Below are 68,303 nucleotides of genomic sequence, written 5' to 3'. Positions count from 1 at the left end.
GAGGGCCGGCCCAGCCGTGTGGCCAGCCTGCGGCGGGAGCTATCACAGTGTGTGAGTATGTGGAGGTCAGATTAACTGGAGAGGAGCGTGAAGAGGAAGAGCCTGTTGGGAGTGGCCAGCCCTGGCACCTGGAGCCATGGTGAGGACCCAGCCTGAGCTGCCCCTAAGGGTCTGGGTCTGCGGCTACACAGTGGCACATATTACCACTTGAGAACATGGAGATATGTCCCTGATCGGGGCAGCCACCAGAGACCACACAGATGGCCAGAGGCTGTGCAGAAGATCTTGTCCTTCATTGGCGGGGGTGCTCTGGAGAGCTGGCCCCGTCTCTCACCAGTCAGAGCACTCAGAGGAGCCGGGCTTAGCTCCTCTTCCCAGGCAGCGCAGTGGAGCAGGTCCTGGTGGCAGGTATGTGGGTAAGCCGGCCCCTAAGGCTTAGGGATGGGAGAGCTGTCCCCAACACACACCTGTCTGCCGTGAGGTGGCACAGGCACAGAAGTGATGCTCCCCTTGCCAGCGTCCAGCAGTGAGGAAAGCTGCCCACGAGGTCACAAGAGTGAGAGAGGGCTCTGTTCCTTAGGGCTGCTGTACTCCAGAGGGTGGACCTTGTACCTCGCCTGAACAGCACAGTAGAGTTGGTCCTGGTGGTGGGCGGTGTGGGGGAGGGAGAGATGTCCCAGCCTCTCACAGGTCACTTGGGAGAGTGGACTCTAAGCTTTTACAAGGCAGCACGGTGGAGCTGGCTCGGGTGGTCTGGGTGCGGATGAGCGCGTGAGCGGGAGAACGGATCCTAGCCCCTATCAATGGCGCCAAAGAAGTGTCGGAACGCTAGTGGTGCGTAACGGAAAGCAGACCAGCCAACCAGCTCAGCTACCACCCAGACCTAGATCCAGGGCTCTGAGTTGGCCCGCCCCAAAATCTCTGTCATTTGTGAGTGGTTGGGACTCATGATGGGGCCAATCCTCCTGATCCAAAGCTGCAGGATCTCCAGACAGAGGGCAGCAACGGGATAACCTGGAGGAGTCCCGGTGAGGATCCGATATTGATGGTGTCACAGAAGCCTCAGGTCTTGAACCAGACCGACGATTTCGTTGTAATGAAGTGGACAGAGGGGCATGCTGTGGGCCACTGTGACAGGCTGCGGCTTCCGGGATGAGATGTCTTCTATGCTTTGGTTCTTTGTTGTGCACTTGCATGGTTTTGATTTCAGGAGGAGGTTGCAAAGGTGAGGGATAGCGATAAGGGAACGGGGAGATGGCTGGGGTGCTGTGGCGTGTAAAATATGTACCCCAGTCCCTTGTCCCCGAGTCTGAAAACACACACTCCCTACTTGCACATTTCTCTGTAGGAGTCCAGCACTGCAGATGGCCGCTGCATCCAGCTTTTTACACAGTTCTGGTTAGTCAGTTCAGGTCGTCAGGCTTGCCTAGGGTTGTCATTTCATTTAGGCTTTGCCCCAGTTACCTGGCAACAGCCAGGTATTCCTGACTCACTATAAAAGGGGTTGCTTGCCCCCCCTCACTCTGTCTCTCTGTCTGTCTGTCTGTCTGTCTGTCTGTCTGTCTGTCTATCTGCTACCCCTTCAACTCCTCTCCCCATGCCCTAAATAGAGTCTCTTCTATACATACCATCATGTGGTAGGTCCCTCAGAGGGAAGGGATGCCTTAGTATGGGTCCAAAGAGGCACCCCTTCCCCCACACCATACCTCGCCTCCACCAAACATATCCCTGGTTTATTTTCCTTTTTATAAAACACAACACTTGGCAAGTACTTGCCACAAAACTTGCTTTTAGCCAACTTGTTCTAAGAGTTACTTTCGTTGGCCCATGTAGTTCTGGTTTTAAGCCATTTAACATGAGAACTGTTTTCCATTATAATTAATATGTCAAAATTTATTCTCTCATGTGTTTGTCCATAGCATCTCAGTTGCTTTTGAATTTTCACTGTAGAAACAGCCAAGACTGCATCTTTTAAAAAGAAGATTGGTTTACTTCATGTTGTGTGTATAAGAGTTTTTCTTGAATGGATGTATGTACACCACATACACGCTTGGTGTCTGCAGCGATCAGAAGAGGGCACTGGATGAATCTTCTGGGACTGAAGTTACAGATGTTTATAAACCACCATGGAAATGCTAGGAATTGAATCCAGGTCCTCTGCAAAAGCGACAAGTAGTCTTAAACCGCTGAGCCATCTCTCCCGCCCAAGACTTTATTTTACACTAATCTGAATCTGGTGATTTGGGCCTGTCAAGATGGATCAGCTGGTAAAAGTACTTGCCACCAAACCAGAGGACCTTGAAAGACCCCCGAATTGGGGAAGCCCCTCACTCTAGTACTGAGAGAACTCGAACCCAAAAACTCACAGAGATCCAATCTTGCTGCAATCAGGAAAGAGGTTTATTGGGGAGGGGGGAGGCCAGAGCTCTGGGGATGACACATATCTCACACAGGAGATAGAGGAGTCGACCCGAACTCAATTAAGGGGACATATTTATAGAAAAAATTACAAAGGTAGTTAGCAACAGGCACGTAGCAATTTCATTGGTTTATTAAAATTGGCACACTCTGTCTGCTTTTGGATATAATTCAACTCCAGATCACCCTGTTTTGGGGCACACTGACCTTCATACTAGTTTTTCTCAGGACTGCAGAGTCAGACCTTATCGAGACCAGGTGGTTTTTGTTCTCAGCCTTGAGACATACTTGTCCTCAAGGCAGGGTTAGTGGGGCTAGCTTGAAATTTTAACTCTTTCAACCTCAACTCAATCTCCAGGACCTACGTGACGGAAGCAGAGAGCTGACTTCCACAAGTTGTTCTCTGACCTCCACACAAGGGCCACACCCCCAGGCAAGCACAAGTGAATGCACAAACATAATTGCAAAGTATGAACGAAACGGTTTCTGCACAACGGTGCTCTGCTGAGTATCTGCTACTGAGTGGTAAGGCTGGACCTCCCCCACTCTCTTCTGTCAACTGAGGCTGGGGTTGGAGAGATGACTCAGCAGTTAAGACTCCTTATGGCTTTTTGCAGAGGACCTGAGTTCAATTCCCACCACCCACAGCAGGTTGCTCAACTTGCCTGTAACTCCAGCTATAGAAGTCTCCAACAATACTGAGCTTCTGGCTTCCGTAGGTACCTGTGCCCACATGCACCTATGGAATATAGATACAAACACATAATTAAAATAATAAGGAAACTAAAGCTCTTTCTGTCGTTTGATTGTTGTTTTGTTTTTGAGACAGGGTTTCTCTGTGCAGCCCTGACTGTCCAGGAACTCAGTCTGTAGACCAGGCTGGTGTCGAACTCAGAGATCCACCTGCCTCTGCCTCCTGAGTGGTATGATTAAAGGTGTGCAACATTGCTCAGTGGGAAACCAATGCTTTTATAAAATGGGACCAAAGTAACTTTCCAGGGTTTAAAAAAAAAAACAAACAGAGAAATAAAAAGGGTGTAAAAGAGATACCTACCTTGGAACTGGGGCGTCAGGGACAGAGCACAATATAATTAAATAGGCTGGGGATGTGGCCCAGTGGGCAAAGTGTTTGCCCAGCATTCACAGAACCTGGTTGGACCCTAGGACTGCACAGGTAGGTGTGTGATGTCATAACACATGCCTATAACCACAGCACTTGGAAGGTACAGGCAGGAAAATCAGGAGAGGCTTGAGGCTCATTCTTAACTACAAAGAGAGTTTGAGGCTAGCCTGGACTGTGCTAAAAACAAAAAAAGTAGGCCAATGTTAGCTTAATGAGGAAATTAGCTTACTGAGGGTCACACTTACCAGCAGCTCCCTTCACCACCCATGTCCTACCCTTGCCTTCTGCACACCTATTTTGTCTTATTGTTTTATTTCTGAGATGGGGTCTCATTGTGTAGTCCTGGTTAGCCTGGACTCAGTATATATAACTCAGGCTAGCCTGGAACTCACTAAGGTTCACGTGCCTCTGTTTCCTGAGTGCTGAGATTAAAGGTGGGCATCACTATACCCAGCAGACACTTTTAAAAAAAGATTTGACTCCCTTCCTCCTGCGCCTTCCCCATGTTTATGTGTGTGTGTGCATGTATGTATAGTATGTGGGAGGTACATGTGGTGTATGTGTGTGTGTGTTGTATGTACCTGTTAACATAAGTGTGTGCACACGTGAGCATGTGGAGCCCAGAGGCAGACTGTCGGGTGTCTCTCCACCGTTATGTTTTGAGGTGGGGCCTCTCACTTGACTAAGCAGTCTGGCTAGTGAGCTTGAGATATCTGTTTGTTTCAGCCCCTCTCCCGACCTACTGTTTGGGGTTACAAGGAAATGGAGCTCCAGAATTTTATACCAAACCCCCAGTTCTTCAATACAGAACACTCAGTGAACCAAATAATTCCCATCAGTAAAAACCCATCTATCAGAACGTCTATTTTGGGTATGTAGCAGTCTAGCAAACAGCATGTCCTTTGCAAAATGTCATTACAGCCCTAATGGGCTGGTACAGGACAAGCCTGACTCTGCTCTGCCTACTACAGATCCAAGCTGCACAGCAGCTTCTTCATGCGGAGCCCTGCTGAGGATGCCACCGTGACCTACACAGAACTCTAATCCCAGCCCACGCCAGTCTGAGGTAGGATGCTCTGGACTTCAGGGTGGTTCTCAAGCTGCATAAGGAGTCTGAGACAACCCTGGGATACACAAAACTGTCTCAAAAGGTAGGAAATAAAGATACTCATCAAGAATGTGCCAAGGTATGTACCAAGAAAAAAATGTATTGCCAGGAAGGCTGTAAATTCCAGGTTAGCCTGGCTGTATGTGGCACAACACAGTGGTATTTGTCAGGCTTAAAGCCCTGTGGCTCTGAATGGTAGAATGACCTCCCACTTTTTCAAGGTGAGGGATGTAGTTCCATCTTACAATGTTTGCCTAGCCTACAAAAATGCCTTAGGTCTGACCCCACCCCCAGCACCACATAAAGCGGTTTTATGGCACTGACATCCCAGCCCTCAGGAGCAGAGACAGAAGAAAGAGGATCAAGAGTTCAAGGCCATGCTGGATGTGGCGGCCCAGAATGCCTTCGCATGCCCCACTCAAATCAACCTATTTCCGCTGTGTCTTAGGGTTTCTATTCCACGGTCATGAAATATCGTGATCAAAAGCAACTTGGGGAGGAAAGGGTGATAGTGTTACTAGAATTTCTGGGAATTTACACTGGGTTTGCCCCCATATTACCAGGGAAACTGGAGCCCCACGGGGGTTCTGCTTCTTCATCACTGAGGGAAGTCAAGACAGGAAGCTGGGGGTAGAACCTGAGGCAGCAGCTGTGGAGAAACACCACTGGGGCTCGTCTTTCTGCTTTCTTACACCTGTCTAGGCTGGCGCTGACCCCCTAGTAGCCCAAGTCCATCCACATCCACCCATGACCAAGAATACACACTGCAGACTTGCCTCAGACACATCTGATGGAGGTGTCTTCTCCATGGAGAGTCCCATTTCGAAAATGACTCCAGCTTGCATCAAGCTGATGTAAAAGTACCCGAAACGCACTTCATACCAACACCTGAGGCTTTTTTTTAAAGATTTATTTATTTTGTGTATATGAGCACACTGCTGTATGTCATCTTCAGACACACCAGAAGAGGGCATAGGATCCCATTACAGATGGCTGTGAGCCACCATGTGGTTGCTGGGAATTGAACTCAGGACCTCTAGCAGTCAGTGCTCTAACCACTGAGCCATCTCTCCAGCCCTGCTACTCAGCTGAGACTTTTTTTTTTTAATCACTATACCAGTATATTTGACTTCAAACGACTGTATTACAATAGAGCATGTATTCGTCATCTGCCTGGCTCACGTTAGTGTTTCGGGTCACCTATGCTGTGAAACAGTACTGTCTCTTATATAGTTAGGTCTCAATAATAACAATAATGTTACATCTTTTTGTTGTTTCTGCTGCTGTTGTTTCTACAGGGTAACCCTGGCTATCCTGGAACTCAGTCTGTAGTCCAGGCTGGCCACGGTAGATCCCCCTGCCTCTACCTCCTGAGTGCTGCGTGCCGTATGCCACCGCCGCCTGGCTTATTTCTTTATCAGTTGTGGACATTTAGGTTGATTCTCTACGTTAGCTATTGTAAGTAGTATTTCAGCAAAACATGTCGATGCAGATATCTATCCAACGTATGGATTTTGTTTCCTTTTGCTATATGTCTAGTACTGGAATGGCTGGATCACATGGTATCCTTTAAGAATCATAATACTTTACTTTTATTATTTTTACTTATTATATATGTGCACATCTATTTGTGTACGTCAGTGTAATTCCCGTAGAGGCCAGAAGAGGGCATCGTAGGAGCTGGCTACATGACTAAGAGCACTGGCTGCTCTTCCCGAGGAACCTGCAAGGATCTGACGCCCTCTTCTGGCCTCGATTTGCTACAAACCTGAGGCAAAACACCCTTACATATAAAATAATGAACCTGAAGAGATACCCATCCTAACTGTGGGGTAGTTTCGGTGTGCAGTTCCGTAGTGATTGGTGCTGTGGAACACCTTTCTCTAGATAGTGTGCTTTACATTGTTCTGGTAAGTTGTCATAAGCTGCTTGAGTTCATCTAGAAGCTGGCTCTTAACTCAAAGTGACACCCTCATCCCCACCTCTACCCCCATTTCAGACAGGAGCATGTTTGTCTCAAAGTGTTTTCCAAGGTCTAGGGATGGGTTGGCCTTCCAACTCTGATAGAGAGGGAACAGTGTTGGGGCCCTGGCAGTCTGGAACATGCCAAATTGGCAGGCCTTGCCCTTCCCCCTTCCCTCTCCCTTGCTAACCATAGATGGCATTCCTAAAGCTTGCCATCAAGGTTTATTCCCTTGTTTGGCTCCACCCCAGCCCACAAGCCCCCTTTCTACCAGTCCTATTTAACCGTGAAGATCTTTCCCTTGTCCATTCTCCTTGCTTTCCCAGGAGACAGCCTTGGCAATTTTTCACCAAAAGAAAGGTTATCCTGGATTCTTTACCGGGCCCATTTTCAGGATCAGTAAAGTTGCCAGTCTCCCTATAGACTTTATCTATAGTTGAGAGCTTTAATTTCATACTAGAAGAGCTCCAAGTCAAAAATTGTAATTTTTAAAAAAGGTTTATTTATTTTATGTTCATTGGTATTTTGCCTTCAAGTATATCTGTGAGGGTTCCAGGCCCCTTGGAACTAGAGTTACAGAAAGTTGTGAACTCCCATGTGGGTGCTGGGAATTGAACCCCGACCCCTGAAAGATCAGCCAGTATTCTCAACCATTGAGCCACCTCTCCATCCCCCAAAGTTGTTATTTTTAAGGCTCAAACCAAACAGAGCTAAAACTGCAAAATCCTAACCTTATATAAGCTACTAACTGTTAAAGATATTAAGACATGCAAGTTAATTGTCAGTCACCTTATAAATGGTCAAATTCTTTAATGATCTCAGGACTGTGATTATAGTCATGCTAAACACTAATGTGATTCATTACAGGAATAAGCCTTATTTAGTCTTTTATATACATTTTCAAAGTAACCAGAAACAAGAAAAGTTTGTCTATATAGATATACTTTAGATAGATTGGTGGCTCTCAAACACTTTAGAAATCTGCAGAATATGGAATTTAAGATGTTTTAATAATACAGCTTTTGGTGACTGTCTTAGTTAGGGCTTTATTGCTGTGAACAGACACCATGACCAATACAAGTTTTATAAATGAAAACATTTAATTGGGGCTGGCTTACAGGTTCAGAGATTCAGTTCATTATCATCAAGACAAGAGCATGGCAGTATCCAGGCAGGCATGGTACAGGAGGAGCTGAGAGCTCTACATCTTTATCCAAAGGAAGCCAGGAACAGACTGAGCATCCTCAGGCAGTTAGGAGTGTCTCCAAGCCCACTCCAAGAGTGACACACTTCCTCCAACAAGGTCACACCTTCTAATAGTGCCACTCCCTGGGCCAAGCATGTGCAAACCATTGCATTCCACTCCCTGGCCCCCATAGGCTTGTTCAAACATATAAGTTTATGGGGGCCACACTTAAACATAGCATAATAAAAAAGTACATTTAGTCCAACTTCCAAAGTCCCCATAATCTACAGCAGTGTTAACAATGTTACAAGTCTGAAATTCAAAGTCTTTTCTTGTAGAGAGCTGTTTGTGCCGCACCCAAATATGGCGCCGGCTTCCCACTGATGACTCAGCAAACAGAGCCCAAGAGACATAGTGTGCATGTGCCACAGACGTCACAGCCCGCTCTCCGAGCATGCTAATGAGTTACTGGAGGGCTCACCAATCAGGTAGCGACACGAGTCTCCTGGGCATATATAAGCAGTGCATTTTTCTTCCACGTGGGTCCCCTGCTCAGAGTGCTGTACAATAAAGGTTGTTCGCAGAAGAATCCGGTTGTTGCACGACTTTTACCAGCGGGAAGTGGGGCGTGTGACATTTTCTGAGATCCATCTAATCACTTAACTGTAAAACCCAATTTAAAATAGGCAACCAGCTGGGCAAACTCCAAACCCTGCCATCTCCATGTCTGATGTCCAAGTGGTCTTCAGATCTTCAACTCCTTTTTCATCTTTATTGATGGAAACAAACTTCTTTCTCCTGAACTGGTTCCACTCCCTGTTTGCAGCTTTCCTTGGCAGGTATACCACGGCTCTGGCATCTTTAACATCTTTGGGTCTCCAAGGTAACTTCCATGTTACAGCTTCTTGTTTCAATGTCTGGGATCCACACATGATCTTCTGGGCTCCTCCATAGGGATGGTTTCACGTCTCCAGCTCTGCCCTCTGTAGCACTCTAAGCTCAGGTTGATCCACTACACCTCTGCTGTTGGTCGTGATGCCATGGTACTGGCATCTCCAAATGCTGCAGTCTTCTGTTGCCACTAGGCTTCACGGATAGCCTCTCATAGGCTTCCTTCATGGTGCCAAGCCTCAAATCCTTTGCATGACTCCTTCAGTCCTAGATTGTCAACTACAGCTGAAGTTGTACTTTCTTAACTAATGGCCTTCCATGACCTCTCACAGTGCCAAGCCTCAGCTGTTCTTCATGATGCCTTCATGACTTCAAAGCCAGTACTACCTGGTTGATTCTTACAGATTACCAAGTCCAGCTGCATCATGAGGTACAACCTTGGTTATCTCTGGAACACAGCTTCTTTGTGCTCTCAGAAAACATTTCCCAGAAGATTTCACCTCAGTGATTCTGGTCTCTTCTTAGTCACCACTAATTTCTTAGCTCTGGCTAACCAGCACCAATTGTCCCAATGGTCTCATTCTCTTGAATGCAAAGCCGGAGCCACATGGCTGAAGCTGCTGAGTTCTGCTGCTTGCAAGAACTGGAACATGCCCCTCTTGTTCTATTACATCATTACTAGCTTCCTATTTTCTAACTCCTTTACTACCTAAGCTTAGCTGTCCTGGATCGTGCTCTGTAGATTGACTTTGAATTTAGAGATCTGTACGCCTGTCTCCTGGGATTAAAGGTATGTACCACCACACCTAGATTTAATCTTTTCTTCATCTAGAACTTGCTCTGTTATAGGCTTACCTCAAACTCAGAGATCTGATTGTCTTTGCTTCCTGGGATTAAATATTTGTACTAGATTGCCTGGAGCTAACTTAGCTGGGTGGGATCTTGCCCCAAAGTCATTACTCACTTAATTCAATTTAATATTCTTGACCACGTGACTCAGCTTCATCTCACTTCCTGGTGTCTCTTTAATACTTGAACCATATATTTTGTATTTTTTTTCTCAACTTGCACCTTTTCACTAAAATGCTCTTCATAAGGGTGAACTTTAGTAACCACACAACAGAATTTACACCAGATTGTTTCAAGACTTCCTTTTTCAAAGCAATTAATCTAAATCTCTTCACCTTAACCTTGGACAGACTCTTTAACAAGGACAGCCATGTTCTTTACCAAAATACTACAAAAACAGTCTCTAGGCCACATACTGAAATTCTCCACTGAAACCTCTTGGGCCAAGTTGGCACATTTCAAATCACTCTCAGTAACAAAGTCTTCCATATTCCTACTAAGATAGCCCATTAAGCCCCATTTAAAACCTTCCACGGCTTTCCAAATCCAAAGTCCCCAAATTCACATTCTTCCAAACAAAAGCATGGTCAGGCCTATCACAACAACACCCAAATCCCTGGTACCAACTTCTGTCTTAGTTAGGGTTTACTGCTATGAATAGACACCGTGACCAATGCAAGTCTTAAAGATAACAACATTTAAATGGAGCTGGCTTACAGATTCAGAGGTTCAGTCCATTATATAAATATTATATAATATTATATAAAATCAGGAGCATGGCAGCATCAGGGAGGCATGGTGCAGGAGGAGCTGAGAGTTCTACATCTTCATCCAAAGAAAGCCAGGAACTGACTGAGCATCCTCAGGTAGCTAGGAGGAGGGTCTCCAAGCCCATCCCAAAGTCTCCAACAAGGCCACACCTTCTAACAGTGCCACTCTCCCTTGGCCGAGCATATGCAAACGATCGCAGTGACAGAAAGACATATCAGCTCCTGGAAGCACCCCTAACCTCTAAAGAAGATGATAGGCACAGAAACACCCCCCCCCCCCCGCTAGAGCTTGCTTTAAATGTGGTAAAGCTGGACCCAGAGCTATAAACAGTCCTTCCCCTCTACCGCTCACAGCACACTGTCCACACTGGGGAGTTGGCCACCCTACTTTGCCTAGACAGGTGTGACAGTCCCCAGACCTCTCAAGTTTCCTACTCCACAGGAGAGTCTGTCAGATCTAGGTGGTCTGGCCTCACAGACTGCTTCATCTAGGCCTGCCCTTTCCTAGCCACAGATGGTCCTACAAAGCCTGTAAGCTGACATCCCTTTTTAATTAATTAAAAATGAGGAACTAGGACGGGGTAGTGGGCAGGAGCGAGGGTGTTATATTCTTTAGACAAATTTCTGCTGACTGGGGGACAGAGTCATTTGGGGAACCCTAAGAAAACTGGGATGCTGGCCAAGCCCTGGGAGAGCTGTTTCACTGCTGGGAGAATATCTGCAGCTAAAAATGCAGGCCCAGTTTAAGCAGTCTGTGGGGCTAGCCTGAGCTACTGTGGGGAGTGGCTCTGGATCCTTCCTGGATGCAGGTCTTGAGCAAACACCTGGACATGACAGGATGTTTGAACACACACACACACACACACACACACACACACACACACACACACACAAATTAGGGGGAGAAGATAAGTGTGTTAGGGAGAAATTTTTTTCTCAGGTATCTATTTGAAAGTTTTTGGCCCATGGTCCTGGAAGTTGCAGGGAGGGGAGTCCCCAAACCATGTAATCAGGGAGCAATCGCACCCTCTGGAATAGGCAATAGGTGGGAATCAGGCTGTTGATTGACAGGGTACCTACATGGAGTCCATTTGACCCATGAGAGGTGGATCCATGTACATTCTCTGAAGCTTACGAGAATCATGTTGAGTTTATAAAAAGAGATTAATTTTAGACAGGTTAGCATTACCATAGTTTGTAGTCTGTACAGAAATCCACACTGTATAAAAAAAAAAAAAAAATAGTCGGGCTGGAGAGATGGCTCAGTGGTTAAGAGCTCTTCCAGAGGTCAAATCCCAGCAACCACATGGTGGCTCACAACCATCTGTAATGAGATCTGATGCCCTCTTCTGGTGTATCTGAAGACAGCTACTGTATACTATATAGAATAAATAAATCTTTAAAAAATAAAAATATAAGAAAGCAGTAGACTCGGGTCTTTGTGTCATAGTAAAGATTTGGAAAATATTTTTTTAAAGCATGAGCACTCCTTAAGGTGAGCTCAGGGAAGACAGAAGCCTTCTGCACAGCAGAAGGGGCAAAAACTCGCTGGCTCGTGATTTTCTTATGCCCACAGACCGTGAAAGAGGGCTTCCTCCCTCTCTCCAGAAGACTGGGCATACAGATTTAGCACAACCAGAAACACCTTTAAGTCTATAGTTAAAAGACAACTGAAGGGAATTTGAAGCCGTGAGCTTGTGACTGTGATCATGGGCCACACAGGAGAAGGCTTTTCCAGAGGTTCACTAATAACTCCTCAGGGCTCCACGGATCAGTGTTAGAACCCTGAGCTTCAAAGTCCTCACACAACAGTGGCACAGCGAGGGTGGGGGGGAAAGCTGAAGAATTTTAATTCCTTTCATATACATTAAACCACTATAGCAGCATTTAAGCTTCTATTTGCATTAACCAACACTAAAACACCATCTTAGACCCTAAAGCACTTTCTCAGGTCCTCATAACTTCAGCTTCTGTATCCTCAGCCTCACACAAGCTTTACAGCTTTTTCCTGTCTATAGTGATTCACCCGAGTCACCGGTGGTTGGTTCCTGGGAGCAGTCACTGAAAAGTGAGTTCCTTTAGATAAAGAAATAGTAAAACGTTAATTCTGAAACCTGTTTATCTTTAACATGAAGCCTGTGAGCAAGGCGAACCTGTTTGCCTCCTTTAATCAGAGGCCTAACTAATTAAGTAGTCTTAACTAGCCAGTGAACTAATGAACTGGCATGGTGATGGATTAGCCTGGGGAAAGAGCAGCTGTCTGTTGTGCTCTGGCTGAGAGTTACAGTTCACTTAGCCCTCAGTGTTATTAGCGACCTGAGAAGAATGCCGTTGCTCTTTGTAATGTAATGGGCTAGGAGTCAATTTAAACGACAGACTAGTCCACAGTCCACGACCTAGACACTTGACCCAGGTCCTGTGGTCTCCATGGCCACGTTTTCCTGGAGACACTCACTCGGGTAGTGGGAGCTGAGGAATAGAGCTTCAATATTCCTTGGCTACATAATGGGTTTGAGGCTAGCCCTGGTTACATAACACCTTTATCAAAGCAGAAGAATGACAACCAAAACATCTGAAAGTCACTTTCAAGATGAGCATTGACTAGTGTGGGGTTAGGGAGACTGTGGAAGAACAATGTGTAGAGATGATAAGTTCACCCACTTACATCCACAGGAACCTTGAACATGCTCATACCCACACACAGACACACAGACACACACACACACACACACACACACAAATATAAAAATAAAAATAGGAGGACTGGAGAGATGGCTCAGCGGTTAAGAGCACTGACTGCTCTTCCAAAGGTCCTGAGTTCAATTCCCAGCAACCACCTGGTGGCTCATAACCATCTGCAATGAGATCTGATGCTCTCTTCTGGGGTGTCTGAAGACAGCTACAGTGTACTCATCCATAAAATAAATAAATCTTAAAAACAAAACAACAAAAAAGAACACACATGGTATGCACTCACTGATAAGTGGATATTATCCCAAAATCTTGGAATAACCAAGATACAATTCACAGACCATATGAAGCTCAAGAAGAAGGAAGACTGAAGTTTGGATGCTTTAGTCCTTTTTAGAAGTGGGAAAAAATACTCACAGGAGGAAATACAGAGACAAAGTTTGGAGCAGAGACTGAAGCAACGGTCATCTAGAGACTGTCCCACCTTAGGATCCATCCCATATACAGTGACCAAAATCAGACAATATTGTGGATGCCAAGAAGTGCATGCTGACAGGAGCCTGATATAGCTGTCTCCTGAGAGGCTCTGCCAGAGCCTGACAAATACAGAGGTGGATGCTAACAGCCAACCATTGGACTGATGAACATGGGGTCCCCACTGGAGGAGTTAGAGAAAGGACTGATGGAACTGAAGAGGTTTGCAACCCTCAGAAAGAACAATATCAACCAACCAGAACCCCCAGAGTTCCCAGGGACTAAGCTACCAACCAAAAAGTACACATGGAGCGACCCATGGCTAAGGCCACATATGTAGCAGAGGATGACATTGCTGAGCATCAATGGAAGGAGAGGACCTTGGTCCTGTGAAGGCTTAATGCCCCAGTGTAGGGGAATGCCAGGGCCAGGAGACAGGAGGAAGTGGGTGGGTGAGCACCCTCATAGAAACTGGGGGAGGGGATAGGAAGTTTCGGAGGAGAAGCCAGGAAAGGGATCACATTTAAAACGTAAATAAGAAGAATATCTAATAAAAGAAAAAAGGAAAGAAAACAGGACGGGCAGGTAGCAAAGTTTCGGAAAGTCTGCCCTCTAGTGGCCGTATTGGTACTGGCAAGCGATAGGGCAAAAGCTGCAGTACACATTTAGAGCTCTGGCCTGTGAGGTCAGTTTGTGCTTTAGCAGCACTGGGGATTGAACCCAGGATTGCTCACATACTAAGCAAGCGTTCTACCACTGAGCTTCATCCCCAGAGCAATCTTTTACTTTCTGTTTTGAGACGGGTCTCACTAAGCTGTCCTTGAGCTCCCTTTGTAAGGCGTGTACCACCTGGACTCTCAGATTCTTAACTAAGACGACTCATTTCCCAAGGCAAGAGGACTGGCAGGTTTTTAGGGGTTTTGTCGTTTGCTATGGCTGTTGTTTTCGGCTTGTCTAGCATGCCCAAACCCCTGGGTCTGACCCCCAGAACCACATTATTAAGAAAGCTAGGTGGCATGCCACTGTGATTCCAGCACTCGGGCATGGAAGGTGTCTTAGGGTTCACTGCTGGGAACAGACACCATGACCGAGGCAACTCTTATAAAAGAAAACATTTAAGCAGGACTGGCTCACAGGTTCAGAGGTTTAGTTCATTCTCAACATGGCAGAAGGTATGTCGGTATACAAGTAGACATGTGTTGGAGATGCTGAGAGTTCTGCACCTTGATCCCCAGGCACCAGGAGACTGTGCCATACTGGGCATAGTTTGTGCATGTGAGATCTCAAAGCCCGCCTGCCCCACAGAGACTCACTTCCACCAAGGCCACACCCACTCCACCAAGGCCACACCCACTCCAAGGCCACACATCCTTAGTGCCACTCACTGTTCACACGTGCTCGAGAACACACACACACACACACACACACACACACACGAGTCTATTGGGCCATACTCATCCAAACCACTACAGAAGGCAAGAGGATCAAAAGTTTGCCATCATCCTCTGGAGACCAATTTGGTCTCAAAGGGGATGGGAGGGAAAGGGAGGAAGGGAAAAGGGAGTAAGAGGGAGAGAAACTTGCTAGTATAGCCCAGGTCAGCCTCGAACTCAAGGACTTCCCACCTCCGTGCTGGGATTACAGGATAACAGAGATATGACATCTTGCCTGGTTTAGTCATGATTATGATTTTTAAAATATTTATTCTAAGTCGTGTGTGTGTGTGTGTGTGTGTGTGTGTAAAACACCTGTGTGGGTAGCCAAAAAGGCCAGAGATGTGAGATCCCCTGGAGATGTAGTTAGAGGCTGTTGTGAGGTCGGACATGGTGCTGGGCATCTCACTCCGGGTTCTCTAGAAGAGCACTGTAGATTCTTAACCTCTGAGTCATCTCCCCAGCTCTGGCCCCAGATTTTACAAAGATGCAACACTCTATAATTTCATTACTCATAAAACCGGAGGCGGGAAGATTGTTACAAATTTGCAGGCAGCCTGGGCTACAGTGTAACAAACACACATAACTTTAAACAAACAAAAACTAGATAAACATTAAGTGCACTTAACCCCTAGCATTCAGGAGGCAGAGGCAGGCAGATGTCTGAGTTCAAGGCCAACCTGGGGGCGGGGGACGACTGACGGACCCGGACATGACAGAGGGGGGGGGGCAAGCCAAGTCTATACACAGAAACCCTGTCAGGGGTTGGGTTGGGGGGACCACCACCAACAAAACTGTTGGGGTGATCTTTTGTGCACTGTATAACGGTTGTCTTTGAATTATTTCATGTGGTTTCTGTGCTGGCGGAGTTGAGAAGACCAGCAGACTGGCCTTTGGATATTCTTATTCATTTGGCTATGTCATATTTTGTAAACAGCCCCTCTCTCAGCTTCTGACTGGTTTAATAAAGAGCTGGTGGATCATAGCAAAGGAGGAGAGAATAGGCGTGGCTTCCGGGAGAGGTAAGAGAACTCTGGGAAAGAATCAAGTGTGGCCGAATTTGCCAGTCTGGGACTGAAAGAGAGGTAACTGATGAGCCACAGGGTAGAATGTAGATTAGTCCTATAAATGGGTTACTAAGTTATAACAGCAAGTCAGGAACAAGAGAGCAAAGGCCTAAAGCTGTAATTAATAAATATAAGTCTTTGTGTCTTATTTAGAGCTGGGTAGCCACAGAAAAGTCCCTATGGTAATAAAAATCAAAACCAAAAATAAAATAAAAATGAAAAACACCCACAAAACAAACAAGCAACACAGCAAGCACTGTGTCAGAGCTTGGCTGTTGTGTGTCCCAAGTGGCTTGAGCACAAAGAGGCAGACACTCTATCTGCCCCTGATGGTCAGCGTGATTGACAGTTTAGCTGAAGCTTGAGGAGGTGTGAGGATGGAGCACCCAGTCTTCCTGCCTGTCTGAAAGGTCCTTGGAGGAGAGGTGTTTGTTCTTATGCTGGGCTGGAGGCACCAGCCTAAGGTCAGGTGTGGTGGCATACCTGGAGATTCCAGCACTTGAGGTGAGCAGGGCCAAAGAGGCTGATGAAATGGCTCACCCGGTAAAGTTGCCTGTCACCAAACACGGTGGCCTGAGTTCAGTTCCTGGAACTCACATTCCAGGAACGTGGACTTCTACAGGCCGCCCCTTGGTCCCTACATGTTTGTCATGCACAACACATACCAATTAGTAAAAATGTAATTTAAAATGTTAAAGAAGGGGCTGGAGAGATGACTCAGTGGTTAAGAGCACTGAGTTCAAATCCCAGCAACCACATGGTGGCTCACAACCATCTGTAATGGGATCTGATGCCCTCTTCTGGTGTGTCTGAAGACAGCTACAGTGTACTTATATATAATAAATAAATAAATCTTAATTTTTTTTTCAAAGAGTTCTAGGCCAGCCTGTGCTACATAGTGCTACAAAGCAAACAACAGAAAATAAAGGAGGGAGAGGGGGAAGGAGGGAAGAAGGAAGAATGTTTAGAAAGAAGGAAGCATGAGTTTCAGGGGGCCAGAGAAAAAGGTTGAGACCTTACCGTGCAAAACGAGGACACTGCCTCAGGACAGCCAGCTTCCTCCCGGGAACTGGACAAATAGTTAAAAAGTAACAGAACTCTTTTGCCCCTGAAGTCTGAGAAAAAAAAATTACTCCATGCTCTCATGTTGATTAGTCAGGCCTCAAACTCAAAAATTAGCCAAAGATAACCTTGTGTTGGGGTGCCAACGTGGGTTTGTGTGTCCCAGGCAGGGACTGCAACAACAAAGCTACATCCTCAGCATCCTGCCACCTTTTGGGAGAGCTCAGGCTGGATTTGAACACATGATCCTCACTCAGACTACTGAGAGCTGGGATTACAAACATGAGTCACCAGGTACTCCTTGTTCAGAAAAAGAGAGTAAGTCCTTTTCCATTGGCTGACAGGAAATAAATGTGTGGTCTAAACCAGCTGTCCCAGCAGGTCCCAGACTGGGAAACCCTTGGAAACCAGGCCTTGGGTTTGACTGACTCCCTACTTCAAAGATTACTGTTTCTCAATTACTATTTAGTTCACTTCTGAGTTATTTAACCTGTTGGGTTTTGTTTTGACAGGTGTGATGGTTTGTATATGCTTGGTCCAGGGAGTGGCACTATAAGGAGGTGTCGCACCTGGTAGGACTCATCTGTAATTCCAGCACTTGGGAGGTCGAGGCAGGAAGATCAATCAGGATCTTCCTCAGCCATTTGGCAAGGTCAAAGGCAGCCCACGACAAACAACCTTAATCTAAAATGAAAACAAAAAACCAGGGACCAGAGAGATGGCTTGGCAGAGCCTGGCGACCCAAATTACCCTTGGAACTCAAATTGTTGAAGGGAGAACCAACTCTTGCAACTTGTTCTGACACCCAAGGACAAGCCATAGCTCGGATGTGCACACACACCGCACAATAAGTGGATGTAAGAAATAAACCAAGAAACAACATCTTTCAGAGGCTTTTCATAATCTCCCAAAATCAAGCAGCCTCTCTCAGCCCTGTTCTTTCCTCATCCTACGCAGGTGTATTATATGTCACAATATATAATTATTTGGTTGCTACTACTATTATGGTTACTTGTCTGCCTCCTGAATGGAATGTGCCTTGTGTGTGGGGTAGGGAACTTGTCATTCGCTCACTGTAGTGGTATCACTAGACCTACATCAGTGCTTGAGACATTACAGAAGCTAAATAATCACCCTCCAAGTAGCTCAATGAATGAACTAACCAGGTGGGGCAGCACATGCCTGTAAACCTGTAATCCAGTAGTTGGAAGGTGGAAGCGTAAGATTCAGGAGTTCAAGACCAGCCTCAGCTTCGAAGCCAGTATGTGAGACAGTCTAAACACAATAAACAAAGAAGTCAGGTTACTAAGGGGTTATCTCTGTGTCTGGCACCTTCTTGACAGAGTGCATCCGAAGGAAACACGCTATTAGCCACGCTGTTCCTCTTTTGCAGCTTCTGGTTACAATCCCAAAGGTTATTGCAATCAAATTTGCATTTACATCAGCACCGTATGACTTCCGGTCTATTTTTATTTTTGAAGGTCATAACAAGAATTTAAGTCAAGATGGCTCAGTGGGTAAAGGTCCCTGCCACCAAGTCTAACAACCTTAACTCGATCCTGAGGACCCACAGGGTGGAGAGAACGGACTTATCCAAGTAGCCTTCAGTACTCCGCGGGCAAACACGCACATCCCAAATAAATATTTTAACTATTTCTTTTCTTTCATTTTACCGAGGCTCACGGAGGATGTGGAGCTGAGCCAGTCCTTCATCCTATTTAGGTTTCAATGATAAAAGTGACTAATGCCAGTCAATCTGTCTTGTTTGGAAGCTGCCTCGGAAAGCCGCACACCAGTCTCTCCCAGTCTGTCTGACACCAGTTCCTCGCTGGAAGGGCTTTCATGACGGAAGTCCAGTCAAGCGACCTCCTTGCCTTCCCATATCTAACCCTCCGAACTTTTCACTGCTTCCCTAACCACTCGAAAGGGAGCTCCGTGACCAGGTACCACCACGTCAGCCACGCTCAGAATCCTCTCCCGGCTCCTCTGCTGAGCTACTGGGTCTTCGCTCAGGGCCTGCCAGGAGTCCTCGTCACCAAGGCGCTCGAACACGTCGCCAGCCACCACCACGGTACCCAGGCTGGTGCCCTCCACTACGACGCTCACGTCCCGCTGTCCTCCGTGGCCGGGCGTGGCCCATACCTGCAGTCCTGAGCCCAGTATCAAGGGAAGCGTTTCACACAGCCCATGGGGCAGATAGAGACCCCCGGGAAGGCAGAAGTCGTGGGAGACGAACAGAGCCGCCCGGGGAAACAGCCCTAGGTTCCCGATATGATCCGAGTGCCCGTGGGTGCCCACCACCAGAGTCACGTCTCCAGGAGCCACGCCCCGAGCAGCCAGGGCTTCCAGCAGCGCATCCCGAGCCCAGGGGCCCCCGGTGTCCACGAGGATGGGGCCGCGCACCGCTTCCTCCAGGGCAGCCTCAGCGCCGCCGTCTGCGGTTGGAGTCAATCGGCGGCTGGAGTCCGAGGCCCAGCCCCGGGGCAGGACGAGGGTCACCGTGCCGTCTGCTCGCACCGCGACGCCAGCTCCCTGCGGCTCGGCGTAGCCGCGCAGCAGAACCGCCACCGAGTAGGAGCCGCCGGGCGCCAGCGAAAGGGTCTCACCGTGCAGCGGCTCTGTGCGCACTGGACCGCTCATGGCGAGGGAAGGAGACGTGCCCGGACGTCTGCCCGCTCCCTCCGAAATCCTACGGCAGGTCCCGTCACAACTCCTTACTACGCCCCCCCCCAGCTCTTACGGTGGGATCGCCCTCCACCACCCCCACCCCTGCTGAAGATGGTATCGCCCAACTGGCCTCCAGGCGACCTCAAGACTTCCTAGATTCTTTCGGTCAGGGTCCCCTCAGGTTTATAGTCGGTGGGTCCTCACGCGTCCACATTTCAAAGATATCTTTCCCTTCTTCATTCTAGTTGTTGTCTACTTTGAAACTAAGCTATCGCGTTTTTTTTTTTTTTTTTCTGTTTTATTTTTTTTAAACCGTGGGAAAACGCAAAAGGTGAGAGAACGCGAGACATTTTACCTTTATGGGCTTCCGTACAAACTACGGAGCCTAAAGTATGAGCCACGTTGAATAACCATGATCCTAATCCTGTACAACTCACATGTGTTACACTAACTTCGAGTTTTTTATCTTCTATTTTTCTGATACAAGGGCTCAAGGAGCCCAGGATAGTATGGAACTTGCTACATAGCTGAGGAAGAGTTCGAGCTCTTGATCCTCTTGCCCACACCTCCAAAGAGCTGGAATTATAAACTTGCAAACGCCACTCTGGATTTAAAGCCCTAGTGGTACAGTTTTCCCAAGCCCAGTATCCTTGGGTCGCATAATTATAAGAACACCATTAGGGGCTGGAGAGATGGCTCAGAGGTTAAGAGCACTGACTGCTCTTCCAGAGGTCCTGAGTTCAAATCCCAGCAACCACATGGTGGCTCACAACCATCTGTAATGGGATCTGATGCTCTCTTCTGGTGTGTCTGAGGACAGCTACAGTGTACTCATATATAATAAGGAAAGAAAGAAAAAAAAAAAAAACAAGAACACTATTAACTACTAATAGCAAGCAGACCAATGGCCCCACTCTCTGGGTGCTCCCTCATGGATAATGTATGCATGTTTGAAATGGGACTCAGCTGATATACATATAAAAGGTTTAATAGCAATATAGAAAACATGGCACCTGTGAAATAGAAAATAGGCCACATGTCTACCCCACTTAACCCCAGTATTGCTTCAGACTGGCATAGAGCCTCATGTTTGCAGTGTATGTTGGTTCTTGAGGGTTCCTTTTTGGCTTCTTTGAAACACGGTCTCATGTAGCTCTGGTTGGTCTTGAACTGCTACATAGCTGGATGGTATTCAGATATTCCTGCCTCCACTTTTCAAGTGCTGAGATTACAGGGGCGTGTCACCATATCAGCTCCAACGCTCACCACTGTCCACACTAGGCAGGCACTTACTACAGAAGGCTGAGCTACATTCTAGCCTCTTGAAGGGACTTAAAATAGACCCTTTTAAAAGCAAAGCGACCTTCTTCCCACAGCCCATACACCTACTGGTACAGGTGAGGACACGTTTGGTCAGTTAGGTGGTTGCATGTGGTTCATATCTCTGAAGGCAACACTTGCTTCTGCTTCTCCCCCCTTTTTCTCGCCTCCTGTTGCCATTCTGAGTCCCCGGGATCACGGCTGAGATCATACAAAAAGGACAGTTAAAAGCCTTGGGATGGAGAAGGGAGAGCTCAAGAGTTTAAAAAAACTCCCCATGACCCATCCTTGGGGTTCAAAAGTAAGAGTCAGAGGTCTTCTGGGTCATGCTTGGGATTGCCTGAAGTCTTGGTTATCTCTTCCTCCTCCTCCTCTTCCTTTTCCTCCTCTTCCTCTTCCTCCTCCTGCCCATTGCTGATCTTCTCTTTTCCTGTCCAAGTTTCCTGTAGACAAGCTTAGGTGGAACGAGAAGGAACAGTCTCCGTGTTAATGCGGGGAATAGCTGGGGAGCTGGGAAGGGAACCCAACCTTCACACTTACCAGTTTCAGAGGCTGGGAGCACATGACGTTCACAGAGAAAATGCTGTAGGGGCTGCTCCTGATGGTGGAAGTACCAGTCTCCCACAACATCTTCAAACTCCTCCAGCATCGTCTCACACTGGTAAAGAAGTGCAGATGAGCATCTGCTCTGAGGGGCACTGGAAGGCCTCTGCCTTTCACTCCCCATCACCCCACTCCACTGAGTGCCTTCCGAGGGGCAGGCAGCCAAAAGGTTATACTTGGCCCCAGATGCGAGTCTCTTTACTCAGCATTTAGCAGTATCGGTTACTACCTAGTATCTAGTATATCTACTCCACTAGGTGGCAGATGCCTATAATCCCAGTGAGGAGGTAAAGGCAAGAAAGGCTCTATACTGGAGCTCATTCCCAACCACATAGTGAGCTACAGACCCATCTCAAACCCTCAGCCCCTCTCACAGTCTAACCTGTGAGGTGGGAACTGATCATTGCACCTGTGACGTGAGAGTAAAACAAGGTAGTAGCTGGAAAGTGTGGCCCAGAATCCAGGCCACAGGAGGTGCCTTAGTGTGTGCAGTGGTGGATAACATGAGCCGCACATTGCTTCTTGATATGCTCTGGGGCCTGCTTTCATAAACGGCACAGTCCTTAACTCTGTCTTCTCCCTGTTCAGAGGTAGTCATCCCCTGCATCCAGTCCTGGGCAAAGTGGCATCTCATCCTACCTGTTTCTTGAGGAATGTGACCTCCACACTGGGCTCGTCCCACAGCTCCAAAGGGATTCCCAGATCCACCTTCACTCCCTTCTGTACCAGGCCTTTCAGTGTTGCCATGGTCTGACTTTGACCCTGAGGGATGGAAAATCTGGTGTAAGTCCAGTCATCACCTCATCTCTTCCTGCTCGACCACGTCAGCTGTATCAGCTCTGTGCTGTGCTCTATAAAAGAGGCTAGCCATAATAAGGGGGCAATCCAGATTCAGGGGGAGATGGGCAGATATAACTTGAGGATCTTAGATGATTTAAGTCCCTGTTTCTGAGAAACAGGGTCCTGGGCTAGGAGTAATAGCTTAGTTGGTAAAATGCTTGAGGACCTTAAATCCCCAGATCCTTATTGAATTTTATGTGAGTACACAGTGGCTGTCTTCAGACACCCCAGAAGAGGGCATCTGATCCCATTACAGATGGTTGTGAGTCACCATGTGGTTGCTGGGAATTGACTCAGGACCTCTGGAAGAGCAATCAGTGCTCTTAACCGCTGAGCCATCTCTCCAGCCCAGATCCTCATTGAAAAACAAAACAAACAGACAAATCAGGTACTGGAGAGATGGCTCAGTGGTTGAGAGCACTGACTGCTCTTCTGAGGACCCAGGTTCAATTCCCAGCAACCCCATAGCAGCTCACACCTGCCTGTAACTCCAGTCCCAGGGACCTGACACCCTCACACAGATATAAATGCAGGCAATATATCAATGCATACAAACTAAAAATAAATACTTTTAGCATGGTGGCGTGAATTTACAATTGCAATGCTGGGGAACTAGAGACAAAACAGATCCTAGGGTTCTCTACCTAGCCAGCCTAGCCTGCTTGGTAAGTCAGTAAGCCAGTGAGAGACCCTGTCTAAAAATAAACCAAAGTGGGGAGTCACAAGATATACTAGTGGGGAAAAGTGATTGCCACCAAGCCTAATGACCTGAATTCCATCCCCAGGACCTACACGGAGGAAAGAGAGAACCAACTCCCACAAGCTATCCTCTGAATTCAGTAGTGCGTTGTGACACACTCACACATAAAGCAGTTATTAGGGGAGGAAAAAAAAAAAAGCTGTGTGTTGTGGTGTATTCCTTTAATCCCAACACTTGGGGGAGGGGAGACAGAGGTAGGCAGGATCTCTGAGTTTTAAGGCCTGCCTGGCCTACAGAGGGGGCACCAGGACAGTCAGGGCTACACAGAGAAACCCTGTCTTAAAAAACCAAACCAAAAAACCAAGGTGGATGACTCCAGGAGACAACACCCATTGTTGCTCCTTGTCCTCCCTAGGAACTGTCTGACCTTTGCGTATCTCAGCGAGCCCTTTCGTTCGGCATGCACGTTGTAATCCAGGATCCGCTCACACAAATTCTCCAAAGCCTCCTCCAGCCTCGTCTCACTGTGGGAAGGAGAGAAATGAGACCCCTGGATGTTTCAGGAACCCTGCAGCTCCTCCGGGGTCGGTTAGGAGGTGGGTCAGCACAAAGACTCACGAGAGGCTGTAAGGCACGTGTCTCTTCCTCTTGCCTGTGTCTAGCACCTGACCCAGCTCCAGCACTTCTCGGGATCGGCCAGTCCGACTCAGCTCTTCCTGTAGCTCCATGCTCAGCAGCTTACACACTAGTAGTAAAGAGATACCCGAGGGGGATGAAGAAGACAAACAACCACACCCGCATCCTCTGCTCTTGACCCAAGGCAGCCAAGCCTCAGTCTCAGGAGCTGTGTGACACTTCTTCACCTCTGACATGGGGGTGAGACTGTGTTCCTTATCGATGTGTGATGAAGATTTAAGTACATCAATATATGTGAACCCCCTCCCCCCCGCCCCAGAGTCCTGTCTTGTATATAGTGAGCACTGTGTAAGAACCTGGTGTCACTCTAATTTAATTAAGCGGCTTTCATATAGAATTAAGAAGTATAGAGATCATAAAACCCATCAAGATTTGTCCAAGAAATGCTGCCAGTATAGTCTGGGGCTGACAAGGACCATCCAGCCTCAGGGTTACAATCCAGAAACCTGTTTTCATGCTGGGCAGTGGTGACACATGACTTTGGTCCCAGCACTCAGGAGACAGACAGAGTGAGTTCCAGGACAGCCAGGCTACGCAGAGAGACCCTGTAACAGCTTGTTTCTAGGGCTGGTGAGATTACTCAGAAAGTAAAGGAACCCTGCTGCAGAACCTGAAGGACCACTTGATGGAAAGAGAGCACCTACTCCTCCAAAATGTCCCCCGCCTTCCACATACTATAACACGTTTACCTACACACACACACACACACACACACACACACACACACACACACACACACACGCAACCACATACTACACTGTGGCACATGTTTATCTGCCAAATACACAACATAAATGTAAGTTTAAAATGAAAGAGACTCAATCAGGAAATGCAAAGGTTATCCAAAGGTCACTTAGTCTACAGTATTTTCCCAATATCTGATCTGGCACACGGTGGGCTGGGTTTGTCAAGAGAAAAGTCTCCTCCAGAAATAACAAACTAGACAGGGATAAATAGCAAACATGCTTACGCTGTAGTATGACCTGAGACACCGGCACTCCCTTTTCCTCCAGGGACTTACAACACAGAGGGTGACAGGCAAGGAAGGGGTCCAAAGGAGACATTTAAACTGCGTCCTGTAGAATGGGTGGGAGCCTCTCAAATACAGAAAGGAGAAAGGAAAGGGGAAAAACTGCCGAGAAAAAGACAAGGGACCCTCACCGACTGTGACAAGTTGAGTGTGTCTGAACACAGTTTTACAAACATGAAAGCACAAGAGTGTGTATACAAGATATTACGGCTCCCCTCAGCCCCAAGCTGACTTAGGGTCCAGGGCAACAGTTCAGTAAGTAAAGTACTTGTAAACTCGAGGACCTGAGTTCAGATTAAGAACCTATACAATGTTAGGCAGTGTGGTACATGTTATCCCAGCATTCTGAGATCAGAACTAGATGCAGGTGGTTTATATGGTTAACTTCCAGAACAAGAGAACCTGTCTCAAGCAAAAGGTAGATGTTTCTCCCGAAGGAATGACACCGGAGGTGGTCCTCTGACCTCCACACGTATGTCATACGGGTGTACACACATAAGGTCTTTGTCTGAACACAGAGGTGCAAAAAGCAGCAGTGCCAAGGTTAGGCCTGTGTTTAGAAAGGTTAAGAAGCCCTAGGAGGGGCTGGAGAGATGGCTCAGTGGTTAAGAACACTGACTGCTCTTCCTCTGTTCAAATCCCAGCAACCACATGGTGGCTCACAACCATCTGTAATGGGATCTGATGCCTATTCTGGTGTATCTGAAGACAGCGAGCGACAGTGTGTGTGTGTGTGTGTGTGTGTGTGTGTGTGTGTGTGTGTGTGTGTGTGTGTGGTGTGTGTGTGTGTGTACATAAAATAAAAATTAAAAAGTCCTAGGAAACATCAGGCGGTGGTGGCAAATGCCTTTAATCCCAATACTCAGGAAGCAGAGGCAGGTGGATCTATTGAGTTAGAGGCAGGTCTGGTCTACAAAGTTCCAGGACAGCCAGGGCTACACAGAGAAACCCTGTCAACCCCCCCACCCCGCCCGCCGCCTCAAAAAAAAAAAAAAAAAAAAAAAAAAAACTCAGGAGAAGAGTGGGGATGCAAAAGGAACTGAGAGATTAGAATCAAGTCATGGGTAGCAATGATAATAATATGTTGTTGGGTGTAAAGTGAGCTGTCTACCTCCCCGTTGTGGGTGGGTTGGCGGGGGAGAATGGGGAGGGGGGCATTTACTAATGCAGCCAGAGGCCATGCTGGTGTAAAATCCCTACAGCGCACCCCCTCTGCAAAGCCTCACACCGATGGGCAACTTCTAAGTGTCTCCATCTTTTGTTTACGAGCTTCAGCTGGGGACTTATTCACCTTTAAAGCCCTGAAGGGGGCCATCAGGCCTGTAATTTGCGAGCGTCTCTGCCAGGGCGGGGCACAATATGTCTATAAGGTATGAACCTTACACCCCCACCCATGCAAGTTGTCCAGATTTTTAATAAGTAGGGAAACGCACTGAGGAAGATGCTCAGTAGAGCCAGCGTTACAGGTTTGTGAACTACAATTCCCACAACCCATTGGGGCCCAAACCCGCAAGAAAAACCTAGCTCCTTCTGGATTGCGTCTGGGAAACGTAGTGCCACCTTAACCCTGATTCCCTCCCTCGTTCCCATTCAAGTGTTACCAAGCTCCAACAGAACCTCTTTCAAGACAGTCGAGTGACCCAACTATCCTAGCCCATTTGATTCAGCCTAGAGTTAGAGGCAGGAGGTAGGATAAGGAGATGCAAATAGCAACTGATCCATTTCTGTACCTTCGCATTTGCTGGGCAAACGTTCTGTGTCATCTTCCTCTTCTTTTGTCGTCCCAGCCCAAGCACCATACGCTGCCAGGATGAAAAACAGTATTTCCAACCGCACAGGTCCCATGACAAAACGCAGTCCACACATACACACAACCACCGCTTGCTTTCAGACCAACTTCTGGAAGGCAGCGGGCCCTTTAAATTTAGGCGCAGCCGGCAGCAAGCTTTTAAAAAAAAAAAAAAAAAATCCACATGGACGGTCAGCGCATGCTCAAAGCTAGCCCGAAAGTGGGTGGAGCATAATGGCTCCAGGCTTCCCCGCCTAGTTCTGTGGCGCCTCCTGAAGGTCCTGGCAGCTGGGTAGTGAAGATACAAATTGAAGTAATTACAATAGAATAATATGATCTTTAAACATACACGTAGAATGCAATTTTTATATAATTTCAGACTGTGAAACTATATGGTCTATTTTGACAAAGGGAAGAACAGTGATAAGTTTTTGGCTTCTGCCAGGACCTACTCCTGCCAGGGGGCGGGGCCAAGATGGCGCCGAGCGCCGGGTGAGCGGCGCTTTAGCAGTGGTGAGAGGCTTTTACTGCTCCCGGTGCTTGGCTGGCGGGGGAAGGTTTGAGGTGTATCCGGGAGGAGACCCTTTGAAAGGGCCCATGTGAGGACTGGGAAGAGGACGGTTGGTTGTGTGTCCGTGCTCGTGGGGACTCTGTGCATGATTGCACTGGAAGGATGTTGGGGAGATTGTGAACCTCCTAGCGCTGCCCGGGGAATCTTCGAATCACTTCCCTGCTGAGAAAAATGATGCACAGATATGGCTCAAGTTATCCGTCCTCTGAGAAGTCTTCCTGTCGCTTCCATTGATCTGAGAAACTCCCGAGGCTGTTAAAAGTGTTTTATGAACCCTTAGTGGCAAGGGTACCGCAGGGACGGGGAACCCGACTACTTCTTGTATACCTGGCACCAGGTACAGAGTCTGTGCTGAATAATTGTATTTCCTGTAGACAAGATTTAACAAGTCTGAGGAAACTTGGGATGAAAAGAACCAGGGTCTTTGGCCTCCCCTTCCGCGTCCCCGGTCCCGTTTCCCTATCACTCAGTTCTGAACACTCGAGTTTGATCTTCTCATGTCTAGTGTCAGGCAAGCTCCTTTGCATTTGACCACAGAGTAAACTCCAAGCTTGAGTCTGTGTCTTTTTCATTTTGGAAATTGTACTAAGTATTTAGTGAACACTTACACCTTTAAGACTTAAAGTTCATATATTTAACAATGACCTAGGTAACAATCTAGGCACCAGATAGGTCAGTGAACATAACAAACATATTCCTGTCTACTGGTGGGGTAAGAATGATAAAAATGATAGCCAGGCTTGGTGGTAAACAGCTGTAAGAGGCAGGAGGTTTTCCAAATCAAGGCCACAGAATGAGTTCTGGACAAGCCTGAGACCCAATTGTAGAAGGGTTGCTTAATGTGTGGAAGGCCTTAGATTTAACCTAGGGTGATTATATATATCACTTATTATTAGAAAAAAATTTGGCAAACAAGTAAAGCCGGACATGGTGGTATGTGCTTGTAATCCCAGCACTTGGGGGGTGGAGGCCAAAGGACCAGGAGTTAAGACCAGTGTTGATTACATAGTGAATTTGAAGCCAGTCTGGGCTACTGGAGACCTGCCCCTAAAAAGAGGTGGGTGGGGTCAGGTAGTCAGCCAAACACATTTATGAAGAACACAACAAAAGCTATAAAGCCAAGCACACTACAGCCTATCAGATTTAAAGGACAGTAAGGAGAATGATGTGTAGCAGGATAAAGTGGGAGAAGGAGGGGTTGTAGGTGATCAGAGAGGTATGAGAGAAAAGAAAGAAAAAGGAAAACACTTCCTGCATAGCCCAGGCAGGCCTCAGACTTGCTGGCCTTTACTTGTCTCTGCACTTTAGCCTCCAGAGTGCTGGGATTACAAGTGTGCTGGATGTAGGGTCTCTTTCTCTCTGAAGCACATCCTGGTGTGAAACTCAAGGTAGTCCACTGAAATTGGAAGTGTTGACCCCCACACCTGGGCAAGAGACAGATCTTGACTGGAGGGCCTTGGGAGGGTTTTGTGTCAAAGGGGGAACCATTACAGGAAAGAAGTAGTTATCAAGTTTGTATTTTGACAGACCACTTTGGTTTTAAGGAACAAATGCAAAAAAAAAAGGGTAAAATAGAAACAGGAAGGAACATCTTGTCCAGGAACTGAGTCCAGCAGGTGATAGGTGATATGCATCTAGGTCATCTTGTTAGGCTGCCTGGTAGGTTTTAAAATAGTGCTGGGACTTAACCCCAGGCCCACATACATAAGAACTTTACACTGAGCCACATCTTCCAGCCCTTACCTGGTGGATTTGTTTCAAGCATCCAGACAAGAATGAGTTGTGCTGGCTGGGTGTGGTAACACATACCTTTAGTCCCAGCACTTGGGAAGTAGCAGTATCAGGAGTTCAGGGTCATTCTCAGCTAAGTCTACATATGGAGTAAGAGACTAGCCTAGGCTACAACAGACCCTATTTAAAAAAAAAAAAAAAAAAAAAAAAAGCCTGAGTTAGTGGTGCACACCTTTAATCCCATCATCCAGGAGGCAGAGGCAGTCAGATCTCTAGATTTCTTTTAAAGATTTATTTATTATATATAAGTACACTGTGGCTGTCTTCAGACACACCAGAAGAGGGTATCAGATCTCATTACATATGGTTGTGAGCCACCATGTGGTTGTGGGATTTGAACACAGGACCTCTTGAAGAGCAGTCAGTGCTCTTAGCTGCTGATCCATCTCTCCAGTCCGGATCTCTGAATTTGAGGCTAGCCTGGTTTAGAGAGCAAGTTCCAGGTCAGCTGGGTATACAGCCTCAGGGTGGAGAGGTAGGGGACAAACTGGTCTGGAGATGTAGCTCAGCTGTTAAGACTATTTCCCAACACCACAAAACTGGAGGCACGTGTCTATAATCCTAGAATTAGGAAGGTAGAAGCAAAAGAGTTCAGAGTCAGGACTTATCTTTTATTACATAGTTTAGGGAGTGGCTAAAGAAATCCTGTTCACAAAAGTAAGAGCAAATAAAAAAATTGTCATTGGGCATGTTAATACATGCCTCCAATCCCAGTACTTGAAAGGCAGAGGCAGAAGGCTAGAATTAGAAGTGTCAGGGCTGCACAGTGTGCCCCTGTATCTAAAAGAGAAAGGGCGGAGCCAACTGGTAGCTTTGCTTTGCTTTGAGGGTGAGCTGCAAGTAAGGAGAGAACTCAGATATAGGCTTTGAATCGTTTTCCTTTTTGTCTTGCCCCATCCCAATCTCAGGATCTCCATCTCTCCACCCTGGGGTGGCCTCCTCCCAGGGACAGGAGCTGGAATTCCAGCATGGCCGAGGAGAAGAAACTGAAACTCAGCAATACTGTGTTGCCCTCTGAGTCTATGAAGGTGGTGGCAGAATCCATGGGCATTGCTCAGATTCAGGAGGAGACTTGTCAGCTACTGACAGATGAAGTCAGCTATCGTATCAAGGAGATTGCCCAGGTAACTCTCCTGTCCAGCTTTACTTTGTGTTAATCCAACCTACTGTGTAACTAAGGATAACTTTGAATTTCTGCCCCTCCTGCCTCCACCTCCCACTGCTGGGATTGAGGTTCTAATACTATGTCTTGTTTATGTGATGCTTGCCTGGGATTGAACTCAGGTCCCTGTGCGTGCTAGGCATCTATGAACTATATTCTTTAGGGTCTTAGATTAATGCCTCTTCTCAGCAGGGCACTGGTGGGGTATGCCTTTAATTCCAGCCCTTGGAGTTTGAGGCCAGCCTGGTGTACATAGTGAATTCCAGGAGAGCCAGGGCTACACAGAGAAGACAAAATCTCTCTCCTCCCTACCCCCCAGGATGCTCTGAAGTTCATGCACATGGGCAAACGACAGAAGCTCACCACCAGCGACATTGACTATGCATTGAAGTTAAAGAATGTGGAGGTGATTTGGAGGGGCTTAAAGGAAACAGGTGGCTTTAGAGTGGGGAGACAATACACGTGTCCCGTGCCTCCCTTGAGCTGTCTCTCAAGTCTTTCTGTCTCCTTGGATAGCCGCTGTACGGCTTCCATGCTCAGGAGTTCATCCCCTTCCGCTTCGCCTCTGGTGGGGGCCGGGAGCTGTACTTCTATGAGGAGAAGGAAGTGGACCTGAGTGACATCATCAACACCCCTCTGCCCAGGGTGCCTCTGGATGTCTGCCTCAAAGGTGGGAGGGGGCGTAGAGCTGGGTGCCCGGGAGGAGGGGAAGCAAGCATGTGACTGGGAGGAACCTCACAAGAGAAGAAACACCCAGTGTGAATGGCAAGAGGACCAGGAAGGGGCATACACCTTCCTTCATCCAGGGCAACTCCCAGTGTACATACCCAGAACTCAGCTTGACATCTTCCTTACAGCTCATTGGCTGAGCATCGAAGGCTGCCAGCCAGCTATACCAGAGAATCCACCCCCAGGTAAGCTTTTCCTTGCCCAGATCTCCTGTTATTCTCTCATCGCCCTTACTCTCCTTCCCTATCCCTGGTCCTCTGGGGCTCCTCCTACCTTCTCATCACTCCTGCTGTGACCGCTTTCCCACCAGCTCCCAAAGAGCAGCAGAAGGCTGAGGCCACTGAACCCCTGAAGTCAGCAAAGCCAGGCCAAGAAGAAGATGGACCCTTGAAAGGCAAAGGTCAAGGGGCAGCTGCAGCTGATGGTAAAGGTCAATATCCTGGCCAGGCCTCTTCCTACTCTTATCCCAAAGCCAGATGATCCTCAGTGAAGTGGGTGAGATCAGGGACACAGGAAGCCCAGAAAGGTCCAGAAGCCTACAGAGGGGCTGCAGGTTGTGAGGGTTTGTCCTGTACAGAAGCCTCTTCTGAAGCTTACGGGTGTTTTCAGACACGTGCTATATAGATGGTCTGAGCAATCCTCATGTGCTCTACCTCGTGTTTTTTTAAGGCAAACACTATACTGACTGAGCTATCTCCCCAGGCTAAGTTCTCGTTTTCAAGCCTGTCTCCCAATTCACACAGGAAAAGAGAAGAAGGCACCTCCCTTGCTGGAGGGGGCCCCTTTCCGCCTGAAGCCCCGCAGCATCCATGAGCTGTCTGTGGAGCAGCAGCTGTATTACAAGGAGATCACAGAAGCCTGTGTGGGATCCTGTGAGGCCAAGAGAGCGGTAAGCCTGCCCTCTGGCCTCCCTTCCCACAGAGGAGGAATCTCCCTGGAATGGTGGTAGTTTTTCTACAGTAAATGTGTCCCACCTAACCATTGCCCCCTCCCACAGGAAGCTCTGCAGAGCATTGCCACGGACCCAGGGCTCTATCAGATGCTACCACGGTTTAGTACCTTCATCTCAGAGGGGGTGAGAGAACTGGGAAAGGCCAGACCCAAGATGAGGCTCCAAGGGAGCGGGGGATGGCAAGGGGAGTTCATCTGAGGGGTCTCTCTCTGCACCCATCTTCAGTTGTCCCTCTCCTAGGTCCGTGTGAATGTGGTTCAGAATAACCTGGCCTTGCTCATCTACCTGATGCGTATGGTGAAGGCCTTGATGGACAACCCCACACTGTATCTAGAGAAATATGTGAGTGGTCTCACCTACCTACTGTCTTTTCCAGGGTCAGGAGCCCTTCTGCCAGCCTCACCACAGGAGGGCTTGTACCAGAACTGGCTGACAGTGCCTGCTCTCTCTCAGGTGCACGAGCTGATACCTGCAGTAATGACCTGCATTGTAAGCAGACAGCTGTGCCTGCGGCCAGATGTGGACAATCACTGGGCACTCCGGGATTTTGCTGCCCGTCTGGTGGCCCAGATCTGTAAGCATTTCAGCACAACCACCAACAACATCCAATCCCGAATCACTAAGACCTTTACCAAGGTAAGTGCCAAGAATGTATCAGCTGATACAAATCACCCCTTTAGAGCTATCCCTCTGAAAGAGACAACTTCACCCATCTGGCAGTGGAAATGATACCCGGAACATGGAGCAGAGGCTGGAGCCAGGGAAACTGGGTCCAAGGGCCGGACCTTTATGTCTTAATGTTGTGTTTAATAGGTAATGTCAATCCTTTGCAATTAGCATTTCTTTTATTTTTATTTCTTTGCTTTTTCCAGTTTTGTTTCTTTTTGAGACAGTTTCTCTGGGTAGCTTGCTCCGTAGGCCAAGCATGGCCTTGAACTCAGATATCCAGCACTGCCGGACCTTCTCTTTTTTGGAACAGTGAGTCATGTACCCAAGCAGGCCTTAAACTTGCTGTGTAGCCAAGGTTGGCTTTTGTTTTTTGAGACAAGGTTTTTTTGTGTGTATCCCTGGCTGTCCTGGACTCACTTTGTAGACCAGGCTGTTCTCAAACTCAAAAAGACCCACCTGCCTCTGCCTCCTGAGTGCTGGGACTAAAGGTGTGTAGCACCATGCCTGGTTTGAGGATGGTTTTAAACTTTGAATCTTCCTGTCGCTACCTCACGTGTGGCAGGATCAGTCATGTAGCAGCAAGCCTGGTTTAGCCATTAGCCTTTCTAACCCTTTTCATCTGGGATTTTCTTCTCTCTACAGAGCTGGGTAGATGAGAAGACTCCATGGACAACTCGATACGGCTCCATTGCAGGCCTGGCAGAGCTGGGGCATGATGTTAGTCTATAGGAAGAGCGGGGAGAGGGGCAGTTACATGTGGTGTGGGAGGGCCCTTTGGTGACCTCTTAGCCTGGGATTCTCCCCCTTCCTTCCCACTAGGTGATTAAGACGCTAATTCTGCCAAGGCTGCAGCAGGAAGGGGAGCGGATCCGAAGCGTCTTGGATGGACCTGTACTGAGTAACATCGACCGTATTGGAGCAGATCATGTGCAAAGCCTTCTCCTGGTGATGAACCCCCACCATACCCTCTCCTTCTTCCCACCAGCTCCACCCTCAGCTCCCACAAACATGGCTACAGTGTTTAGCAAGCACGAGGCACATCTTACTCTTTACTCTTGAGGCTGGCACTGCTGTGCACGTGGAAAGCTAGCACAAACAGAAAGCCTTGGTAGTCAGTAACTTCCGGACCACACTGCCTTCATCCTGCTTGTCACCCTATGGTTCACTCTACACAAGGCGCGTGGCACCACATATGTCATCAGCAGACACAGCAAATCCTGTTTGTGGCAGCTGATCCTTACAGAAGGAAACAGTCTTGTACTTTTGAATTTGTTGACTCCTATGGATGGGATCTTGCTGTATAGCCTCAGCTAGCCCGGAACTTGTAAGGTAGACCACACTGGCCTTGTGGCAATCCTGTTACCTGCCTTCTGAGTGCTGAGATTACAGGAATGCACCACCACACCCATGGAATCATTTTTTTTTTTATTTTTTAAAAGATTTTTTTGTATGTGTAAGACTGTGCAGTGTGTACAGGTGCCCACAGAAGTCAGAGGAAGGTAACAAATCTCCCGGAACTAGAGTCCTAGATGGTAGTGAACAACCACCCTCTGAGCAAGTGTTCGAAACTCTGCTGTCTCTACAGTTCCCCCATTCTTTTTGTTGTTGTTCTTCTGGGAACTGAACCTAGGGCCATATGCACGTTTGCAAAGCATTCTTCCCTGTATTCTATGAGCTGTATTCTTAGCCCTATTTCTTACTTTTGAGATATGCCACCTAGAGTTCCAGTTCAGGCTCCTAGAGTTCTCTATGTAGCTCTGGCTGGCCTAGAACTCAGTGACCTTCCTGCTTCAGCTCAAGTGCTGAGACTACAGGCATGAACCACCCTAGCTCTGACGCGTTCCTCACAGAACCATAGCTTCTCACTGTGGCTTCTAGCAGTGGATGAGCTCCCTCTCATCTTTATGGAAGGATACCAACCCTCACTCTGCCTTCTCTACAGAAACACTGTGCCCCGGTATTGGCGAAGCTGCGCCCTCCACCTGACAATCAGGATGCCTACCGGGGAGAATTTGGGTCCCTTGGGCCTCTTCTCTGCTCCCATGTGGTGAAAGCCAGGGCCCAGGCTGCTCTACAAGCTCAGCAGGTCAACAGGACCACGCTCACCATCACACAGGTCAGCTGCTGAGGGAGGAGGCTAACAGGAAACGTCCCAGTGCCCAGGCTTGGGATTGGACCTGCCACAGCCAGCAATCTCAGGGAGCTGGACCCCACCTCTGCCCCCAGTGTTAACATTTTCCTCCTGTGTCTCTTCATAGCCTCGGCCCACACTGACCCTCTCACAGGCCCCTCAGCCAGGCCCTCGTGCCCCTGGCTTATTGAAGGTCCCTGGCTCCATTGCCTTGCCTGTCCAGACACTGGTGTCTGCGAGAGCTGCTGCCCCTCCTCAGCCTTCTCCTCCTCCAACCAAGTTTATTGTAATGTCCTCATCTTCCAGTGCCTCATCAACCCAGCAGGTATGTATAGCCAGGGTGAGGGCTGTGAGGAGCACCCGGGGGAAACCTCCAAGCTGTGACCTAGTCCCTTCAGGCTCAAGCTCAGTGTGAGAGGATCTTGTCAGGATCTTGGAGGCCCCGAGCTGGCAGCCATCTTGACCATGCATTCACTGGGGATGACAAGGGAAGGAAGGAGCAGAGGGAATGGTCAACAGCAGGTACCTGGACAAGGATTCTGGGGGAAGCAAGGACATAACCCTGGGCCTTCCTTTCTTCCTCAGGTCCTGTCCCTTAGCACCTCTGCTCCTGGCTCAGGCTCTACCACTACCTCTCCTGTCACCACCACAGTTCCCAGCGTGCAGCCCATCGTCAAGCTGGTCTCCACTGCTACCACTGCACCCCCAAGCACTGCCCCTGCTGGTCCTGGCAGTGTTCAGAAATACATTGTGGTCTCTCTTCCCCCAGCAGGGGAAGGTAAAGGAGGCCCTCCTTCTCATCCTTCTCCAGTCCCCCCTTCATCCTCTTCACCATCCCCACTTGGGGGCAGTGCCCTCTGTGGGGGGAAGCAGGAAGCTGGGGACAGCCCCCCTCCAGCTCCAGGGACTCCAAAGGCTAATGGCTCCCAGCCTACAGGACCTGGCTCTCCCCAGCCTGCTCTGTGATATTGTCACATGTGCTGACCTCCTCTCTTCTGCAGATTCTTACACACACACACACACAGCGTGTGAGGGAGGAGGGAGAAAGATGTTTTCCCCAGTGACTTTCTTTTTTAGATACTGTACAGTAAGTTCCTCAGAATAAAAGTTGGATTTGTAAGTTTGTGAGCCTCCCTGCATCACATAACAGAAGGGGTGAGTCCATGGAACCTTCCTGTCCAGATCCAAAGTCACAAGGAAGAAAATGTCCTCTTCCCATTCAACTGCCTGCTGACACTGCTGTCCATATCCTTGTTTGGGAATTCAGATCCGAATTACGTAGGCGTTGCTGTGGCTGAGATGTCGGACCCACTTGTGAGGATTGGCATTACCACAGGCACTGAAGGACAGTCTGAGGAACCGAACCTGGAGGCCAGAGCACGTGTGGCGAGGGAGTTCAAAGGACAGGCTGGCAGGACCCAGCCCCACGGGGGGTGCTGAGGGGGAAGGCCCACGGCTGGGAGGGCCCTGCATGCCAGGGACCTCCATCTGTAAGTGAGACAGTCAGGAAAGGTGTGAGGCTGGACAACTGCCGGGCAGCAGGAGTACTAGGCTCTAGAGATGGCGTGTGAGGATCAACAGCGCATACCTGGAAAAGGCCAGAGAGTTGAGAGCCTCCTTGTACACGGGGCAGGTCCCAGTGAAGGGCTCCTTCTCCCAGCTCTGCCTTCTGATCTGGGCTGCTCAGTTCCTGAGACAGGCTGGATGGTGGACAGGGAAGATGCTGAACTAAGTGGCTACTTCCTTGGTAGAGCAGAGAGGCTCAACCCAGGCAGTGTTCCCCGCAAGCATGCTGACCTGACGACCCCTCGAGGCAGGGGAAGGTGCAGGTGAACGTTGAGAGCTTGGCTGCAGAGAGGAAAGGAAGAGTCAGCCCCAGGGTGGCAGGGCCTTACCCTGGACCTTTTTGTCTGTACTGCTCTTGACAGTCAAATAGCTAAGGATGATCTTGAACGTCTGAATCCTGGCCTGCCAACTCCCTACGTATCTGATCTCCTGACCCTTCTAATCTTCCAAGGCCCAGTTTGACCAGCTTCAGCCCTTACCTCTTTGGGGGCAGGTCACACCGTAACTTCAGATAAACCTGGAGCCTGTAAAGGGTAGCATACAATTATATCATACCCTACTGGTATCCCATCACTGATAATCCAAAGCATCCTGGGAGGAGACTGGGTAAACTGTACCCCAAGAAGGAAGAGGGCTGAGATCCATCCCAACAACTCGAGCCAATACTTTCCCCGACCTACATCCTATCATCTCTACCACTATCCTTCCATCTTAAGCCCCGAGAACACGTAAGCCTCGGTATGGCTTGGAGTAGTTCTAAAACACAGGAAATAGTCTCACCGGCCTGAGCCTTGGTCCCACTGTACAGAGGGAAAGAGCCGGAAGGGAAGTGGTGAGGAGAGGTCATCAGAGAGCTGGTATCTCATCACAGTCAGCTGAGGCCAGAGAAGGACAGGTCAGCTGGGTCTTGCATTGGTCCTGCCTCCCTCCCCTTGGCAGATGGAATACACCAGGAATACACCCTGAACCTGACCTCGCCCTGAGGGGGCTGCAGGCGGAGGATCCGATGAGATTCAAACTCATCTAGATTGACAGAGCTATGGAATGACACCTCATCAACTCGAATCCCTGGACCATAACCTGCCAAGAAAAGGAGATAGTTCTTCTGACCCATGTTTCAAAAAAGAACGGAAACATTTCCAATTTCTGTCCATGTTTTTTTTGGAGGGAAAAATTCATGCCCTCCTTACCTCTCAGTTCTGACTTTCCAACACAAAATTCTTCTGTCAAGCCAATGCATATTTCTATGGGAGGAAAGGATATGAGAAAAGAGAGCAAATACCACCATACACTTCACAAGGAAGCCTGCACCACACCTGACCATTGGTCCTTACCAGACCCACTGGGAAGGAAGCTCTTGAGCCGTATCTCTCCTTGGACATCCACTTTCAACAAGGAGCCCTGGAGGTAGGAAGAAAGTTAGGCTCAGCCTTCCCCAAGTGGCACTGCCCTCCAACTCCTGCAGTGGGAATCCAGACTTACATTAGAAGCAATCAGTACAGACAGCCTCTCGACCACATCTAAAAACACTTCATTCTTTTGGCCCTAAGAAAGAGAGGATCTGAGTTATGGAGCTGAAAACCTGTTTTTGTTTTTGGTTGTTTTTGTTTTTTTTTTTATTTTTTCTTTTGAGACAGGGTTTAATCTGTGTAAAAGAGCACTGGCTGTCCTGGATTTGCTTTGTAGACCAGGCTGGCCTCGAAGCCACAGAGATCTACCCACCTCTGCCTCCCATGTGCTCGGATGAAAAGCATGAACCACAACTAGCCTGGAAACCTGTTTTTAAACAGACAGGCAATGTCAGGCATGGTGACACATGCCTGTAATCTCAGCACTTGGGAAGCTGAGGCCGGAGGACTGCCATGAGTTCAAGACTAGCCTGGGTTAAAAGGTAAGAGCCCGGGTTGGAGGACCAAAGGAAAATCTTGTCTCATAAAAAAACCAAAACCAAAAACAAAAAACCCCCAAAAGAACAGGAACTGCAGAGATGGCCAAGTCAAAAAAAGTTCTTGTCACATAAATATGACAATCTGAGTCTGATCCTCAAAATCCACGTGAATGTCAAGGTAACCTAGGTTATTAGAGGTAACCTATAACCTACATTAGGGAGGCAAAGATACACAGATCCCTGATGCTCATTGGTTGGCCAGCCAGCCCTGCTTAGTCAGTGAGCTTCAGGCTAGTGAAAGATCCTGTTTCAAAGGAGATGGATGGCATTCCTGAGGATGATTTCAAAGGCCTGGTTCTTTGGCCCCACAGAAAAGCATGCTCTACACACACACACACACACACACACACACACACACACACACACAAATGCACTCGTGCATAAAGTAAGGGGCAGCTGAAGGGACAGGAGAGTTGAAGAGTCTTGGGATGGGAGCCCAGGAGTAAAGGAAGGAATGCCATGTCAAAGGGGGCAGAAAGAGAAGCCCAATTCTTGGACTTCAGGGTCCTAGGACAAAAAACAAAAAAAATCAAGTCTGGCCTCACCGATCCTTCCCTTACCTGGTCTGAACGACTGGATAAGACGGGGCGGCTGGCTGCACTGCTTGGGGCCACTCTGTTCTGCTGTGTCTCTGCCCCAAACTGTAAAGCACCCAAGGCAAGCAATCCTCAGCTTTGATGCTCACAGCCAACCCTCCTGCCCCTCTTCTTTCCCAGCTACTGACCAATCCAACACTGCTGAGGTCAAAGAGACTGAAGGGCTTGCTGACCACGGCTTCAGTTTGGATGAAGTTCCTCAGCATTTCTGTGGATGTGGTCTGCACATAGCCGTAATCCTAGTGGACAGAAAGAGTTGAGATGGTGGGATGTAGCTCCCAACCATAAACTCCATAAGAGAGGAGGACATTTATTCATGGTAGCATAGATACGAGAACAAAGTCCTTGGGGTTAGGGAGATGGCTCAGTGGGTAAAAGGTTTGTTGAGCAAGTGCGTGGGCCTGAACTCAATACCTGAAACAGGATAAGAGGACAGACATGACGTTGAGTATCTGTGGTCCCAGAGTTCCTATTCAGAGATGGGAGATGGAAACAACATAACCCCAGGAAACATGCGGGCTAGTTAGCTTGGAGTACATGCATTAGAGAGCAGAGTCCTTGCCTTGCTCTTTTTTTTTTTTCTCTTATTTTTGTTTGTTTTTTCTTTAGAATTATTTATTGATTTTATGTATATGAATACACTCTCACTGTCTTCTGACACACCAGAAGAGGGCATCAGATCCCATTACAGATGGTTGTGAGCCACCATGTGGTTGCTGGGAATTGAACTCAGGACCTCTGGAAGAGCAGTCAGTGCTCTTAACCACTGAGCCACCTCTCCAGCCCCGGTTTTGTTTTTTTCCAAAACAAGATTTCTCTTTGTTAATTCTGGTCGTCCTGGAACTCACTCTGTAGATCAGGCTGGCTTTGAACTCAAGAGATTCATTCACCTGCCTCTGCCTCCTGAGTGTGCCATGATGACTGGCTTCTTTTTTTAATTTTTTGAACCCTGGCTGGCCTCCAACTCATTATGCAGACTGGGAATGCCTCAAAAATCAAAGTGATCCATCTGCCTCTGGATGCTGGTACATTAAAAGCATGCACCACCATGACCAGCAAAGGACTCTGTCTTCAACAAGGTGGAAGGTCAGGCCCAATACCTGATATTGTCTAATAGGAAAGAAAAGGACACACAGGAAGACAGACAGACAGACAGACAGAGATCCTGTGAGATGGCTCTGCTGGTGCTTGCTACCAAGCCAGCCAACTTTAATTCAGTCCCAGAAACATAGACAGTATGTTGGTTGAGAACAAGCAAAAGAAACTTGTTCTAGGGAGGGGGAGAGGGGATGGGATTGTGGGAAATGGATAACACCTGAAATGTAAATGCAGAGAATATCCAGTAAAAATAAATAAATATTAAAAAAAGAAACTTGTTCTAAACACTATCATTCCATTCTCAGATTCCATTTAATCATAAGGAGAAACTAAATTCAAGGTCCCAGGCCTAGGGGAGCAGCTTCTGTTGTAAACAGTTGTTTGAGTTCAGACACTCAAGGACAACTTCTCCATCTTGCTGGCAAGATCAGCTAAGCTCATGTTCCCAAGCACAGAAAACTATTCCTATTCTGACTGGTGAAAGTTCTCTTGCTCAATCCCTTATGTCAAAATATGATTGGACAGTGGTATAGCCACCCCACTCCCCTTCACTTTGTAGGGTCATCCTTTATATACACTCGGAAATTTCTCCTCAGGGTCGAAGTTCAGTTCCTGAGTCTGTTCTACAGCCTGAGTGGTCAGCAGGGGCTCGATTACAATACATCTTGTAATCTGCACTGATCTAGTGCTTGAGCTGTGTTGGATTTAAGCAGACCCCACAACAAGTAGAAGAGACCCGACACCAGCAAGTTGTTCTCTGAACTCCACACATGTGTGGAGTGGACGAATACATATATATATATATATACACACACACACAATGAATAAAGAGAGGGAAGCTTGGGGGCTTTACCAGCACTTCATCCAGGAGTTCGTAGACAAGCGCCACATTTCGTGAGATGGTCCCCTCATTGAGTGAGCCGCAGTAGTCACCCAAGAGAGTGGCTAACCTAAGGAAACACGGCAGATTATGTGTGAATAAACCTCTCATGTCCTCCTCCTTAGGTGCCTGTCCCAGCCCCACTCACCGGGAAAGCAGCTCCAGAAGGCTGAAAGGAGAGACGTTTTCTGAGGTTGTGGCCACCAAATAGAGACCACTGTGTCTGATGTGAATGAAATGACGATCATCGTGATACTGAGGCAGAGTTGAGGACAGAGGCATTAGCAGAAGACCAGAATTGTAGTAATGTAGCCTGCAAGATGGCACCCTGAGGTCTCTACTAGTGATGCTTGAAAGTGTGACTCTGGGCGATCCCTGAGACCTGACCGCCTAATGTGTAAAGGTAGTACCTACCTCTCAGAGTTGTTGATAGTCAAGAGATGGGGGTGCGAGGCTCTGTATCTTGTTAATATTCAATACATTTATCTTACTTGGAGAAACGAATCATTCCTCCCTAAAAGCTTCCCACCAAGCCGCCCTTGACAGGGATAGATGAGGCACACACCCACCTCCACAGTTCTAAGCCCCTGCTCGCCCTCCACAGCAGTTACCATGACAACCGGGGACTCGCCTCCAGGCAGTCCCGTCAGCTTCCGGTAGAAGAGCTCGGCCACATCGCGACCACCGCTGTCCCCGCGGACTAGCCAGGTGGAGACAGAGTTAAGGCGACACAGACGGATCTGGGATTGATTTCTACTCAACTGCCCTATCCCGTCTCCCGGGTCAAAGGATACAGTCTTTATAGATGAGCGGATCCCCCTTGGAAGACAGAATGAAGAACTGGGAAATCATGGCCGTTCTGGAGGCTAGACGAAAAGACAGGGAAAGTTGAACCCACCCCGCCTTGCGGACGCGGAACAAAAGGCCGCACGGAGGCTGGCCCTTTAAGACGCACTCCTCCCACACACACTCGCGAGCATTAATTTCGAACCGCGGGAAACCAGATGCCCAGCCCGCCAGGATCTGGCAATCGCCCACCGGCCCGCCCCCTGCCTCTCTGTCATTTCAATCCAGATTCGCTCAGTGATTGGTTGAAGTTAGGGGCCGGCAGCGGTTGGGAACCCCTTCTCTGATTGGCCCCTACTCAGCCGCATGGGTCACATGGGTGACGACGTTTCGCGCCAATTTCGGTTGGAGGGCTACGTCCCGCCGCGCGCTCGTTTTCTGCTTTCCCCAGAGTGAGACTTCTAAGCACTTCAAGTCCTGCTGCACCGTCACCGGCAGCGATGGCGCTTAAGGACTACGCGATCGAGAAAGGTGATGCTTTATAGGGCTGGGAATGGCGTCCTCGGAGGGAAACTTCTCAAACAATACCTGTTGAGGGGAGCTGGACCCTTGGGAGGAGCCGGGATCTGTGACCCTGGGGACAGGCTTACTGCGCCTGGGATAAGCAGTGGGCATCAAGGATGGAAGAAGCAATACTCCTTGGAAAAGGTGATGTGGTTGTGTTATGGGGAGAATCCAGTGGAGGCCACAAAGTGGAGGGGCGCCCTAGGGACAGACAGGGTAACATGGAATCTTCCAATACACGGCCTGGGGGACTGGGTCACTGGGCCAGCCGCTGCGCCTTGGGACGCTGGCAAATTCCCGCGTCCACCCGGGACGCGCCGGAGTCCAGAGGCGGGGCTTGCCAGACCGCTACGCACTGTGATTGGTTGTTTTCGGCCGCCCTCCAAGCGGAAGTAGAGGCGGGCGGAAGTGGCGCTACCCGATCGGAGGGACTGTCGTGTGTAAACAGTGTCCTTCCGCGCGGTGGCACCGGAGAGAGCTGCTGTAGGTAGGGGCGTGCCTGGAATTGGGAGGCTGGACACCCAGAGGCGAGAGGTGGCAGTGTGGTGGACCCGAGTGGCCCTTTGGCGTTCTGGCCAATCCCCGCACGGTCACCAGCCTCGGGCGGAGGAATCCTGGGCTGTGAGGCGGCTGGAACCCGGGCCCATGTGCTTCTTTGTTTACTAAGAGCGGAAGCAGTGGCGGGAGCGGGGCGTGGGGTGCAGAGGCGGCCTAGTGGCGGACGTCCTGGCGGGAGCCGAAGAAAAAAAGAGTTGTACTGGTAGAGGGAGAGTTTAGGGTCTTAAGTCGATTGTTAAGCATTGAAGAAACTCAAGATTTCTAACTAAGGGAGAGAGTGGGATTTCTTGGGGATAAGGTTGGGTAGACTCTTGTAGCTGCCCAGGCACCTAGTCTTTCCTAGGTAAGAACAGACTTGTGAAAAGGAGCACTGCCTACTTTGGGGAGAACTTGGTAGATTTTAACTACTTCATAGGTCCCTTAATGTTCACTTAAGTCAAAGTGAGTTTCTTAGGTTTCCGTTAAGAGTTTGAAATATAGAATCTAAAAGGAGTGATTGTTTTTTAAAATTCTTGCTTAAAAATTACTGTATGTGTGAGCACAGCTTAAATGAGGGTGCTAGACACCCGCCGGACTCTGTTCTTTTCCAACCTGTGGGTGGGCCCCAGGGGTTGAACTCCAGGCTTGGTCTTTACACCTCACTATCCACAAAGATTTTTTGCTTTTATATTTGTAGAAAAAGTTAAGAAGTTCCTGCAAGAGTTTTACTCTGAAGATGAGCTTGGAAAGAAACAGTTCAAGTATGGGACCCAGTTGGTAAGTCTCAGGATGGGTTATGGGGAGTGGAGTGGAGTAGCATGTAAGAACTTGTATCAGGTGCCCTACCTTGTTATAGCAAGTGTGGCTATCTGTGAATGACTTGATTTTGATTGTTTTTATACAAAGTTTGGGGGGGTTGTTTGTTTGCTTTAGCTTTTGGGTTTTATTAGCTGTTTTCTGTTTATTGTGTTTGTCTTCGTATGTGCGTGCTATAGCATGTGTGGCGATAGAAAGGACAATTTGGGAGTCTGTTCTCCACCACATGTGTTCTGGAGAGCAAACTCGATCCTAAATGGTAATTGTCTTAACTTGCTGCGCCATCTCATCCATGCCTAGATCTTGGATTTTAGGGATAGTCTTTGTGTGGCACAGACCAGCATCAAGAAGACCCTGTATAGTTACATAGCTGAGGTTGGCTTTGAGGTCCTCAGGTTTTTTTGTTTGTTTGTTTTGTCTTCCAAAACTTTTAAGTGCTGGGATTATAAACACCTATAACCATTCTGGATTGTATTCTGTTCTTTCCCCTTTGGAGGTAGGCCAGTGACTTACTTAGAAGAGCTTTCATGGGTGAGGTGAAACTGACCACAAAGTGTAACTCTCTTATCTCAGGTTCATTTGGCTCATCGGGAACAAGTGGCATTGTTTGTGGACCTAGATGATGTAGCTGAAGATGACCCTGAATTGGTCGACTCAATTTGCGAGAATGCCAAGCGCTACTCAAGGCTGTTCGCTGACGTTGTGCAGGAGCTTCTGCCTGAGTACAAGGAGAAGGAGGTAGGTGGCTGGCTTCTGAACTCTTCTGCCTAGGGGCCTCTACTTTTTCTGTCCTGCCCCTCCTCACTGTCCCTCTTCTTAGGTGGTGAATAAGGATGTCCTGGATGTTTACATTGAACACCGGCTGATGATGGAGCAGCGAAGCAGAGACCCTGGGGCAGTCCGGAACCCTCAAAACCAGTATCCTTCTGAGCTCATACGTAGATTGTAAGTACACATGAGCGTACACTGAGAGAGGGAGGGATTTGTTCTCCAGGCCCTTGTTGACAAATGTTTCTTTCTCTTATAGTGAGTTGTATTTCCAAGGCCCAAGTAGCAGCAAACCTCGAGTGATCCGGGAAGTACGGGCTGATTCTGTGGGGAAGTTGTTAACTGTGCGTGGGATTGTCACTCGTGTGTCTGAAGTCAAGCCCAGGATGGTGGTGGCCACATACACTTGTGATCAGTGTGGGGCAGAGACCTACCAGCCGGTATGTAAACAATAGGGAAAAGGAAAATAAGCCTGTATTCCCTGTCCTTAATAATTTGGTCCACTGATTACAATCTATTGTTTTCTCCCGGGCTATTGCAAAAGTTGTTTTGGTATTCATTTTTTAATTCTTTGATAGCGATTTGATCTCTGGTTGTTTTGACTTGGAATATTTCAAGAAGTTCTTATACTTCCAAAATGTCTTGACACACAACAGAAATGATTCCTATGGTTATTATAAGATTTGATTTCCTGTTTCCATTCTTGTTTCTAGATCCAGTCTCCCACCTTCATGCCTCTGATCATGTGCCCCAGCCAGGAGTGCCAAACCAACCGCTCAGGGGGGCGTCTGTACCTACAGACTCGTGGGTCCAAATTTATTAAATTCCAGGAAATGAAGATTCAAGAACATGTAAGTTTGGAGGTTATAAGTCCTGTGGCTGGTTATGAAATAGCAAGAAAGATTGGGGAAGTGGTTTACCTAGAATTTTTTTATATTTGCTCTTAATCATAAAGTCAGGAAGTGATTTAATTGATGTGTTTTCTGGTTGTGTTAGGAGGAGGATAAGAATTAAGCTTCCTGAAATCTTCTAGGTTGGGCTGGCTGAGTTACCATAAAATGGGCATCTTCCAGGGTGATGGGTCAGTTGGGTCGGGTCTCTGCCTTTTCTCCTTATCTCCTGTCTTCTGTGTTACCCCCCACCTCACTCCCATGCCAAATCTTGTAGAGTGACCAAGTTCCTGTGGGGAACATCCCTCGTAGCATCACGGTCGTTCTGGAAGGAGAGAACACAAGGATTGCCCAGCCTGGTGACCATGTCAGTGTCACTGGCATCTTCCTGCCAGTCCTGCGCACAGGGTTCCAACAGATGGCACAGGTGAGGGAATGGCTGTCTTTCCACCTCATCCACCCACTCCTTCAACACCCTAAGGAAATTTAAAAAGTTCACCGAGCTGGAACTTTTGGTTAAATTCTTGGGGACTCTAGTGGTGGGAATTGAAAGGTAATGCATCTGTATCCTGGCATTCTTCTGCCCAGGGTTTACTCTCAGAAACTTACCTGGAAGCCCACCGGATTGTGAGGATGACAAAGAGTGAGGATGATGTGTTTTCGGTCGGAGAGCTGAGCCCAGAGGAGCTGAAGCAGATTGCAGGTGATGGGCCACCAGCTCACGGTGCTAGCTGAGTTCCGTCCTAGCTTTTGTCCTGAAGAAAATGCTATGGCTTAATATTTTGTAGAGGAGGATTTCTATGAAAAGCTGGCTGCTTCTATTGCTCCGGAGATCTATGGTCATGAAGATGTGAAGAAGGCGCTGTTGCTGCTCCTCGTGGGTGGTGTGGACCAGTCTCCTCAAGGCATGAAGATAAGAGGTAAGGACAAGAGACTTAGGAAGGCAGAACTGTTTGGGAGGGTGAAAAAGTATCCCATGAGTCTGTAAATGACAACTGGGGTTGATGATTTGGCTTTAGTAGTTGTCTGTCTTAGAAATAGCGTGGACTTTGGGAAGGGAACCAGTCTCGTGCTCTTCCATGTTGGTGTTAAACTTGGGTTGAGGATGTCACTCAGGCTTCCTTCATATTTGCCAGGAAACATCCACATCTGCCTTATGGGAGATCCTGGTGTGGCCAAATCTCAGCTCCTGTCTTACATTGACCGTCTGGCACCCCGAAGTGAGTATGGGCAGGAATGGGGTTTGTTGTGTGATTAAGTACTAAGGCCTTTGGAAGCCTGGGGAAAGCAGTTCCTTTAACAGTTTGCTGTTTCTCTTTGCAGGTCAGTACACAACAGGCCGGGGCTCCTCCGGTGTAGGGCTCACAGCAGCTGTGTTGAGAGACTCTGTGAGTGGGGAATTGACCTTAGAGGGTGGCGCTCTGGTGCTGGCTGACCAGGGCGTGTGCTGCATTGATGAGTTTGACAAGATGGCCGAAGCTGACCGCACAGCCATCCATGAGGTTATGGAGCAGCAGACCATCTCCATTGCCAAGGCAGGAATTCTCACCACACTCAATGCTCGATGCTCTATCCTGGCTGCTGCCAACCCTGCCTACGGACGGTATAACCCCCGCCGCAGTTTGGAGCAGAACATACAGCTTCCGGCTGCTCTGCTTTCCCGATTCGACCTCCTCTGGCTGATTCAAGACCGGCCTGACAGAGACAATGACCTCCGGTGAATACATAAATAACACCCATAGAGGCAGCCCATTTTAGGGACTTTGGGAAAGGGAGGTAAAATCAGAAAGCCATTCAACGTGTCTGTACATACAGATCCATTAAACACCATTCCTTGTCTGTAGTTCATGGAGAGGTAGAACATTGGAGCTGAGATGTTGAGGGTTTCCTGGGAGGCCTGTCTGCCATGTTTTAGAGAAAAGATGGGGCTAAAAAGGGATACTGAGTAGGAATCTCAGGTGTTACAGCTCTAAAGAATATTGCCTGTCTTCTGTCCAGGTTGGCCCAGCACATCACCTATGTCCACCAGCACAGCCGGCAGCCCCCTGCCCAATTTGAACCTTTGGACATGAAACTTATGAGGTAGGAGGGGTGGGGATGGGTATGTGTCAGAGGACTATTTGTGTGCGGCATTGAGAGGACACTGTTTACTTCAAAGTAGCTGAGCTTAAGAATAGTGAGCCTAGGTCTCGTTTTAGCCACGAAAAGCAAGGGAACGTCAGAAACTCTTTCTGGTTTGGGGTGACAGAGCAGCTACTGTGGTACCTGAGACAGGAAGGTCTCAAAGATCTTTTGGAGACGTCTCCAAAAACTCCTATAGAAGAACCTTCCTCACCATCCTGTCCTAAGCATGTATAGCTTTTTGGCCATGTCCACACAGATGACAAGGCACCTCCCTAATCTGCAGGTTTCTAAATTGATGCTCACTGGGTCTCTGAAGTCTGTCCCCTTGTGTGACAAGTTCAGAGGGGTTAAGTTAAATCTTCCCAATGCAGGTGCACTTGTCTTGTTTTTAAAAGTTGAAAGTTACTTGAAGTGTACTGGCAGCCCTATTAAGTGGAGAATCTCCTATGAAGCCTGCATGTCTTTCCCATGAGCCTTGTTTCCCACAGACGGTACATAGCCATGTGCCACGAGAGGCAGCCCACAGTGCCTGAATCTCTGGCTGACTACATCACTGCAGCATATGTGGAGATGAGGCGAGAGGCCCGGGCCAGTAAGGATGCCACCTATACTTCTGCCCGGACCCTGCTGGCCATTCTCCGACTCTCCACTGCTCTGGTGAGTGCTGGGTCCTGTCAGCTGGAAGGCTGACCCCTTCCTGCAACCTCACCTAATGACCCTCAAGCTGCCTCCTTCCCTCCCACCAGCCCTGCTGGGACTAAAGTGCTGACAGTGCAGATAGTGGTCCTCTCTGTGCTACCGCACTGTGGGTACTTGCTGCTCCAGCAGGGCACGTGCAACACCAACAGAGGGAAAGGCTGCTTGCTGCTTGAATCCATGAGGGGTGGAAGGACTTGAATTCCTGATGTCCTAGATATGATCTTAGAAATCTCCATTCTGTCCTCCCCTATTGAACCTTAGTCATGGGGGCTCCAAAGTGCTGTTCGTGCAGGTAGTGTAATTACCTGACCTACTGCTGAGCTAGCACTTCCCGAGCCCCCAGGACACAACCTCTGACAGTGGCCCTGGCTGAGCACCCCAGGCTCCCTTTGTCATGATGGGGAGCCTAGTGGAGTTCAGAAGGGTCCGGTCTCCCTCACAGGACAGCTGAGCAACACCCACCGGGACTGGCCAGTGTTGAGAGGCGGAGACTTGGGCAATTGCTGGACGCTGCCCTGGGCATTGCACTTGTCTCGGTCTGACAGTGCCGGCCCAACACTGCAGATGTGGGGGGGCAGGAAGGAGTCCCCATTTTTGTTCTATGAGTAGGCAAATGTGGCTTGCCCAGGCTTAAAGCTGGAGCAAAGATTCTTGACTTCATCTCCCTCCTCCCTTCCTATCCCCATCTTTTTCATGCCTTCCCCTTAGGCCCGTCTTCGAATGGTAGACATTGTGGAGAAAGAAGATGTAAATGAAGCCATAAGGTTGATGGAGATGTCAAAGGATTCCCTTTTAGGTGAAAAGGGACAAACAGCCAGGTGAGTATCTTAATGAAGAGTGAAATTGGGCCGCTTGACTTAATATTTGACCTCGGGACTCTGGTGCTGATTGCTACTGTCTTGTAGCCTTACACCTTAATCATTTCCATCTTTGTCTTTCAGGACCCAGAGGCCAGCAGATGTGATATTTGCCACCATCCGTGAATTGGCATCAGGGGTGCGGAGTGTCCGCTTTTCTGAGGCTGAACAGCGCTGCATATCACGAGGCTTTACACCAGCCCAGTTCCAGGCAGCTCTGGATGAATACGAGGAGCTAAATGTCTGGCAGGTCAATACTTCTCGGACACGGATCACCTTCGTCTGATAGCCACACTTTAAGCCCTAATGCCTATCTACCCCAAGAGGGTGTGCTGGATGCCCCCGTAAGAAAAAATCCCATTTTTCCATGCTGCACTTTCATTCTGCCAATAAAGTGTTTTGACTGCCTTGCTTGTTAATATAACAAAGACCATGTTCTCGTCCTTTCCTCCCCTAGTCTGTAGTATTGAGCCTTTCTAGGGTGGGACAAGTCCTGGTTTCTTGAGATGTTTCCATTATGGACATTTCTAACAAGACTCCCAATCTAGAGGTAGTCATGGGAGGTGAAGGACATAGAAAGTTGGTCTAAGAGTGAGATCACCCCCCTTGGTACCTTGGGATACAAAATGTACTCCCTATATGAGAAATACAGTGAAATTAGCTTGGGACAGCAGTCATTACTCATTTCTATGGAGTTGAGCACAGAACAGCAGGCAGTCCTACCACATTCTGTCATCTCCAGTCATTAAAAAGGGCTGCTAAGGGGCTGCTCTTTTATTTATGAGTTTCTGAGGGGAATGCGGTGCTCAGTCCCATGGCACGGTTATCTGAGCCCCATACATCAGCCCTTCCAGAACCCTCATCAGAAAAATAGTCCCCGCATCCGCCTGCCGATGCCTTGTCGGTCGTAGAGGACGTTGAACTTGTTCACAAACTGGTTCATTGTGTTGCACGTTTTGGTGATGGTGCCGAGGTAGGCCATAAGCCCCACGTCATTGCATTGCTGGGAGGGAACAGAAAGAAGCAGTTCCCCAGGGGTCCCTCATATTAGCCAGTGACACTAAGTTTCACCTCCCCATCAAGGGTGTTAACACTCACATCATAAAAGTCTGTCTTGAACTTGTCAGTGCTGAGAACTGGAAGACAGTGGCACAGGGCATAGGCCTCCCGCAGGATCTCATGGTTGAAGGGAACCTCTCCTAAGGGCACAATGAGGCTGCACTGATGTGGATGCTGTCACTTCTCCAGGAGGGGAGGACACATGGCTAAAAGTGAGAGAGACCTCTCCTACCTGCTTCAGAGGCCTTGACATACTCTAAAATGAGCTTCACGCGGCTGTGCAGCATCTTGATGGCACTGTGCTGAGCTATCAGGTGTTCAGCCACTGGGGGGTGGGGAGAATAGGACAAATGAAAGGCAGCATATGGCCACACCCAACTCATACCCCCAAAGAATGAATTCACCTCCCTTACCAGTGGAGTTCTCCCCACTGCCTGTCGCTGTCATCCGGGCCACGTGGTCTACACCGATACGTTCAGCTTCCTCGGTGGCCAAAGTGTAAGTGAGCTCAGCAAACAGCATTGTGGCCTGCAGATTAAAGGGCTCTTGTGTAGGATGGCTCAGTAGGCAGAGCACAAGTCTGAGGGTCTGATTTTAGAGCCTCAGAAGCCACATTAAGGAAGATGTGGTGATATGTGTCTGTAACCCCAGAAGGACAGGAACATGGGAAGTGGAGACAGAATTCCCAGAAGCTCACAGGCCAACCAGCCTGGCAAACAAGAGATTCTGTCTCAAGGTAGATAGCTAGGATGGGCACCCAGGGTTGGCCTATGCACATGTGCAAATCATGCAGGAAACAGGCTAAAAGCAGGATTTGAAGGCTGCAGGCTTAGTATTACCTCTCCATTGATTATATCGATGACTGACTCAAAAACGCTGACAGGAAGCTGTAAAAACACAGACGGAGACAAGAGAACAGCTCTTACTAAAAGCAAATGTACTTGAACTTGCTTGCCAGGCTGACCTTGAACTCACAATCCTCCTGCCTCAATCTCCTGAGTGCTAAGATTGATTACAACTGTTGTCACCACACCTGGCTCATGTTTTCTCTCTCTAACCTCCCCCAAAGCCTACTGAAGTAAGTTTTACCCACATTACATATGGAAACACCACTGAAGAGATGACGTCACACAGCTGATGGGCCTAAACAGCAGCGTGGAGATTCAACTTAAGTGTTCTCTAATACACATGATGTCACAGAGTAAATCAGAGCAGAGGCACAGTGGCAGACGATCAAGACTAAGGGGAAGGAAGGTCAGCAATACTCACATCTGTGTGCTTAGTCATAGGGTTCAACTTCAGAAAGAGAGGACTCTCAATTATCTCGCAAACCTAGGAGGTAAGGCAAAGCCCAGAAATAGCATCTCTTCTTCCCCTAACCTTCTGTTGTCTTCCCCAACATGAATGCATTTGAGCTTTTATACCTGCTTATGCACGTGGATGTCTGAGGGATCAGGTGGCCCCCCTGTGGTATACCAACCCAGAAACTCCAGCTCCTTGAAAACCTGTTTAACTGAAGAAGAAGGGGCCAGAGTAAATATTTCTTTAAACTTCTTTTCCTTAGTTCAATGGACCTGGTGTGTTTCCTTACTGGCTCTTCCCTCCCTCCTCAAATTTTGAGTCAGTTTAGCATAACTACACCTTTCTATTCTCTCATCCTTTACTTGCTGACGAAAACCTTGAACTTCAGACCCACCTGCCTCTATCTCCTGGTTTATATGGTATTGAGGACTGAACTCTGGGCTTCCTGCATGTTAGGGCAAACACTCTGTTCCACTGCCCTACACCCCCAGGCCTTTTCTTCTTTAAGACAAAAACAAAAACCTTCCCACTTCTCCTTCCCGCCCACTTCTATTCCCCTCTCACACTGCTCTTCCTTGGTGTAATAATATTCTTTGTCAATGATAATCTTCTCTTCCACGGTGTGGGACAGCAGCTCAAAGGAGTTCATCACTTCGATATTTCGCCCCTCCTGCTTCCCGATCAGAGCCCCAATCACTAAGGGGAGAGAAGCAGAAGCGCAAGGAAATTAGGTGAGGTTTCAGGCATCGAAAACCATTCCCGAGACTCTGAAGTCAGTGTGAATCAATAACGGGGGAAACCGTAATTTGGAAGAAAGGGGAAGAAGGGAAAAGTGATTGGAGGAGATCTCCAAGAGGAGATTTTGAGATTACACACAACACTCACCCTGCATAGGCCGCCCCTCCTGGGAGCGCATGCGAATCCAATGGTCTGAGATGTTGAGGATGACAAGGGGATGAAGAGCGACGGAAACACTCCCAGTCACTCCAGAGGCCATCACGCTGGGGACTGTTAAAGGTGAAAGAAAAACATAGCGGGTGAGAGCTCGGGCCCACACGTTCTCCCCCTAGACATGGGAGCAGAGGACCAGCAGAGCCGGGCCGTCCATCCCAGCCCTCAAGTATCCTGAGAGACATGTCGCTTCCCCCAAGTTTAAGAAGTACTCAAGACACTCCACAAAGGCGACTCCAGAAGTCGCTCCGCGCACCCCGTTACCTGCTGCATCCACCTCCATGCCGCTGCTGCCTCCGCTCCCGTTCGCCGCCGCTGCAGCAGCCGCCGCCATTTTCCCCGCGCCCGCCAGCCACGGCCCGCCCCTTTCCTTCCCGGCTTCCGTCGGCGAGAGGCGCATGCTCAGTATGTACTTGGTGCTGCCAATGGGAGGGGCGTCTGCCAGTACTTGGTAGTCCAAGGTTCTCGGTATGTTGTGTCCGTATTGCTACTGCTACTGGTTCTCAGGTAAACCAGCCTGGCCATGAGTTCTGGATTGTGTAACTGAGGATGGCTTTGAACTTTGATCTTCTTGCCTTTACCTCCCAAGTAGGGCTGTTAGTTTCCAGGGTTTAAGTGGATACCCTGTCAATACTAGACGCAGATAAAATTGCCATCAAAAAGAGGAAAAGCTGTAAAGAGAACGGGGAATGCAATTTATTCAGGATATAAAAATGTTCATGTTGCATATAATCTATAGGGACTTGGTCACTTGTTTGCTGAGATAGGGTCTTACTGGGTTACCCCGCTGACTGGGAACTTGCTATTCGTCTAGGCTGACTTCAAACTCACAAGGCTGGGATTAAGTGTGCATGCGGCATGCCCAGCATGCCTAGCTTTTAAAACGGTGTACTGAGGATCTAACCTCAGGTCCTAACACATACAAGGCAAGCATTTTATCCCGAGCCACCTCCCCAGCGGATGCTTCTTCAGTTGCAAGACAACCTGACTCTACACAATTTAGCGATTGCTACTTGGGAGGGCTTGTGGCCCATGCCTTTAATCCCAGTACTCGGGAGGCAGAAGCAGGCAGATCTCTTGAGTTCATGGCCAGTCTGTCTAAAGAGTGAGTTCCATCACACCCGAGGCTACACAAAGAAACTCTGTCTCAAAAGAGGTGGGGCAGGAGGGGAGCTCGATGAGTTACCTGGGTCATGGTGTCTTTACGGCAATAAAACAGTGATTAAGAAAATTATGTTTTCTACTTGGATCAATAAATAGCCAAGAAAGTATTTGGCCTACAGTCAGTCATCCGTCATTCATTTGGGGCCAGTAACGGCCTTTTTTTTTTTTTTTAACCAATCATAATCACTGAAATATGTGCTTTGGGCCAATCGTAGCCTTGCACTGATTCACTTTAGTCCTTCCACTAGGGGAAGGGCTCCCGGTCCTGTCTAGGTGGAAATGCTTCCAGGTTCACACAGGGGAAGAAGCTATGTCTTCAGAAGTTTGGACAATCAACTTCGATCTTTACACAGCTGTCTCAAGGCTTCTGTTCCCAGACTGCTGGTGCTGATCTGAGGGTAGTCTGGCTAACTTTGAGATGGAGAGTCCTTTTCCTTGAGGCGGCCTGGACAATGAGAGGGATGGATACAAAGGATGATAATTAGGGAGTCAAATTGCCTTATTCCCAACGTCTTTGGTTACTTACAGGAAAATAAACATTGAGAGTTTTTATACTATAGAACAAAACAAAGAAAACATCATCATAATGCTAACAGCAATTTAACAAGACGTTTAAAACGCTCTGCGCCAGTCTAGAGCTCAAGGAGAGCTGGGTCCCCTTCATCTGTCTTGGAATGATTGCTTTATCAGATTTTAATAATGTATAAAAAGTTCAGGCAGTGGTGGTACACACTTTTAATCCTTGCACTCAGGATGCAGAGACAGGCAGATCTCAGAGTTTGAGGCCAGCCTGGTCTACAAACCAAATGCCAGGACAGCCGGGGGTACACAGAGAGACCTGTCTTGAAAAACAGACAGTAGGGCTGGCTCAGTGGTTAAGAGCACTGACTGCTCTTCGAGAGGTCCTGAGTTCAATTCCCAGCAACCACATGGTGGCTCACAACCATTTCTGGTGCCTTCTTCTGGTGTGTCTGAAGACAATGACAGTGTACTCATATACATTAAATAGATAATATTTTAAAAAAGAAAAACAAGCAGTAATAATGTATAAGAGAACACTTTTGTTTCTTACTCTATTTTGAGAGAGAGTGTGTGTGTGTGTGTGTGTGAGCACACACACACAGTATGCATGCCACAGCACAGGTCAAAGGACACTTGCAGGAATTGGTTACAATGGAAGCTGTCAGCTGTTTATTGGCTGCCAGACTTTGAAGATGTATCTGCAGACTTTGATTGACTGATTGGAACCCCAACAATGTGGACAGTTTGGAATGTTGCTGGTCCAGAGTCTGATTACCCAGATGGCCCCCTAAACAGCCATTCTTTTCCCACTTCTGTGTCAGAATAGCCTGTGATGCTTACATCTATTTAAAATCTAAACCTGTAGATTTAGAATCTATTAAGACTTCTTCTAGCTTCCACCCAAAAACTGAGAACGTCATCAGACAGTATCCGAGGGCCTGTAGAAAAGTTTGTTCCAGCTTTCTGTAGCCCTCTCTCCTTGATGTACCATCAATGCATTTTTAACTTGCCACAATGTGCAACTTTTATTGATCTGTAAAACTAATACATTACATGAAACTGCTTCCATGTGAGGACATGGAATTTGGGGAAACCTAAATCTGCATTTCTGAGCCATGATCACTCAAATAGACTTAGAATGAATTAGCTCTTATTCCCATTAAGTGAGAGATATGATTGAGCATACATCAGTAACAAAGCCTTCCATCCCCTGAGCCATCTCTCCAGCCCCACAAGAAGTGCATTTTATGTCGAACAAAATGTTTGCTTGAGAGCCAGGCATGATAGCACACACCCTTAAGTCCAGCATTGGAGAGGCAGAAGCAGAGGGACCTTTATGAGTTCCAGGCTAGCCAGAGTTTCAGAGTGATACCTTCCTTGTCCACTGAATTAGCTGACTAATTAAAAGATTTTACTTGAAAATGTTAGGCTTGGGCTCAGGACTAGTCAAAAATAAACAAACAAAAAACATCATACATCATCCAGTGAGTCTGCAATTCTCACTTCCCCTAAGGCAAAGCACCAAACAAGCCCCAAGCAATCAGCGGTTACAGGTGGTGCATCTATATGATGGGCCCACATTAGCTAAAGAGCCAAACTTTCCCTCCTTCCCTTGGAGGTAGAGTCGTAGGTGATTGTGAGCCTACAGACAGCTGGGAAGTGAGCTCCAGTCCTGGAACAAGAACAGGTGCTATTTATCACCATTTTTATATTTATTTATTGTAAGTACACTGTGGCTGTCTTCAGACACAATGGAAGAGGACATCAGTTCTCATTACAGACGGTTGTGAGCCACCATGTGGTTGCTGGGATTTGAACTCAGGATCTCTGGAAGAGCAGTCAGTGCTCTTAACCGCTGAGCCATCTCTCCAGCCCTCGTTTGTATTATAGTATATTTAGTTATATTTATATATGCTTTATATTGATATTTATCTATTTATATTAATTATATTATAGGAAGCTCATTTTAAATATGTGTTTGTTAATAAGGTAGTTAATTATTATTGTTAATTCTGAGACTGAGTTTTAGTCTGCAATCGAGACTGGCCTCAAACTTTTGACTATCCTTCTGTTTCAGGCTCCAAAGTGCTGGAATTATAGGTGCACCTCCATGCCAGGCTTATGAGTGCAGAGTCATTCGTGTGAGGCATCTCATGTAGCCCAGGCTGGCTTTGAACTCAGTGTGTACCTAAGAATGAACTTGAACTGATCTCCTTGCCACCACCTCCCAAGTGCTAAGAATCAAGTATCATATAATCTGGTTTGTGCACTGCTGGGGATGTGGACCCAGGGCTTCAGCCAGGCTGGTCAAGCAATCTAAAAGCAAAGCTCAGGGCTGGAGAGATGGCACAGCAGAGTACTGGCTGCTCTACCAGAGGACTTGGGTTCAGTTCCTACCACTCATATAGTCATTACCATAACTCCAGTTCCAGAAGATGTGCTGGCTTCATCTGACTTACATCTGAATCAGGTATGTATATAGATATCCAAGCATGAAAAACATCCATTCGAATATTTACTATTAAAAATGTTGTTTTAAAATAAATATTAAGTGTATTAAAATAAATCTTTTTAAAGCTGACTGCCCGTAGTGCACTTTTGTTTGTTTTGTATTGTAGACTAGGCTGGCCTCAAACTCACAGACATCCACCTGACTCTACTTTCCCAGTGCTGAGATCAAAGGCGTGCACCACCATGCTCGGCCTATGGTGTATATTTATACTAACGGATTCTTCACGTTTCTTATTTTCTGAACCTCCAGCTTCTTCAACCTAAGCGTCGTCTCTTCCCAACCTGGCCAGCAGGTGGCGTAGTCTGGGCGCTTGTTTTCCCAGCACAGCAATCTTCTTTGAGTCAGAGAACCATCGAGAGATGAAGACCTCCCATTTTCCTAGAGAGAGCAGGTGGGCATTTGCCTTTCGGGTGTTGCAGTGGGTGGTGAGAAAGGACGACCCGGAAACGGTATGGGGAGGGGCAATTTCCGTTCTTTGTTCTGTTCTCGGTTGTGTGGGTCTGTGACAGGGTCCGACAGGACCTGTTTGGTGTCCGGCCCCCTAAGTCTTACGTCCCTGTCCCCAGGGTGAGTGGGGCCATCTCCCGGACTCGCGGTGAGGTGGAAGTTGTGGTCGCCGGGGAAGGGGGTTGGTGTTCACACGTCCGCGGCCCGCGGGGGTTCTGGGCCCACCTTCCTCCTGCAGTCGCTGTCCAGCTCCGCAACCCCAGCAGCACGCACGCAGCGTGGTCCCTCGTGTCGCGTATTGGGACTTCGGGTCTGCTTTTGTGTCTCCCACCGTCCCCAGCCCCAGTGTTTAAAATTCCCAGCGTCGTCACAGAGGTGTCCCTCTCTTTATAAAACAGTCGAGGACAGACTGCCGCCCTAACTTGGTACTCTCAGTACACCGATTTCTGTGCTGGGGCAGGAGAACGAAGTTTTTCCTTAATTGGATCGGAGAACCAGAGAGTGACAGTAGTTCTGTGTCGCAGTAACAGCTAGGGCTTGGGAGGAGGTGCGAACTCGGGTCCTCGGGAATCTCACCAAGATCTCATGTCCTATTGATATGGATAGGTTTTTAGTTTACCGTCTGATTCCCTTTCATGGACAAGCTGAAGCAGGCTTCCTGCAGAAGTGACTGAGTATGTCCAGTGCAGTAGCTGGCCAAGACACCGAGAACCTAGATGGACACAGAGAACCTTCAGTCCACTTCAGCTCTCTAGGGTGTAGTGAAAAGACTGTGATGGTCTTCGCTGGTAGTCCGAGCATGTTCCTTTCCCCCCTCCATACCTCCTAAGAATCTATATTAGAAATAAACTAAACCTGGCTTTCCCATTTTGACCCCTTAGTCATGCAGCACCGGTAGTGCCTAAAGCAGTGTTTCTCAACCTTCCTCATGCTATGACTCTTTAATGCAGCTTCTCATGTGCTGACCCCCCAAGCATAAAATTGTTTTTTTTTTTTTGTCGCTTCTTCATAACTGTGTTTTTTTTGCTACTGATATGAACCGTACTGTAAATACCTGTGTTTTCTAATGGTCTTAGGTAACCCCTTATGAAAGGGTCATTCAACTTCCAATGGGATCATGACCTACACGTTTGAGAAACACTGAGCTAATGTGAATTTCCAGGAACTGGCCAAATTTGCTGGTTCACATCTATAGTCCCAGCATGAAGCAGGGGTGTGAGTATGAATTTGAGGCCAACCTGTACTATTTATTGAATCCCAGGCTAGTCTGGGCTAGACCCTGATTCCTACCCAATAAAGAAAGACCAAAACAAACAGACAAAAACCGCAGATCTGAACAAAAGGTGCTATGTTTCCAGTCATTGCTACCTTAGTCTCCAAAAAAACGGGAAAGGGTCCAGGAGGCAAAGCCTCTCTTGACCTGTGCTCAGTCAGGTGGTCCTTCTTGGTCCCCAGGAGCAGCTGAGAAGAGCAGGGTTAGTGACAGGGCAAGGGAAAGGCCTGGCCATGCCTGGGTGGCAGACATACAGCTTTACTCTGTTGTTTATTGTTTATGAGACAAATCTCACTACATAACCCTGGCTGTCCTTGAACTCGCTATGTAGACTAGGCTAACTTTGAACTCAGGTCTATCTTTTTCTCTGCCTGCCATGCCCAGCTTTTAAGTTGTGTGCATACATGCATGTTTCTTTGAGGTAGAGACAAGGTTGGCACTCCTAATGCTGCCTCAGATGATAGAATTTCAGGCTTGTGCCACCTATGCCAAGCGGTTGGATCATCTTTTGTCATTTCAAGACAGTTTCTCTTGATAGCCCTGGCTGTCCTGTAGACTCTCTCTCTGTAGACCAGGCTAGCCTCTAACTCACTGCCTGCCTCTGCTACCCAGCAAAATATTTTAATGGTCTACTTTTTTGAGTTTTTACTTTTCATTTTAAATGTATAAGTGACTTGCCTTCGTGTATGTCTGTTCCCCCACTTGCATGCTGTGCCTGGCACCCGAGAGACCAGAAGAGGTGCCATGCGGTTGCTGGGAATTGAACTTTGTTCCTCTGGAAGTACAGCCAGTGCTCTAAACCACTGAGTCATGTCCCTTTGATTAACCGTTGGTTGTTGTTTTCGATTGTTTTTTTTTTCTTTTTGAGACAAGTGCCTCTGTAACAGTCTGGCTGGTTGACCTTCAAAAGGAGGTGATTTTGTTGATTTCATCCTTTTTGAGATGAGGTTGTCTCCGTTGTCCTATTTGTTTTTTGTTTGTTTGTTTGTTTGTTTTAATTTTGTGTGTATGAAAACGGGCAACAGATCCCCTGGGACTGGAGTTGCAGAAAGTTGTGAGCGATGAGCGTCAGACCCGGGGTCCCCGGGAAGGGCAGCCAGTGCTCTGAGCTGCTGATCATCACTCTGGCCCCCTTGCGCTGTGTGAGGTGGGGTTTCAGGGAGAGCTGGAGGAAGCAAAACTGGGGCTGGGTTTTTAAATTGTTTTTTAAGATAGGATTTCTTTTTGGGATTCATTTTTATTTTATGTGTGGTGGGTGTTTAGCCTGCATTCGTGACTCTGCACCATGCATGTGTCTGATCCCTGTGAAGGCCAGAAGAGGGCACTGGTTCCCCAGAAACTGAAGTTCCAGATGTTGTAAGTTGCAATGTAGGTGCTGGGAATTGAACCTGGGTCTTCAGGAAGGGCACAGAGTATGTTGAGCTGCTGAGCCATTCCTCCAGTGTCTAGGTAAGGTTTCTTACAGCACAGGTTGGCCTTGAACTCTTGATCCTCCTGTCCCCACCTCCCTAGTGGTTGGAATTATAGGCGTGAGACACCATGCTGAGCTCAGGGTCAGTCATTTCATTCTATAGTGATAACCACCTCATTGTTAACACTTCACTTAAAATGTTGGGTGGGTGGAGCAACATGTGGACATGGGGCTTCTTGTATGATCTCACTGCAGGAGGAAGTGCGGCTATTCACGGGGATCTAAAAGAGCAGTCACGTGTTTTTCCTCACTATGCCTGGGTACTGAAATCAGGAGGCATTTTTAAAAAATCTGTTTTGATCTATTGCTTCTGCAGTCCTTTAAAATCCTCTTCCTGCTGAGTCTACAGCTAGTAGACCAGTGCCCAGAGCATTTTCCCTGCCCATGGAAACCCAGGCTGAGCATGCATCTCAGGAACCCCGTCCTCTGTTAGAGAGAGGTAAGGCATGGGGTTGGGGTAGGGCCATCTTCATCTCTTTGCACTCTTTACTTGTTTGTGTTTTGTTTTCCTTTGAGACAGGGTCTCACTTTGTTGTCATGGCTAGCCAGAGACTTGCTGTGTACACTAGGATGATCTGAATGTCAGAGATCTGCCTGCTGTGTATCCCGAGTGCTAGGATTAAAGGTGTGGGCAGCACTCTGGGTTTGCTTGTTTGATTTTTGAGACAGAGTCTTACTGTGTAGCCCAGGCTGGCCTTGAATTTCCCATGTTCTTGACTTGTGTCTGGGGTGTTGGCCTTAAACTGATGCGCATCACTGTGCCTACTCATTCTTCTACCTCCACACCTTTTCTTTGTTACTCTTTTTTTCTTTTTTTGAGAAAGAATTTGCTGTCTAGCCTTGGCTAGCTTATACTCTAGGGCTTCCTATAGCTGTAGACCAGGCTATTCTGGAACTCCCAGAGACCCACCTACTTCTGTCCTGAGGTTGCTGGGATTAAAGTCATGTGATGCCACACCCCAACTAAAATAAACTTTTATTGAACTTTTTAAAAATCAAACTTACTTTATGTGCTACACGTATGGACCTGTGCCACAGTGCCCCCAGAGGTCAGAGGGCAACCTGTGGAGTTGCTTCTCTCTTTCCACCATGTGGGTTGTAACTCAGGCCATCAGGCCTGGTGGCCTGCACCTTTATTCATTGGGTCATGTGACCTGCTCTGAACTCTCTTTTTGAAATGTTTTATATCATTATATAGTAAATATAAATAATGCTGTGTTTTATTACATTTTCACATTGTTTTTATAAACATTACAGGGTTGTGGGTTGGAGAGGTGGCTCACTGGGTAGGAGCTCTTGCCGCAGAAGCATGAGGACATAAGTTTGAATCCCCAGAACCTACACTGAAGCCAGACGTATAGTAAGACTGTAATCTCAGCATTCCTTTGGGGAGATGGGAGCTACAGACAGGAGTCTCAGAAGTACGAAGGCCAGCCAGCACGGCATACATAGCAGAGAAATAACAAAGATACCCTGTCTCAAACAAGGTAGAAGGCAGGGACCTCTGACCTCCACAGGGTGTGCTTGCATCCAGACTCACACAGACATTGCCACCTCCTCCCACACAGAGAAAAAGTCCTCCAAATATTAGAGTTTTATGAGATATGACTTATTAGGGCCATAGTATGCTAGGTAAGCACTTAGCCCTGAGCTACAGCCTTGGGTTTCAGCCATGATGTCTGTTCTCATGCTTCCTAGGAAAAAGCTCTTGGTCAGATCTGGTTATATGTAGTGGGATAGACCCTAAGAGACAAAACACCAAACTTATGGCTGATGAGGAAAAGTATGCCGTCAAGTTCAGAGCTAGGAGACATTTCTATTGTATAAAGATTTAATCTGCAGGTGGAAAAAAGAGGCGTGGGTGTTGTTTTCTGTCAGAGCTTGAGGGAAGCTGCTCACTTTTGTCTCCTAAGTATCTCCTAACGACTTTGCAGTAGTGGAAGGGAAATGAGATCATAACGTCCCTGGTCCAGCTTGAAGAAAGGGCATGAGTAGTCAGAGGCGCTGTTAATGGCGCTCAGTGCTAGAACACTTGCTTAGCATGCATAAAACTGTGGGTTTATTCCCTAGACCAACCAAGAATTAAAAAAAAAAAAAAAAAAAAAAAGAATATGAAGTTCATGAAAGTAGAGACTGGGTGGTTTGTTGTTTTTGTGACATGTGACCATGGGTCAGAAAGCAGGTAGATTGATTTCTGGCCCTGGTATTGTCCTTCAGCTCTTTCTTCTTCAAAAGTCCCCTCCTTTCCTGACAAGGACAGTCTGGGGGACGAGATGTTGGCTGCTGCACTTCTAAAGGCCAAGTCTCAGGTAAGCCTTGGTTCCCTTCATTCTTTTCCTTTTGATGTCTCAGTCAGTACCCCAAATTCTAATTCTGTCCACCAAGACCACAGATCTGCAGCCAGTGAGATGCTTCAGTGGATAAAGGTGTCTGCTGCCATCCTGTGAATGGTGTTCAATCCCCAGGATCCACGTTAGCGAGAACTGACTATCTCAGATGGTCCTCTGACCCCCACACCTGTGCTGTGATGCCCTTCTCCAGATAAGGAATGTTAATGAAATAATTGCTTCCATTCAGACTCCTGGAAGGGAGTCACGCTCATCACTACACCTTCTGTGCTGTGTGCACCCTGTTAAGATGTTCATGCTGGCACTGCTCCACCTCTGCCCCCATCCCAAGGGTATATTTCTCAGCCCAACTGGCTGCTGTTTGGTCTTACAGTCCCAACCCTTGCCCTGAAATTGCCTGGCCATGTGACTGTTTCAGGAGTTGGTGACATTTGAGGATGTAGCTGTGTACTTCATCTGGAAGGAGTGGAAACGTTTGGAGCCTGCGCAGAGGGACCTCTACAGGGATGTGATGCTGGAGAACTACGGGAATGTGTTCTCACTGGGTAAGGCATGTACTTCTCAACAGAGCATGCTAGCTCTTGCCTTCAGGGCTGGCTAGTGACCGTGTAGTCTTAGAAAACTCTGATGCTGACAGAGAAGTAGCACTAAAACCCAAGTTCAGTTTCTCTTACCCACATGGAGGCTTAAGATTGTAACTCCATTTCAGGGGATCTGAAGCCTCAAATTCCAAGGGCAATAAACACACACATACACACAAGCAGACAAAGAATCATACACATTAAAATAAATTTAAATAAGAAAACTTATAATGGTAAGAGTAACTCACATTTATGGGAGAATTTGTAGTGTATTAGGAGGTTTCACAGATACCTTGCATTTAATACTCACAGTAACTCCATAATTGAGTGGGTAGTATTATTCTCACTTTATAGGTGTGGAACATAAGGTCAAAACATGCAAAAGCAGGCCTGGTGAGATGGCTCAGTAGCTAAGAGCACTAGCTGATCTTCCAGAGAGTCTTGTGTTTGATTCCCTGCAACCACATGACAGCTCACAACCATCTGTAGTTTCTTGGGAATCCGATGCCCTCTTCTGGCCTCTGCAGATACCAAGCATGCATATGATACACATACATACATGCAGGCAAAACACTCATGTGGAAAAAAGCAAACAAAAAAAGATCAGAAGCCAGCTGGGCATGGTAGCATAAACTTGTAATCTCAGCACTTGAGAAGTAGAGGCAGGCAGACTAACTGTTATCTGACCACTACATAATGGCTTTGAGACCACCCTGGGCTACATGAGACCCTGCCTCAAACAAGCAAATAAACAATGAACTTAGATACTTTTACATGGTGATAGAGCTGGTGAATGACAAAGCTTGAGCTTTGGTGGTTTTTGTTATTTATGTCTATGAATGCATGTTTGTATGTATTCATTTATTTAAGACAGGGTTTTCCACTTCACCCTAGGCTGGCCTGGAACTTATTAAGTAGCCCAGGATAGCCTTAAATTGTGTAATCCTTCTACATAAGCCACTCTAGTGCTGGGGTTATAGGTGTGAACCACTACATTTGGCTGAGCCCCCATCCTATTAACACCAAACCTGGTGCTTTAGGCCTGTGCTTTCATGACTTAACGTCACAAATGGATTTCTAAAGGATTAGTATGTTGGGATTTTTAACATGTAAGATGGTGCTCCATGTATAAGTGAACATCCTAGAGCTCTCTGTTCCTCTTTTTTCTGTTCGATTACTCCAAGAACCTACTCTTTTGTTTAGGAGCTTATGTACCCCTTGTAGAAATGTGTTGTTTTGGTGCTGGGACTCAAACCTGGGTCCTCTGCAAGGGCAACAAGTACTCTAAACCTTTGAGCCAACTCTTTAGCTCCTCTTACCTAATTTTTGTTCCCAACAAAGCAGGCTGTCTCCTCCCACCCCAGCATGTCCTTGACTTCTGCGTTCACATCTTTTCTTGCCGACTTTGTCTTCTCCCTTCTGTTCTTTAGCCTGTTTGTCTTAACTTTGCTTGAGTTATATATACAAGTTGAAAGGCCTCTCTTCAGGCCAGCACAGGGGCATGTACTTTGAACACTGTAAATGTCAGACACATGATTATCCGTCCTCTGACTTGTATTCATTTTCTCACAAATAACATATGACAAGTGCATTTTTTAATTGTGCTAGATGGTGATTCCAGAACTGGGAACGACCCGGTGATCTCTGAAGGTATGGGGTCACGTGAGATGATATTGCGGCAGTTCCAGAAGGATGTTTCTCAGGGTCTTAAGTTTGATGAAGCCTATGAACAAGTCAGTCTGCAGAGGCAGCTAGGGAATTCCTCTGCTGGAAGACTGAATAGGAAAATACAAGAGTTCCGCCAAGTGCGAGCTGAGGAAAAGCTCACCCATACTGGAGAAAGAAATGAGAAGTGCAGTGAGTTTGGAAACAGCTTCACTGTGAGTTCCAAACTTATCTCACATCAAAGACTTCCCATGGGAGACAGACCCCATAAATGTGATGAATGTAGCAAGAGTTTTAATCGAACTTCAGACCTTATTCAACATCAGAGAATTCACACTGGAGAAAAACCATATGAATGTAGTGAGTGTGGAAAAGCCTTCAGCCAGAGCGCACATCTTATTCAGCACCAGAGAATCCACACTGGAGAGAAGCCCTATGAATGTAGAGATTGTGGGAAGACCTTCAGTTGTAGCTCTGCTCTCATCCTACATCAGAGAATTCACACTGGGGAGAAACCTTACGAGTGTAACGAATGTGGGAAAACGTTTAGCTGGAGCTCCACTCTTACTCACCACCAGAGGATCCACACTGGTGAGAAGCCCTACGCTTGCAACGAATGTGGGAAAGCCTTCAGTAGGAGTTCCACCCTTATTCATCATCAGAGAATCCACACTGGAGAAAAACCCTACGAATGTAATGAGTGTGGGAAAGCCTTCAGCCAGAGCTCACACCTCTATCAGCACCAGAGAATTCACACTGGAGAGAAGCCCTATGAATGTATGGAATGTGGAGGGAAGTTTACCTACAGTTCCGGCCTTATTCAGCATCAGAGAATCCACACAGGGGAGAATCCCTATGAATGTAGCGAGTGTGGGAAAGCCTTTAGGTATAGCTCAGCTCTTGTTCGCCATCAGAGGATTCACACTGGAGAGAAGCCTTTGAATGTAATGGGTGTAAAGCAAAAATTCAGAGTTTCTGCTGAATTAAACATCAGAGAATCCACATGAGAGCCATAAACTCTTTTCCTCACATCCCGAGTCTGCAGAGCTCTTGCCTTACCTTTTTTAGTAGGACCAATTTAGGGTTAGTGCCACCTCAAACAGTTCACTTAAAGTGGGGCTGACTGAGAAAGCATCCTGCCTGGTGCAGTGGTCAGCAGGATTTCCTAGGAATGGATACCAGTCATAAAAAATGTGAGTCAAGTAGTAAATGAGGCACTGGGAGCAGAAGGAAGCTTGGGACCAGACACCCCCTTTTGGGGAGGGGTTTGCACTAAACCTCTCACACCAGAAGAGCCTTTCTTTCCAAGGCGGGGTTGGACACTCATTTGCAACAGAATTCCAGTGATTTCACTAGTTAAGAGTCAGTCTGGCGAGCACAGAAGGCAGAGTGAAAAATATGTTCTGGGTCATCAAAGAAACGGAGGCTGTATTCCTTTTCTTTTTTGTTTGTGAGACAGGCTCTCACTGTGTACCTGTGGCTCTTCTTGAACTCACGATGTAGACCAGACTGGCTTTGAACTCAGAAAGACCTGCTTGCTTCTGCCTCCTGAGTGCTGAGACTCAAAGTGTGTACAACTATTCCAGGCCGCCAGGGGCTGCCTTTCAAAGGCACTCTTCCTAATCCAGCTTTAATATTGGACAAGGAATATGCTGCTTCGGTACATGATTCCATGAATTCAGGAAACTTGGTGCTGATGGGCTTATTTTATTAGGGGGAAATAAAAAAAGACCCCATCCAGGGTTTCTGTAATGACTCCTTTGGGCTGTTGGAACAGTCTATCATGTTTTCAAGAGCAGTCAGGCAGTACTGTAGGAGACCACATATCTTCCCTTGTGGTATCACTGACAGGCAGTCTCATAGGAGCAGTAAATAGCCTGAGGTAGATCAGGAGCATTTAGCACTGGCCTGACTCCTGTCCTTTTTTAAACTTCCTATTCCTGTGGTGAAAAGTAATTTAATGTCAACCTCTAGTTATTAGGTGCTCTCAGGGAATCACCTCCCCCGCTTATCCTGCCCTCTCACATATAACATCTGGCCTCAGCATCTGGACCTCTCTGGATTCCACCTCTGACTTCAGCTACTTAAGAGGACACAAACAGTAAAGCCAGAGAATGACTGAGGTTCCAGCTTGCAGCAGGGCTCCTCCTAGGTTTGAGTGGTGCTCCCTGAGTGTTCCCAACCCAACGATGGCTTTCCATATTTCCCCAGGCCTGCCCATCCTGTAGCATAATCAAAATGCACTACTAAACAATAGTTTTCCAGAAGGGAGTGTTTTTGTGTGGGAGTCACACTGTCAGTTAAGGCAGCACAGTGACTGTAAATGAACTCCTAAGGTGAACTTTGAAACTTTTCTTTGATAAACTTTTTTTTTCTTGGTCACACACTTGTCACACACAACTCTCTTACTCTCTTGTAGACATTGTTGCAGACTATATAAATGTGTGTAGCCATCTTTATAGCAAATTCAGAGTCTCACAAACTGTAGACCATCCCGTATGGTATAATGTCTAAGAATGATACTGAAAACTGGAAAGGTATACTTGGCTCCTGTGTGGCAATGGGTAAACTTCTGTCTTGGCTTCATGTTTTTAGCCATGGAAAATGGTAGGCTAGGAATGTTACGAAGAGATTAACAAAAGATGGCCATGAACTCCCTTTTTTTTGTAGAGTACTGTGATGGATCACCTAATATTTGTCTTTGATTTCACAAAATTATGGAACCGGCCACCGGGTCCCTTTAGCACTTGTCTCCAGGCTCTTATCTCGAGCTTGGGAGATTGATAGAGGAAGATCACAGGTTCAAGGCTCGCCTGGACTATACTGAGTTCAAGGCCAGCTTGTGCAAGTTAGTGTGCAGTCTGTTTCACTGTTGGTCATTCTAACTAATAGCAATTAAGCTGAGCCAAATTCTGCCTCCTCCTCAGTCTTACAGTTAGCTTCCAGCTCTGTCTTTCTAAGCAACACAACATAACTTTCTATTACGTCAAAATTTAGAGAACATTTTTCATTCATAACAAAATAAGGTGTTATTTCCCCTCTGCTGGAGATCAAACCCAGTGTCTCATTCTGGGAAAGAATCATGTACCTCAGCCTAGATGATTTTGACATTTATTTTTGGTGTGTTTATTCATGCATGTATGCATACATACACGTATCATGGCATGCATGTGGATGTAGACTTGTAGGCGTTGGTTCTCTTGCCATGTGGTTCCAGGGATGACGCTGAGGTCACTAGGCTTGGCAGGGGCAAGAGTCTTTGAGCCATTTCTCTGATTCAGGAAGGTTTTGGTTTTGAGATTTATTGAGATAGTTTCTCTGTGTAGTCCTGGCTGTGCTAGAACTCACTTTGTAGATTAGGCTGGCCTTGAATTCAGAGGTCTCCCTGCCTCTGCCTCCTGAGTGCTGGGATTAAAGGGGTACACCACCAACACCTGGCTACCTTGTTTCTTTTTGCAAACAATATGAAACAAAAAAAAAAAAAACAAAACAAAAAAAACGTTGTTTTGCTTTGGTTTGTGTTTGAGGTGGGACCTTGTTATGTAGCCCAGGCTAGCTCACCTTCCTACAGCAACCTTCTCAAATTCTGGAATTACAGGTTAATCTATCACGACCAGTTAAAAGATAATTTTAAAAAGCTCTCCAAGGACCTGTTTATGTAAATTATTTAGACGGCTGGGGTTTTTCCTCACTTTAAAAAAAAAAAAAAAAAAAAGGCCCAAAGGCCAGAGTCGTAGCTCAGTTCGTAGAGTACTTGCTGCACTTGATAACGCCCTAGGTTTGAGCTCCAGCACTTCATAAATGGGGCATGGCTTAATTCCAACACTCAGGAAGGTCAGAGAGTTCAAGGTTGTCCTCAGGTACATGTGTTTGTAGCTAACCAGAGTTACACAACCCCCTCCCCAATAAACCGTAGATTTTTGCTAGGTACATCATTTAAAATGTCAGTGATGAATCAGAAATTATATAGACTGTCCACAAAGACGATTGTGGTTACCAGAATAGTTTGTCCTAAAATAACATTTTTAAAATTTATTTCTGAAGTATAGACCCGAGGAAGCTGTACAGGAGCATTCAATCCCATGGAGCTGGAGTTAAAGGCAGCTGTGAACTATCTCACACGGGTCCCCAAATGCCAAACCCGATCTTGCAGAACAGTATCCTAGTGATCGTTGTTACGGTATGGAGACACCA

General features: G+C 47.5%; 7 protein-coding genes across 10 annotated transcripts; 3 read left to right on the top strand and 4 right to left on the bottom strand.

Moving 5' to 3' along the window:
* Positions 1-18,510: 18,510 nt before the first annotated feature.
* Positions 18,511-19,740, bottom strand: MBLAC1 (metallo-beta-lactamase domain containing 1). The gene has a single exon (XM_080940487.1). The coding sequence runs from the start codon at positions 19,673-19,675 to the stop codon at positions 18,920-18,922; it is 756 nt and encodes a 251-aa protein (XP_080796613.1). The 5' UTR covers positions 19,676-19,740; the 3' UTR covers positions 18,511-18,919.
* Positions 19,741-20,674: 934 nt separating this feature from the next.
* Positions 20,675-26,757, bottom strand: CNPY4 (canopy FGF signaling regulator 4; the record flags this gene model as incomplete). Its single annotated transcript, XM_080940746.1, has 6 exons — positions 20,675-21,476; positions 21,563-21,680; positions 22,265-22,387; positions 23,593-23,689; positions 23,784-23,910; positions 26,622-26,757. The coding sequence occupies 6 exons, from the start codon at positions 26,755-26,757 to the stop codon at positions 21,331-21,333; spliced, it is 747 nt and encodes a 248-aa protein (XP_080796872.1). The 3' UTR covers positions 20,675-21,330.
* Positions 26,758-27,144: 387 nt separating this feature from the next.
* On the top strand, positions 27,145-35,805 carry TAF6 (TATA-box binding protein associated factor 6). 2 transcript variants are annotated; one of them, XM_080941201.1, is made up of 15 exons: positions 27,145-27,193; positions 29,951-30,166; positions 30,524-30,610; positions 30,721-30,874; positions 31,062-31,118; positions 31,244-31,363; positions 31,677-31,822; positions 31,931-32,008; positions 32,126-32,227; positions 32,339-32,521; positions 33,197-33,271; positions 33,374-33,499; positions 34,497-34,670; positions 34,813-35,010; positions 35,271-35,805. In XM_080941201.1, the coding sequence occupies exons 2-15, from the start codon at positions 30,011-30,013 to the stop codon at positions 35,649-35,651; spliced, it is 2,037 nt and encodes a 678-aa protein (XP_080797327.1). In that variant the 5' UTR covers positions 27,145-27,193; positions 29,951-30,010; the 3' UTR covers positions 35,652-35,805. The 2 variants fall into 2 exon arrangements, with proteins under 2 accessions (XP_080797327.1, XP_080797328.1); XM_080941202.1 differs by lacking the exon at positions 27,145-27,193 and adding an exon at positions 27,246-27,588.
* A 133-nt stretch (positions 35,806-35,938) lies between these two features.
* Positions 35,939-41,675, bottom strand: AP4M1 (adaptor related protein complex 4 subunit mu 1). 2 transcript variants are annotated; one of them, XM_080941204.1, is made up of 15 exons: positions 41,568-41,675; positions 41,343-41,473; positions 40,922-41,028; positions 40,747-40,843; positions 38,924-39,034; positions 38,760-38,840; positions 37,734-37,796; positions 37,586-37,652; positions 37,442-37,495; positions 37,225-37,331; positions 37,032-37,126; positions 36,731-36,775; positions 36,483-36,533; positions 36,274-36,385; positions 35,939-36,173 (listed from the first exon to the last, which is right to left on the bottom strand). In XM_080941204.1, the coding sequence occupies exons 1-15, from the start codon at positions 41,623-41,625 to the stop codon at positions 35,949-35,951; spliced, it is 1,404 nt and encodes a 467-aa protein (XP_080797330.1). In that variant the 5' UTR covers positions 41,626-41,675; the 3' UTR covers positions 35,939-35,948. The 2 variants fall into 2 exon arrangements, with proteins under 2 accessions (XP_080797330.1, XP_080797331.1); XM_080941205.1 differs by having other exon boundaries at positions 41,385-41,473.
* Positions 41,676-41,977: 302 nt separating this feature from the next.
* Positions 41,978-49,196, top strand: MCM7 (minichromosome maintenance complex component 7). Of its 2 annotated transcripts, none has more exons than XM_080940530.1 (15): positions 41,978-42,090; positions 43,358-43,437; positions 44,050-44,214; positions 44,297-44,421; positions 44,504-44,684; positions 44,958-45,095; positions 45,412-45,561; positions 45,723-45,837; positions 45,923-46,054; positions 46,271-46,354; positions 46,458-46,851; positions 47,133-47,216; positions 47,747-47,915; positions 48,666-48,775; positions 48,899-49,196. In XM_080940530.1, exons 1-15 carry the CDS (start codon positions 42,060-42,062, stop codon positions 49,098-49,100), a joined length of 2,160 nt encoding a protein of 719 aa, XP_080796656.1. In that variant the 5' UTR covers positions 41,978-42,059; the 3' UTR covers positions 49,101-49,196. The 2 variants fall into 2 exon arrangements, with proteins under 2 accessions (XP_080796656.1, XP_080796657.1); XM_080940531.1 differs by lacking the exon at positions 41,978-42,090 and adding an exon at positions 42,590-42,610.
* Positions 49,197-49,570: 374 nt separating this feature from the next.
* Positions 49,571-52,526, bottom strand: COPS6 (COP9 signalosome subunit 6; the record flags this gene model as incomplete). The annotated part of the gene is made up of 10 exons (XM_080941464.1): positions 49,571-49,817; positions 49,913-50,013; positions 50,106-50,198; positions 50,287-50,401; positions 50,713-50,760; positions 51,143-51,205; positions 51,298-51,386; positions 51,740-51,871; positions 52,061-52,183; positions 52,391-52,526. The coding sequence occupies 10 exons, from the start codon at positions 52,524-52,526 to the stop codon at positions 49,677-49,679; spliced, it is 1,041 nt and encodes a 346-aa protein (XP_080797590.1). The 3' UTR covers positions 49,571-49,676.
* A 7,286-nt stretch (positions 52,527-59,812) lies between these two features.
* On the top strand, positions 59,813-65,348 carry ZNF3 (zinc finger protein 3). Its single transcript, XM_080941473.1, has 4 exons — positions 59,813-59,954; positions 61,733-61,824; positions 62,282-62,408; positions 64,053-65,348. The coding sequence occupies exons 1-4, from the start codon at positions 59,900-59,902 to the stop codon at positions 65,114-65,116; spliced, it is 1,338 nt and encodes a 445-aa protein (XP_080797599.1). The 5' UTR covers positions 59,813-59,899; the 3' UTR covers positions 65,117-65,348.
* Positions 65,349-68,303: the final 2,955 nt, after the last annotated feature.

Source organism: Micromys minutus, assembly GCF_963924665.1.
Source record: "Micromys minutus genome assembly, chromosome: 29".
Classification (NCBI taxonomy): Eukaryota; Metazoa; Chordata; class Mammalia; order Rodentia; family Muridae; genus Micromys; species Micromys minutus.
This window is presented reverse-complemented; position numbering and strand designations above follow the sequence as displayed.

Coding starts and splice junctions, on each gene's coding strand:
- ZNF3 (XM_080941473.1), top strand. CDS start 59,900: ATGGAAACCCAGGCTGAGCATGCATCTCAGGAACCCCGTCCTCTGTTA. Junction 61,825..62,281: donor TTCTAAAGGCCAAGTCTCAG/GTAAGCCTTGGT, acceptor TGACTGTTTCAG/GAGTTGGTGACATTTGAGGA. Junction 62,409..64,052: donor CGGGAATGTGTTCTCACTGG/GTAAGGCATGTA, acceptor TAATTGTGCTAG/ATGGTGATTCCAGAACTGGG.
- AP4M1 (XM_080941204.1), bottom strand. CDS start 41,625: ATGATTTCCCAGTTCTTCATTCTGTCTTCCAAGGGGGATCCGCTCATC. Junction 41,029..41,342: donor AGGGGCTTAGAACTGTGGAG/GTGGGTGTGTGC, acceptor ACTCTGCCTCAG/TATCACGATGATCGTCATTT. Junction 37,797..38,759: donor TATCCAGTCGTTCAGACCAG/GTAAGGGAAGGA, acceptor TCTCTTTCTTAG/GGCCAAAAGAATGAAGTGTT.
- TAF6 (XM_080941201.1), top strand. CDS start 30,011: ATGGCCGAGGAGAAGAAACTGAAACTCAGCAATACTGTGTTGCCCTCT. Junction 31,823..31,930: donor CCTGTGAGGCCAAGAGAGCG/GTAAGCCTGCCC, acceptor CCCCTCCCACAG/GAAGCTCTGCAGAGCATTGC. Junction 32,009..32,125: donor GTACCTTCATCTCAGAGGGG/GTGAGAGAACTG, acceptor TCCCTCTCCTAG/GTCCGTGTGAATGTGGTTCA.
- MBLAC1 (XM_080940487.1), bottom strand. CDS start 19,675: ATGAGCGGTCCAGTGCGCACAGAGCCGCTGCACGGTGAGACCCTTTCG.
- MCM7 (XM_080940530.1), top strand. CDS start 42,060: ATGGCGCTTAAGGACTACGCGATCGAGAAAG. Junction 43,438..44,049: donor TCAAGTATGGGACCCAGTTG/GTAAGTCTCAGG, acceptor CTCTTATCTCAG/GTTCATTTGGCTCATCGGGA. Junction 46,852..47,132: donor GACAGAGACAATGACCTCCG/GTGAATACATAA, acceptor TCTTCTGTCCAG/GTTGGCCCAGCACATCACCT.